At 38.5% G+C, this 72,089-nt stretch overlaps 1 protein-coding gene across 1 annotated transcript; it reads left to right on the top strand.

Moving 5' to 3' along the window:
- Positions 1 to 31,619: 31,619 nt before the first annotated feature.
- Positions 31,620 to 51,385, top strand: WDR1 (WD repeat domain 1). Its single transcript, XM_035324789.1, has 15 exons — positions 31,620 to 31,838; positions 31,996 to 32,117; positions 35,691 to 35,781; positions 38,437 to 38,584; positions 39,956 to 40,136; positions 41,953 to 42,030; positions 42,741 to 42,821; positions 42,940 to 43,173; positions 44,006 to 44,093; positions 45,352 to 45,508; positions 46,169 to 46,256; positions 47,685 to 47,795; positions 48,255 to 48,428; positions 49,569 to 49,713; positions 50,024 to 51,385. The coding sequence occupies exons 1-15, from the start codon at positions 31,823 to 31,825 to the stop codon at positions 50,131 to 50,133; spliced, it is 1,824 nt and encodes a 607-aa protein (XP_035180680.1). The 5' UTR covers positions 31,620 to 31,822; the 3' UTR covers positions 50,134 to 51,385.
- The last annotated feature ends 20,704 nt before the right edge of the window (positions 51,386 to 72,089 follow it).

Genomic DNA, 72,089 nt, shown 5'->3' on the forward strand with positions numbered 1-72,089 from the left:
CCAGAGGCAATTAGTTAAAATACATCCTGCTCCACACTGTTCCTGGATAATAGGATGAGTTAGAATTCCTGACTACTCATTAGGACAAAGACTACATCTAAAGAAACAAAGACAGACTCAAAGACTAAAAGCTACAGACACACTGCAATGTTTACAAGATATCTTGTTCCAACCAAATGTGCATGTACAGGGTGTGACTAGACTGGTCTTCAATATTTCTCATTGTGTGTTGTGAGAGTTTATTAGCTTCTACTGGGAAGGAAAAGTCCTGTAGGGCAAACCCAGTGACTGTGCTGACTAGATGAGTTCTCTTCTAGTTTTTGCCTGGGAGATAGCTGACAACTGACACACTGAGGTCTGCATCTCATACACAGATAGTTTTCTGCTGGGACCATCTAGTGCAGCATATTGAAACCTGTGTTGCTGAACCGCAGGTCATACAGACTTTTTATGTTATAGTGACATAGTACTGTGTTCTAAAACCTCTTGATGTTAAGTTTGAAAATCTAGAAATACCTGATTTAAATCTTCAAATCAAGCACAGCTAAGAAATGTTTAATCTAAATGTTTTAATCTATCTAAACAATACATGTTCAACAAAATATCCATTTTTAGTAGTGCAGTGAATTTTTCTGAGCTCCAAAGTGAAAAAGGATGCAGCTCTGCACTTTTCTGAAGAACAGATGAATCTTCACTATTAATGTCTTGCCTTTCCAAAGTTTCGTTTGAAGAATGGAACATGACTTATGTTGTCATGAACCATGACAATAGATCTCCCAGGAACAATTATACATCTTCATCATATGTACCTAACTTATTTTCACAACTAGCCATATGTAAAAGCAAGGGGTGGCTGAAATAAAAGGTTTTGGCATGTCAGAAGGGTGCTGCTGCTTTGCATAAGCACCCTCAGGAACTGTGGTTAACTTTATGAGATACCTGGAAATTATCCCTGTAATCCATTGCCTTTTGGCTGCAAGTATGCTTGCAGGATTTCAGGCTTTCCTGGCTAGTCTGCTACAGCAATGGTTTCTGTGTAACAGCTTGTATGAATAATGGCAATCAATCATCCCCAACTGGGGTGTAACAAGCAGACTGGTATTTTGTGAAACCTGGAAGCAAAGTAGTAGACACTGCTGAATGATAGCAAAGTGAACTTCAAGGCATTAGAGACAAAGACAAAACAGAGGAAAAAAAATGGATGGGGAAAAAAAAAATAAATAAATAAAAAGAAAGAAAAAAAAAAGAAAACTGTGAGAGCCCTGAGGGCACTAATGGGGTTTAATTGGCTAGAGGAGCTTCACCAGGGCCCCTAAGCATGCACCAACTGCTGGGCCTTAGGATCTTAGTTCTGCTCAAGTGTAGGTACTCTGTCACTGCTCAAGTTACATTGTTCTGTGTGCCTGTCTCCAGTCCTGTCTTCTTTAGTTGTTCACCAGACATCCTGGCTGTCCTGTGTGGTTCATGGCTTGCTGTTTGTGGGACAGTCAGTAGACCCTGTTATCAGCCCCTGGCTCTGCTTAAGTGGAGCAGCCTTTCTGTAGGTCTGCAAAAAGTCTATGCATTGCTGCTGGGAGGAAGCATCTCTAGGAACATGGAGGGTTCAACCTTGTAGAATCAAGTGAAAACCTTTTTCAACAAAGAACTTGAAAGCACCTATAAGCCTGTAAAGATCTACAAGAAGAATGGAGCAGTGGGGATACGAGGTATATTAATAATAATATTTATTGCTTTTTCTAGGTGTATTTCTTGCAAACTACTTTGTTTCCTTTGTTATTTTCAAGAAATTTGTGTAACAAAGAAAGAACTTAATGAAGCTTGTGAACATTACTGAGCCTATCATTCCTTATTTTAATTTAAAATTTTAGAATTTTCTAAATCCGAACAGGGTGAGAATGCACATAGAATTGATGCCTGAGGTTAACAGTCAGCAGAAAAGTGTATAAAAATTTCCAGTGACTTACATTCAAAGTTGTTTTTTTTTTTTTTTTTTTTTTTTTTTCCCCAAATAATAAGGGGCTTCAGAAACTAATTATAATGTAACAAAAAACAGGTTTCAATTGTCTACAAAGCATAGATATCTGCCAGAAATGTTATATCAGGTGAAGTCAGTGTGCTATTGTTTTGCTATAAACCCATCTGAAAACACTATGATTAATGAACTAGGGCAATTGCAATTATGTTTGAGGAAAGCTCTATTATCTGACAATATTGGGGACCATTTTTTCCATCCTTCCTCTATTCATCCCCACCCACAAGTAAAACACAAATTATACTTTTAAAGCCACAAAGATAGACTAGTTTTAATTTCACAAAATGTACCAATTTGTATAATCTGGCAAATCTTCAATGTCAATAAAGATAAATGCTCAGAAAGGGTAGGGAAAGGCTAAGACTTTTTTGCCTTGCTCAGTTCTGGGAATGTTTGGCACTGACAGACTATTTGTCTGTCTTTTTTGCAAAACATATCATTTTTCTTCTTCCAAGTAGTCAATGACAGTTTACACGTTTTGGAGAACTTGTAATTTAACTGGCTGAAAAAGACAATAATCTTCTGTGTGTACAAGAGTGGGTCTGAGGGCTGTATTAACTTAAGATTCAGGCATTTTATTCAGTTCATTTTTATATAACAAGCCAAACAACTATTCTTTTAATGCTATTATATTGCTTTAAGGAGTGAAATGCAACTTTATGTCCAGTGATCAAAATCAGAAGTCATATCTCTTTAAATGTATATATATGTTTTTGTGACTGGATAACTATATTCAATACATACAACCTATTTTCCTGTTTATCCAGCCATGTCTCCATTGTTAGTAGTATTAAAAAAAATAAAATAAAATCAAGCAATATTAAGATATTGCAAAATCCTAATGGTTAAATCCACCCTATCCACCCTAACCAATTAATGCCAGTTAAAGAGGCTGGGGTGATAAAACCATTCCTCCAAAATCCATTGTTTGCTCTGAACAGATTTCCCTGACCCAAGCAGCCCAGCAGATATCTGAGAACTTGCTTTCTTGCGATCTCCTTCCCTACAGTGTAGAGAGGGACCCAGCAATAAACCAAGAGATAATCTTGCTTAAGCTTCTTCAAGACAAAGGTATATATCTTCACTTTTGTGCCAACTTTCTTCATACCTTAAATAGCTCCTTTCTTCACTATATTTTCCTGTGAAGTTCCTAAAATATGCACTTAAAGGCAGAAAAGATATTTTTTTAAGCCTTCCATTCCCCAGCTATCTCAACAGCCTCTCTTTTTTCTAGCCATTTTGAAACACCAGGTACCCTGCCTATACAGCTTTCCAGGAGTCTCACTACTATTCACACCAGCACTGCTGGAAATGTTTTTCCTCGTGCATTCTGCAATCACATTGGCCCACATAAAATGAGTGACTGATATTTATCTCGTGATCAGGTCAGGTTTCCAGCTCCTTCTCAGGTCCTTTTTGTCTTTTCTCTCTAATGGAGTACTGAGCTTCTAGGAGCTGTATCTGTCAGATCCTTAATGCAACACCTTGCAATTTCATTTTGTGCTTTGAATTTCATGCCAATTTTAACTTTACAGTTACAAAGGTTGTTTGGTTCTCCCTTTATGGAATTCTGACCCTATTTTCTTTCTTTTTTAACCATCTATTGAGTCATAGTCATCAAAGAAGTTTTCAAACAAGACCTGTACTGGACTGATAGTTATCTTGGAGACTGCTCTGTGACCCTATACATTGCTTTGCAGCACAGCATACTGTTGCCTCCTTTTTTTCACCAGCTCCTCATTCATCCTTGTACTAATTCCCATCTTCTATACTGCAGCTGGTAATTTCCCATATAATGCCTTTGGGCTACAGGAAGCTCTTGATTAATAAACCCCGACAGTATTCATCCATCTTAAACTTAACAACTTGAATAGAAATATCAAGCACACTTCACAAAAGGAATGAATCTACAACACAGTGTTTACAGAAAGCCTTAAGAGATCCATATAATTTCCCTTCTTTAGAAAACTAGAAAGAGCTATCAAGACAATCTAGCTGTAATTCTTGTGTTCTGTCAGACTTCAAATTTAGGATAGTTTTCTGAATTTGGAGACTTGTGTTTCAAGAAAAATCCCTTTAACTCTAACAGAGCAAGCAAACAAAACTTACCAGCTCTGTTTTGTTTTATTTGTGTTTTAGCACACTTTGGGTGAATTAAACAAGAAAACTGATTTGGCTTGAAAGAATTTTTCTTGACCCACATAACACATGGCTAGTGTTAATGTATTGTAAACAAACTGTTAAGGTATTGTCTGATTCAGATGGAGTTCATTTTCTTCAAACCAGCCTGTATGGTACTGTGTTTTGGATTTGTGACCAAATCAGTGTTGGTAACACTCCAGTGTTTTAGCTATTGCTGAATACTCTGTTCCTCACCTGACACCTCACACCCATCCTCTTCAGTGAGTAGGCATCCAGGGTGAGCCCCCATAGGTTATTGCCTTCCCCCATTACAGCTCTACCACTAACCAGTACTCATACTCACACTCCTCCATATGCATGCTCCTGTAAGAACAGAAATACAAAATGAGCCAAAAGAAGAAAGAAGGACTGTACTACAAACCCACTTTTCATCTTTTCTAAAATCAGATCAACCTGATCCGTCCATCTGCCCAAAAAGAAGGCCACACCACAACCTATCCATAAGGACAATCCGCCTGGACCAGAGATGCTTGTTTGTATAATAAATTAGTTTGCACCGATTATATGACTCTGTCCTTCTTTTCCTCACAAGCCAGCACCACTATAATCCCACATGTAACACAGCCTGTGATCAGGTCAGCATAAAGGGTGTAAAGACAAGCAGAGCTGGTATGATAAGCACAATGCAGATATTCTCTCTCACACATGAAGTTTAACTTTGTCTTTTCATACTGTCTGATTCTTCACAAAAGTAACAGCATACAGCTTGTAGTTAATCCTTCCTGCATATTTATATTGGGAAATACAAGGGTTAATGAACAACTCCATAAATGAAGAAAAGTGAAGATAGGAAATACATCCAGATTCTTAAGATTGTTTATAACTGAAACTGCACGCTTAAATGAGAGTGAGATCCAGATTTAATGTACAGCAAAGTAAGGAGCTATTGTTCACAGTTAATGACTAGCCTCTAACAAACAGCACATACTGCTCTGGAAATGCAAATCACCAGGAAGAGAAAGCCAGGATTTCATAATTATATTACAACGGCTAGTAAAGGATATATTTCATTGATTACTTACATCTTTAAAAGGTATGATACATATAATATTAGAAATCTGTATATTATCAGTATGTTAAATATATATAACACACACATATATATAAAACATACACACTTGTATGTATATATGTATGTATATATACTGGATTTGAATTATTGTCCATAGTTGCATACAACGTTGTCTTTTGTGGCCATTGCTAAAATTCTTATTTGTTTCTAAATATATACATATATATAAAAATAAAATAATTTTCATACAGTTTAATTTTAATCAAATCAAATGCTGGTTTGTTAGGCACATTGCAGGTACAAGCATAGTGACAGGGGAATGCTGCAGCTAAGTCAGTGTGTATTATTTCAATTTGTGATGGTGAAATAAGAACCACATGCAAGTCTGTTTGAGCATGATAAGAACAGGAACAAACATTTAGTCCATGTTTAGCTTGAGATTGTCAGCATTTTAATACTATGTGGCAGGCAAAATGCTACAATCAGAGTGAGAACAGATGGTGAAAATACTAATGCTTTCCTAGACTGCAGAATACATCTGGATATTGTACTTCAGTTGTCACCAGGATCTACCATGCACATATCATCCCACATCCAGCTGATAGGCAAAGAGATGAAGGGTAATATTTTAATAAGTTAAAATTACACCACTCATGGTATTAGCTGCAAATGAGATCAGTATATCTTCCTTAATGAATGGATGTCATCAGCTCTGAGATAAATGTACAACAGAATCAATGGGGAAGAAATATCAGAAGACTTCATCCAAAAGTAAAGGTATTTTAAATACAGAGGAGAGAGAGATCTCTCAGTTCCTTTTCTAGAACATTTAGAGGGAAAAAAAAAAAAAAAGTGATTAAATGATATTGCCAAAGCAAGAGCCATACTTGCACTCCAAATTGCTATCACAGCACAGCAAGATAAGCCACCTAATATTATGGAAAAGGTTGATGAGATATTTGACTCAAAAATATAACTTGTATCTTAAAATTTATAGCAATATATTACCAGATTTCTCACACTTATTTGTGAAGCGTGGCAGTTAGGCACCTAAAAGACAACACTCAAAGCCAGCCCTCAACTGAAAAGCTTTCAGTCCTATGAACAGACATACGTTAAGACAGGGAGAGACCAGCTGTAGAATCTAGACTCTTTACTAGCACCTTCTTCAGAACTGGTACAATGTGGAAGAAGTCCTGAAAAAACCTGGAGAAGACTGGAGCCATTACTGGAGCATGGGGAGTGAGGACTAACAAGGTAAGAGATAAGACTGGACTACTGAATGAGATGGAGCTATGATGGTCTTCAAGATAAAGATGAGACATTAAGCCATCTGGTGGAGAAAAGCAAGACAGGAAACAGTGGCAGGTGTAGTGGGATGTTGTATTTCAGAGATAGGGAGTGGAGTGAGACAGTTCCCAGTGAATCTGCAAGGAGAGAAGTTATAGCAAGGGAAGAAAGATATCTGAAGGTATGTTAACCTTTCAATAAAGGGAATGTATTTAATTATACAGAGGAAAGGAGCAGAAATATTCACAGCCAAGTCAGAATGTGTAGGAGTCCTTACTTCACAATATGAGCCTCACTGGCAGAATGGAGCTGTTGTCAGCAGCAACAGAGAAAGGCAGGAACAAAAGGATTAAGGATGAGAAATAAGAAGTTCAGTTTTACAGTGCTAAGCTTGAGCTGCCAGGGCATCATGCACTGACATGCCAGGGACATTCTGCAGCACACAGCTGGATACACCATGCAAGGACAGGGGTGCATTCATAATTCATCAGTGGAAAACTAAACAAAAAAGCACAGGAAGTTGTTCAGGATTAATATATAAAGCAGTGAGTTGAGCACAGTACTATGAATTCCTGTCTTCTCCACAGAGCATTGTCAACAGCCTGGAAGGTACTTGAAAGGGAAACCAGCAGTGGAGAAGAAATGTGTAAAAATGCAATTAAATATGTCAGTCTCTTGAATGGCAGAAAATGTAAAAAAGTGGTTGATTGTGTTTTGGTTCCTCTTCTTGGGTACTTTCAGTTCTCTGCTGCCTCTTGCAAACATCTCTTTCTACAGAGTGAAACAGTTTCTGCAGTTTGTATGTAAAGCATGCACGTCTGTAAGGTCTTCACTAAAGGACAGGGAGATGTTGCTTGGTTCATGTTGACTCCAGTACATCAGCTTTTTGAGTCTTGAAACTTCATAGAGCTTTGGTATCTTTGATACACCGTTTTCTTCTCTTACATTTGTGTATTTTGCAAAAATTACAAGTAATCTTTTCACCTTGTGCCTTTACTTTTCTGACTTGAGTTTCTCTATTCCTAGAATTTCAGTCTAAAAGATGTAAAAACTTTTCTTCCAAAATATACCTAGAATAATTCTGCCGTGATCCAGCTCCACCTTTTTCTGGCTTATTTTCATTTTGGCTGTCTGATATAAACAAGATTGATTTTCTTTCCTAACAAGATTATTTTATTTTGCCTTAAAAATAAAAATGAGTAAGACTCTCAGCACATACATAGGAAAACAAATTACCTGTACCAAATCTTATATAAGAAATAATAAGAAAGTGTCAGTTACAAGAAAAATCATGAGCACATTAAAAAAAATAGAATGCATATATGTATAGAAGGAAAGTGTAATTTAGGCTATTCCACTAAGGCAAGGTTTATTAATTAACAATTACTGCCTTACTTTTTAAGATAAAAATAATTTGTAAAAAAAAATAATAAAAAAACAGAAGCAAATATTCAGGAAGAGAATAAAGCAAACATTCCTCATTCAGTGAAGTACAATTAGTTGCGTTTCTAAATTAGTTGCATGTCTTAATCTGCCTTTGGAGGGGTGCTTTATATGCAGAATATAAGTAGACATTAGTGAATGTAATCCTAACAGTTGCCTCTACAATAAAACTTAAAAGATATGACTGTGCCATTCTTTCCAGAGTAACTTGGAAGATTGAATTCATTCAGAATTAACAAGTAATATTACTTAGGGAAATACATTTGACAAAGCTGTTGTTAATCTCTTCCCTATGGACAAAGGCTAAACAAACCCTTCTCCCCTTCAGCTATCCAAATGTCAACTACCCAGAAGCTGATGGCTGGCAGCAATAGCTGTAGCACAGTTTAAGGGAGAAAACTCATGCTTAGCTGCAAATATCAGCCACCACAGAGTTCTCATCACAGTGGGAACCAACAAGTTTATATTAGAAGTTTATATCAAGATACAGAAGATTTGAATTCCTGTACCAGGAAGAGAGATGGGATAAAAATTAAGATAATGCCAGGCAAGGAGAATAGGGTCAAAAGAATACCTGTATCTTTTCTGTCCCATTAGAAAGAGTGGAATATGAACTACCAGGCAGTGTCCCCTACTCAACATGAAGCAGGTAGCTTCACGCTTTGCATTTAGATTGGCAGCTGCAACAAAAAGCCTTCCAAGCAAACCTGAAACTGCCTTTCACAGAGTGTGTGGGACACTGCAGGAAGTCCACTAACCAATAACAGCATAATGTCATTCTAATAATAGAACTTCAAAGGTACAGTCAACTTCATCAGAGAAGGCTAATTACTTACAGACAAAGAAAAAATACATCTGTATTTTTTGTACAGTCTCCTGGGAATAAGTTAACAGGAGTGACTGAGCAATTGTTTTAGAGAAGCAATCTCTGCTACCTTTTACCTTCAGGAAGCTCGTACTGGTTGTACCAGGAATACCCCTGGGAAAGGCATCACAGAACATACAAACTCATCAGTTTGGTCCAGTAAGAAGGGCAGGAATTCCTGAAATTCAGTCTAAGATCCAAGGAAACAAACAAACTAAATAAAAATAGCAAGGATGAGATCAGCAAGTGAAAGCGGACCAGTTCAAAATTATCAAGCTTATTGGAATATCTATATATCTCAGTAAAAAGAAATTCAGATAGAGGCTATAAATATTTTATATTTAATTGGCTCTACATTTAACAGTGATTGCAGCTAGGAAGACTTGACTCTCAAATTTTGACTCTTCTCATTCTGAACAAGTTATCTCTCTGCAGACACTCACAGATTAATGATACCATTCTCTCAAATCTGAGCCACATAGTCCTTCGGACTTCAAGAACATTTTAAACAGAATTTGTGTGTCCTCACCAGCTCATTGAACTTACTGTTTTGTTGTGTCACGTTTACTTGGAGAAGACTCTAGTCTATAACTGGCCATTATTTTTTTATGTTTGCTCATTGAACATTGACTTACATTTTGAAAAGTGGAAGTTCCAAGCAGGAAATTTTATAAAGAGGCATTGGCCACTCTGACCATAAATAAAGAAAAATCTATGCACAGTGTAGAACTACATGTCTTTGTTATTGCTGTCTACACATTGCTGTCTACATTATTGCTGTCTACACTATTGCTGTCAACACTATTCGCAGTTCACATTTTTTACTTGATCTCATGATCTGTGTGTCACAGTGGTACTCTACTCTTGAGACTAAAATGTATTCTCCTCAAAAGGATAAACCAGCATCTGATTTCATTTAAGAGAGAGAATTTCACTGCTGGAACATCTTTGTTGTCCAGGAACATTTAATAAGTGGCTGAATAATTCCTTCCACATCCTCCTTTATTTAACCAGCTCAGATGACAACAGTCCTAGAATTCTGATCACTGCAAAAAGCCTTTGAGGTCACTCCAGGGAACTGGAAATGCTGGTGCATTGGAAATTCAGGTCTCTTGCAAAAATAATGTTTGATAATGTTTGAGCTGCTATCTAAGCAGGAGAATAATAACCCCAAGTGTCTAACTGCTGTCTTCACTCTTAAAATTAAGTTTTTTTTTTAACTACTTTTATATATAATCCTTAAAAAGCAAAACTCATAGGAAATGATATTTCTATGTCAGCAGATCAGGTCAATATCTCTTGACTGTCTGTCCAACTCCACTACACGAGGAGGAAGTGGTGTGATACTGGAAACAGAAAACCTTGTGTCCGCCAGGAGACATTACTTCACTGGGCATGCCAGGGATATAGTTGGAGACACCCCAAAGAAAACACTAAGTTTCTGCTGAGTACACAGAATAAAAGAGAGAGAGAGGGAGAGAGAGAGAGAGAGAGGGAGATTTTTAGGCATTATAAGGTAGATATATCATAGAATCATAGAATGGTTTGGGTTGGAAAGGACCTTAAAGATCACCCAGTTCCAACCTCCCTGCCATGGACACCATGGACATCATGGGCATGGACACCTTCCACGAGATCGTTACACAAAGCCCCATCCAACCTGGCCTTAAACACTTCCTCACAAATTCTCATTGCAACCTGCTTCAGTGCCTCACCACCCTCATAGAAAAAAAATCTTCCTAGTACCTAATCTAAACCTATCCTCTTTTGGTTTAAAGCCATTACACCTTGTGCTATCACTACACTCCCTGATAAAGAGTCCCTCCCCAGCTTTCCTGTAGGCTTCCTTTAGGTAGCCTTTGGAAGGTCGCTATAAGGTCTCTTCTCCGGGCTGAACAACCCCAACTCCTTCAGCCTATCTTCGTAGGAGAGGTACTCCAGCCCCTTGATCATCTTGGCGGCCCTCCTCTGGACTAGTTTGAGTGCATCCATGTCCATGGACATGATTTCATTTGGTTATGGTTTGAAACCTCCTATTTGAGTTCTTAACACTAGATGTCGTTGCCACCACGTCTCCAGGAGGACAGCTGGCTCCTGCAGCAGGGCTTTTAGTGCCTTGCTGGCACAGGCCTGTCTTTTGCGGTATTTACAAACATAAACCTTTTGTTCTTGATGCTGTAAAACATTTTCCATTTTCTTCAGCCTATTTTTAGTACTATTGTTTCAGCCATGGACTGATGTCTCAACAGAGAGGATCAGGCAGGGAAGAAGAATTCTGCAGCTAGGAGGAAACATCAATTCCTTGGGAAAATCCCCAACACCCCCAAGGAATGTCATATCCCCGCACCCTGTCCCTGGGTTATGTTATATATAACAATATACATTCGTGGATATCCCCATCTGTGCACATTGCTGGCGGGAAGGCTGGAAGGGCCTCCTGTTTTTAGTTTCACATGCACTGTTGTTGGGGAACCACAAGGCACCATCCTCTTTACACATGGCATGCCTTGCATTTTTCCATGAGAGTGATAAAGGGCCTTATTCAGTCATGTCAGAATTTCATTGGTTCTTGTCTTCTTCATGTGCAGGGTTAAGGATTTTTCAGCCTTCAAAGAAAACTCCTTTGTTCTATCTCATACTGACCCAGAAGCAGCCAGGGGAAAAAATAAAAAAAAATAAAAAATAAAAAATAAAAAATAAAAACACTAGTGAAAGATAAGTAGGACGCAGTCTTATGCAGTTGGAAGATGGAGCATCATGCTGAGGAGAGGAAAAAATGCCGTATTGAATCAGTGGAGCATACAGCTAGCCCAGCATCTGGTCATTCATCACTAACAAAGTATTGCTAAGAAGGTAGAAAAAAATTGTGACATTTATGATTAATCATAAGAGACAACTGAGAAGACAGAGCAAGGCATTTTATTACAGTACACATTAGGAGAACAAAAAATGACAGTCACAAATTAATGCATAGGCAGTTCAGACTATCTAAAGAAAAAGAAATGTCTGTGAGGAAAATTAAATACTGGAACAGACTGCCCAGAGTGGCTGTAGAGGGAATCTCCATCCCTTTAGAGCTGACTGGATAAAGCTGTGAACAGCCTGGCCTAAATTCAGCTTTGACACTACTTTGAGCAGGATATTGCACTAGAGACTTTCTGAGGTCCCTTCCAGCCTGAACCCAAAGGCTGTCTCCAAACTAGAAGTCATGCTGTAACCACGAGCAGCACAGTATTGAACTAAATTAGCAAACTCTGATGAGATTAAGTAGATGCTTAGCTTCTGGATAGCCTGGCACACAAGGAGCAAGGTCGTTTCATTTGGCACAGAAACAGAGTGCTATAACTTCTACTTTGCCTGTGCTTTTATCCCCCTCTCTGAAAAAAAGGAATGCTACAGCTCCTGTGTTCACCTTTGCCTCTGTCTATGTAGGCTGCAAATTCTTTGCCTCTGACTATGAATGTGTGCTGTATCTAAAACAGCTGATCTCAATTAAGGCTTCTTGTCACAACGCTACCACAGATAGATAGCCAAAACCATTGGAGTGCTCACTTAAAACTCCAGGAGTGTTTTCAGAGACTTCAGGCTGCCATCCACAGATTTTAACTATGTTTTCAAGGATTAGGATTTTCATAAATCAGATGCCATTGTTCTAGAAGAGATTGTTCTCATCCTGCAGTAACAGGATGCAGTACATTAACTTTGCCAGATCCAAAGCACTAGCAGTATTCTTCCCTCATTTCTTCAGCTAAGGGAAGGGATTTAGTAAAACACCTCCACTCCACACATGCACCCCTGGAACTCTTAACTGTTCCTAGAATGGTACAAGAGAAATCATCACAGGAACTCTTTTCTTTGCTGGAATTAATCAGTTTAACCAACAGGATGTGTTTTGGTAAACTCCACATAATTTGCTTTGGAGATTCTGGTTTGCCAAAACAAAATGTCATGTTAACAGAGTTAAAGACTTGTATTTTCCCTATCTCTAAACAAGAACTGGAGTCTGCTATGGCAAAGCTTTATTTTACTTTACTCAGAGAGGCCGAAGAATGCATCTTTGGTAACACAAAATGGTGCATTTTCTTGTGTGGTGCCTGACAGTGCAACACATCAGCTGATGTGATGCTGCAGTATGACTGCAGGGAATATGTCTGACCTCACTTTACCACCGGGAAGAATTCCTGTGTTTTGAGCCTCCTATGCTTTATGCCAAGAGTACATCAACAGAATACTTAAACACATACTCAGGATTGCCTATACAAGCCATGTTCCCTGTGGAAAAGTCCTAGCCCAGTACCCAGAGGGGAAAGCAATTCCCTCAGATTTACTCTCCTGGCAAAGACATGGCTTCCCAAGCACATTCACTCAATTCTACATTCTTGGCATCTACCTAGGCTCAATCATGCTTCAAATTCTTGCACTGTCTGCATTTCTCAGTCTCCTCACTCACACACAGACAGTTCTGCTGGGCTGAAGTTAATATTGCATGACTGCTTACTGAAGAGAGACAAAAAAAAAAAAAAAAAAGGAAAGAAAGGGAAGGGAAGGGAAGGGAAGGGAAGGGAAGGGAAGGGAAGGGAAGGGAAGGGAAGGGAAGGGAAGGGAAGGGAAGGGAAGGGAAGGGAAGGCGGGAAGGCGGGAAGGCGGGAAGGCAGGCAGGAAGGCAGGCAGGAAGGCAGGCAGGAAGGAAGGAAGGAAGGAAGGAAGGAAGGAAGGAAGGAAGGAAGGAAGGAAGGAAGGAACTCCTTTTATTTTTAGATTATGATATTGGACTCATTTCTTTGTCTACTGACACTTTCCATTAATCTCAAAAATCCATAAAGAAAACAGTTCTTAAAAATTCAAGAAATCTTGTATCTCTGGTAGAAAGGCCCTTGGCATAAGCTGAAGCCCAAGTCAGAAGCAAGAGCTGTATCTCCCTGCGATATGCTTGCCTGTCAGCATCTCCTCTGCCCACACCCCCAGACAAGCTAGGCTTTCTGGAATGTGGGAGGCGTATCAGATGGTGTCTGTCTATATCAAAGACCAAATAATGCTGCTACATTTCATGTAGAGGTGTTGTGTTTTGATTTTTTTCAACAATTCTTCCTACAAGATGTGTAGTCACAGTCAGAATACACCTTTTATAAATGTTCCTTTGTGGCTAGCATTTCTTTGGGAAGCCATAACCACCCTGCAGTTTTCCTTCTTTTTTTTTTTTTTTTTTTTTTATTATTATTAATGATGCATTGGAGCAGCCTTCAATAAGTGCTGTGTTTTCTATTCCTTAAATGTAAACCAACAATAAGTAAAACATTTCTCTATTCTTAGGTATCCGAAGAGACAAGCCATGCTGCATTTTGAGACTTTGAACATTTGCCTGAAGCAAGCCATCACTGCATGCCAGTTTCCTCAAAAACTGGGCTTTTGTGACTGTAGTATGCATTCATCAGTCCTTCTCATACTTCGTAAGCAGTTATCTAATTTCAGCAAGGTTTGAAAAGAGAGTGTAGTCTCAAAGATAATTATGTTCCCAATAAGTTTCACCAGTTTTAATGAAACCTGTAGGAACATAATAATCTTTGAGGGAGAGGAAATTAGTGTCCCTCAGGGAAAGGCTCCAGTATCTCAACAGTCATCTCTTCTGTTTGCCTTGTGAAAAAACAAACACAGATCCACATTGGAAACAACTGTACTTTGATAATATTTAAGAAAGACTTTGAGTAGAAATAGTGATTAGTTGATAAGTGAGGTTTACTGGAGATATTACAGGTGCAAAGGATGTCGCGGTGAACATGGAAGGAGAATCCCAATGTAATGTAGTGAGACAAGTGTAAAAAGAGTACACAAAGCAAAGAAAACCAGGCATTATTAGTTCTATTATTAATGTAATCTGCTGTTCTTCTCAGACTTTAGTGTAGAAAGTATGTCTTCTTTTCCCTAGAGACCAGGACCGCAGTCTTGCTATTTGAGAAAACATCTAATGTCAGAATTTCCACTTAAATATGCAAAAAGTTTTATATTTGTGCTGTCCTAGTGGGGACGCCCCATGTATAAGCAGGAAAAAAAGAGCACTTTGGATGAACAGGCTTGCCTAAAGTGTGCCTTTCGTCTTCAAATACTGAATTCATCCCGAGTTACTAATACACACAGACATGCTGATGTGGAACTTGAGACAAAAATGTTAACACAACTTTAAAATTTGGACACATCAGAAACTGCATAGATTACTATGAGTTTATCAACAGCATGTTATATATGCAGAGAAAGCATTCTTTACTAAAATCATTGTGTGCTGTTTCATTAGTGCTTACAATTTCCTGCTTCTGCAACTGCTGTGTATAAACAGCAGCAATCCTTTGCACAGAGATTTGCTATTAGGAACTCTTTAAATTTACAAAGATGTCACTTATGAAATGACAGTTATGCAAAAAAAAAAAAAAAAAAGGAAAACAAGGAGACTTGCAAAGCTCAGGAAGATGGGCTTATTAGTCAGTGTTTATTCATGCACTGACTAATGTGAGATGTCACTTGTACAGAACTGAATGTCTCTCCACAGCCTGCAGCACAGGAAGCCCACAGGTGGTTTCTTGGCAGTTACAGTCCTCTCCTTAGATCAGAAAATATTCTCCCTAAGTTATGCTGATATTTTTTATTGCGATGCACACTTCAAAACCATAGCTTAGCATTCCCTAGGGTGTTGTGTCATTTTCCTGAACTCATCACTCTTTGGGAATTTGCTGTCTACTCTTCACTTTCTTTGTTCTCCCATTTTTTGTCAGTGTAAAAGAAAAAAAAGAGGACACAACAGGTACACAATGGACGATTGTGTCCTGGAGGGCTTACAACACAATCTGCTGTTATAAGCTGGAATCTCATGTTTTTGAGTTAAGTGGATCTAAGTATACTAAGTAATGAGATACTTCAGACTGCCTATGAAGGGCAGCTCTGGAAAAGGCAAAGTCAATTTTTGGATGAGTTAATTACTGTATTTCAAGCAGCTATAGGAAAATACTGGTGTTGTGTGAAGCATTTCTGCTGTGTTCTCTGGGGTAATGTGTATAATTCTAATCATTCATGCCCTAGAGAGGGACACAAACTGAAAGATGGCCAGGATGACCCTGAATTTGGAGATGCTGTCACATAAGGATGGTTTGGCTGACTTAATGCTGCAAATCAGCACTGAGAATTGATTTGATCATTGAAACATCACTGCATTGTTAGGAAAGAATAAATGAGAGAAAAATTTCTTAATAATAATCATAGGTTCATAATAAATATGTTTATGATAGAAAACTTGAAGAAAGTTCTGCATAAAAAGTAAACTAAACTTGTGAAACAGACTTCCAGCTACAATAGAAGATGAAAAAAAAGATGGCCAGGCCAAGCCAGGATGTCAATCCAAGGGCAGACTTGGCTTGGTGGGTTCTGTGGCCAGGACAGCTGTGGGGAGACAGATCAGGCTCCTACAGCATTGCAGGATCTGACAAAGTAATTTGAAGGTCCTCACCTGGCATGATTATTTTAGTCCATATTTTAGTCCATATTGTCATATTGTTTAGGTAAATGACATCTATGAAAAAGGGACCAAAAAAAAAAAAAAAAAAAAAAACAAAACTACTTTTGGCTAGCAAAATCCCATGAAAATGATGAAAATGTTCATGAGCAATGAATGAGATGAATGTTCCTAAGGGGACACATGGTGGCTCATACTACTGTTTTCTCAAAAGCCATATGTTCTACAGGTCTGCTTTTAGCAAATTATAACAAGGGATTCAAAAATATTGACCAATGTAACTCCAGAGGTTCACAAAATATGTGTAAAAAATATGACTACCAAAAAGCTCTCTGGTTAGCCCATGTCTACTCTCTTATGAAGGTACCTGATTCTCTATATACTCAATACTTCAGTGTACTTTTCCTAGTGCTGAGTCTTGCAAAGCCTGATGTCCTAAATAATAACTTTTAGGCAATCAAGTTCATGGCTGAGAATGTATCATACCTATTAACTCACTGTTCTTCATGGAGGAAGGAGATCAGCGACTGAAAGATTTAACAGTTCCATCTGCCAGAAATCTTTGTAGACCATAAAAGAACGGTGTTCCTGGAATAGCAACAGACAGTGAAAAAAAAAAAAAAGTCATTAAAAAAAAATAAAAGCCAAGCTTTTAGAACATAATTTACTGTGGTATATTGGGAGTTATAAACTGGGTGATTTAGAAAGTTGTTTAAAATCAATACTGAGTGACCTAGATTATGGCTATTCTATTAAATTTGAATGTGGTGCCTGGGTAATTTGGAATGAAGGGGCGTGGTGGCAGCAGGGGAGAGCATATGGTCGTAATTGCTTTCCTACAGCATAATGATGTAAGAAAGAATGTTTCCAGGCAAAACATGAGTGAATTTACCCTAACTTCCTTAAATTCTTGTAGTGTTACTGTCCTCAGAGCCCTGTCACTAGGCTCTGAGGTAGGTGCCCTCTGGGCTTTCTCTTTTTAGGTGAGTTCACAAAAAACAGGCTTTGGCTGTTTGTGGTATGAAAATGTAGGCTAGAACTATGAACTTCTTAAAAGAGATTAAATCTGGTGAAGCAGAATAAAGTGTCTGTAAACATTTTTCCCTTTGAGGCCTTTCAGGCTGGAAGGAAGGTTTCTTCCAGCACAAGAGCTTCTGGTGACTTTCTGAGTTACGATCATCTCCCCAATGTCCCTCTGGATGGTTTGGGACAGATTTTTATCTTCTTGTCCCTTTCTAAGACTTGACTGTCCCTATTCTCAACTCTCCTGGTCTCCATATGTGCTGCCACTGTCTGTTCCAAGAGCATCCCCCTCTGTTTGCTCCACCACAGGCCCACAGGGAGCTGCATTATTCCCCTGCCCATGTTTCACTTAGTCTGGCCCAGGCTGCAATTACCAGAACAAAGTGAATAAGCAGGCTTTTACAGAAGTATAACAACCCAAAATCAAGCATTTGGGATTCTTGCAAATGTTCCTTAAATACTGGAATCCTTTCAGTCTAATACATACAGATGTCTGGAAACTCAATATGGGAACAAAAACTTTTCAGTAAAGAACAGTTGGCCAGCATTTAGGTAGTTGGTGACACTTTTAAGGACTAGCAGCAATCATAACACTGCATGACGTAGATGTCTTTCTTTTGAGGAGTCTATGAAGCTTTAAAATATATATTGGCAACTTTCTTCCTTTCATACAGGTTAATTTGAAATCAATATTTCTCCCTGGTCTAAAAATACAATGAAACACTTCCTATTACTACTAGAAATCTTATCAAAACACACAAAATTTACATGTAGCGTGTGATACACAGTCCAAGACACAGCAAATTAAAGCCGAAATAATAATAAAAAAAATCCCATCAACCTTCCCTCAGTAACTGTTCACCAAGCCACTGACATAATTCCAAAACTCTTTGTAGTGAATGAGTTTTGACTCTCAAGCCAAATGCTCTCAAAGGAGTGCATTTCCTCTCCTTTCCTGTCACATCTAGGTAGGAAAGCTGGCCACATCACAAAGCAGCTGATGTGTTTTTTTTCAGTCTACCCCACTGGTATATTCTTATTGTTTGTTCTGTGCTACCCAAAATTTTCAACATAGGTACCATCTTTTTAAGGTGAATTGTTACATAGGCATTAACAAACCCTTCTTTATAACTCAGAGTTGTCAACTTCATAATATCGTTTTATTTATAATACTTTTATGAATCAAAAATCCAGGTGTATGTAAAGGCAAATCTTGGTTTCTCCACATGCAGTTAATATATGGCTTGCTAGAGGGTAAATATTATTTTCCTAGAATTTTATATTTATTATGCATTAACTAGAGTTATGCATGTTTACCCCATACTGAGCAGGGAGAATTGGACTAGATGATCTCCAGAGATCCTTTCCAGCCTTAACTATTCTGTGATTCTGTTATATATTTTATTAAAGTGTTGTGTCCAGTGTGAAACACGCTTGCTATCAGGCATTTGGTATTTTAAATATCATTAATGCCATCTTGAAATTGGGATACAATGTGAATATACATGAATAAAGTAGCTATAGATTTATTTCCATTTTGAAGTACACTGCATGTTTGTTCATCTTCTTCCACCTGCATCTCATCTCTTCATCTGTGTATCCTCATTAGCACCATCTTTTATCTTTTTAAATCTCTGTGCACGCCCACAACTACACACTGCTTTTTAAATTCTGGTTCATGAGCAATTCACAAAGGGGGTATGATAATAGTGTTGCCTTGTAATGAATGTGGCCCTGTGATGAGATGCAGGATTTTTCTTGTTCGTGGAGAGAGCTTCTCCCACTGTACTTCAGTAGCCTGAGACAGTCGTGCAAGCAGGTATCCAGAATAAGGGTAGATGAAGGTGCATAACCAGTCATATCACTGACTTCCTGACTAATGAACAACACTCACAGTCTCATTAAATCCATTTAAGCAAGAACCAGGGAGAACCAAGAGCTATTCCTATGCTGCTTGGAGGTTTCTAGCCTGAAACACTATCCCTGGATGTAAAGCCACATGGTACATAGCTTTGTCTCCACTGTGCTCAGCCCTAGAGTGGGCTTTCAGCAACAACTCGAATCAGCTAGAAACTCAACCTGAAACTTTGCCAGAAACCAGAAGATGGTTGGGCCATATCCAAGATTTGAAAGGTATATTGTCAGAAAACATGACTGGGTAGACCAATCCCAGAGTCTATAAGAATACCAGCATATCGATTTAGCTTTTCTCAGTACCATGGGCTTTTAAATTATTCTCTCATATCCTCTGCTAAAAATACTGTTCAACTTCCACACTCCTTTATTTATTTTTTTTTCCTATAAATATATGAATACAGGAACACAGTGTAACCTTGCCACTTTTATATCCTTCCAGGCAACAGAGCATACAGTTCAAAAGGATTTTTCCTTTATCATATAGCTTCTTTCTAATATTCCCTCATTTCCACAATAGCATATCCTCTGTCTAATATCACAGACTCTGAAAGGGTTGTTTTAGTTTTTTTGTTTGCTTTTCTTTTTTCTTTCTCTTTTTTTTTTTTTTCCAGAGAGATCATTATCATTAATGCCAGTCACTAGCAGCATGCCCTAGGTGTCATTACTGAGACTGATACATCTTCATTAATGACTTGGATGAAGAAGAAAGTGTTTGCTGCAAGTTTGTTGATGATGCAAAGATGGTGTGAACTGGCTGATACAAGCGTGGGTTGTCCTGCCATCCAGAGGGACCTGGACAGGCTGGGGAAATGGTCAGAGAGTAACCTCATGAATTTCAACAAGAAGAAGTGCAAGAAGAAGTGCAGAAGAAGTGCACCTGGGGAGGAGCAGCCCCAGGCACCAGTACAGGCTGGGAGCCACCCAGCTGGAGAGCAGCTTGGTAGAAAAGGACCAGTGGGCACCAAGTTGAACATAAGCCAGCTTGCTGCTAAGAAGGACAACAGCATCCTGGACTACACTAGGCACAGCTTTCCCAGCAGGTCAAGGGAAATGATTCTCCTCTTTCTACTCAGCACTGGCAAGGTAACACCTCAAATGATGTGTCCAGTTCTGAGCTCCCCAGTACAAGAAAGACATGGAGAGATATCGGAGAGAGTCCAGCAAAGGGCCACTAAGGTGACTGATGGCTTGGAGCATTTCTATTATAAGAAAAGGCTGAGAGAGCGGAGTCTGCTCAGCCTACAAAAGAGAAGGCTCAGGGGGCTCTCATCAGTGTGTATAAATACCTGAAGGGGGGAGAAGAGGGAACCAGGCTTTTCTGAGTGGTATCCAGTGACAGGACAAGAGGAAATACAGGAAATTCAATTTAAACATTTTTATATTTTATTTTATTTTATTTTATTTTTACTCTGGATGTGCTTGAACAATGACACAGGTTACACAAAGAGTTTGTAAAGTCTTCATCCTTGGAGATTCTCAAAACCTGGTCTGAGCAACCTGCTCTAGCTGAGCGTGCTAGACCTTCTCCAGAGGTCTCTTCTAACTTTAACCATGCTGGGATTCTGTGAGACACTACATCCCAAAGAAAAAGATGATCATATACACAATTCTAGCCCCAAAATCTAGATTCTTAGTCAGTTCTCAGCACTGCCACAGATTCCTGTATAAACTGGTGAACCTAATTTATAACTGTGTGCTACGGTTACCCTGTCCTTAAAAAAAAATAATCATTTATTATTAGTTATCCTGCTTTTGTATCATCCCATCGGAACTCAATGTTTCACTAATATTACTGAACAATTAAAGGGATAGTTTGCTTTCAGGGCTTTTGTCACTTAGAATGTAGTCAGCCATATGCAACTTTTATAGTTTTCAAACTATAATATTTTTTCATGTCAGAAGAGCCAGTCATTCGAGCCAAGGAATCTTTCACTTCAGATAACCATGTTCTTCGGCACTACCTTTTATACCGTTGGCATGCTCTAATCTAGAACATTATCTTTTTTTTTTCCCTTCACTTCCTTTATAAACCACATTGTGGTTTTAATAAGGATGATATTTCTGAACTGCGACTTAACTGTAGTTGTTAGGGGCTGAATACAAACTAGGAAACTGATTTTTTTGTTTGTTTGTTCCCTTAGCTTTGCTTTCAATAGTCACGGTTCCTAACGTCCTAATACATTAAGTAAAACAATAGTTCTTGCAAGACACTTGACTTAGTAAAATTTAAAGTCTAAAAATCTGGCAACAAAACATTCTCTGGAGTTCCTTGGTGTTGAGCCCTGCTTCCCAGTACTCTGTCACATAGCCAAGATCTTTCTGAGTTACAAGTTGGGCTTTAAAAATGCTCAGTGCTGGCTTATTACTTCTCCTTGTGAGGTCAAGAGTGCAAAGACCACTGCCTTTGACTCTAAAGATAATGCTGAATATTTTCAAAAACCCTGTAACAGATTAACTCTTTTTGTGATAAGACAAATATGTAGTCACTTTTAAGTCAGACATTTCTTGTGGATAGAGGCCAAAAACCTGGAAAGGAGTTTAAATTTTATTTTAGTTAATAATCTACTGAAATTCTCTAGAATGCTTATTATACCATCCTTTGCCATGTATGTTGCATCTTAATTTGAAAAGTACTTGAAGCGTTTGGAGATGGATCAAATCCCATTTTTGCAAACAGCCTTTTAAGTCTCATTTCCTCTACACCTGAACCACTCTAAAGAAAAAGGCAGGATGAACACACTTTTCTCTCTTATAAATATAACTTAGAAAACGTCCACACCAAAAATGCTTCTTCTGGATATTTTCTCTGAATGTGCAAATGTAAACTTCTCTTTGAAAATATTAAGATATCTATCTTATGATAATTTGGAGATCTTACGGAAGGAATTTCATGGAAAAAAAAAAAAAAAAAAAAAAAAAAACACTAATTTTTCCAGTCACTTCCCAGTCACTCTGAGATAATTCTCATATAAAGAGAAGCACTTACCTTGAAAATCTACATTACTTTTTATGACCTATTGTGTTTATATTGTGTTTATATTAGTTTTCACAACCTATTTTAGATTACATTTGTTATGTGCACATAGACTCCATTGACATGTTAGAGACCTGCTACAAAGTTCACCATTCAACAACATATTTTTATATTTTACCTCAAAATAACTAATCAGCTATTTCTACTAAAATATTTTATCCCATTTTCTAGGATGTGGTAAGGGCATTAAAAACAAACAAACAAACAAACAAACAAAAAAACAAAAATTTTCAAACATCCTACAGCTGTCAGAAAGTCTGCAATAAGCAACAGAAAAATAAATAAATAAATAAATCTGAAATGTCAGCCCTAACACATTGATATTCTTAAAAATGGAAGAAGCCCATGTTTCCTTTTGCAATTTTAGCACATTAACAGGTTTGTAAAGTCATTCATTTTAGCTGTGTGGGTCTATAACATATTTTCCATAGCTAAAAATACAAAGAAATAACTGATTGAAACAAAGCTGTTTTCTAGCTGGTTGTTAACATTGAGAAACTTCTAAAAAAAGGTGTTCCAATAACACCTACTTTTTTATCAAATAACCAACATGTTAGAGAAACATTCCTGTCAGGCCCTCACTCAATAGCATGGAGACCATGGATGCAATTGTGCCTTAAGGACCATCACAACACCCCACTCCCTTGTAGGCTCTGCCCTTCTAGCAAGAGCCACATCAGCAATCTGAAGGTTTCTAAGCGACTTGACACATTTTTTTTTTTATGTCATGGGATGCCTGTGATCTCTACAGCATGACAATTTTTCTTGACAGTTTACTTCATATTATAATTTTCCACACTTATGAAATGTCTTTCATCAGAGGATCTCACAGAGCCTTACAAGAGCTGGATTATTTTTTATAGTGAGTTTGTATAAAACCAGATTTCATGTCCTGATTCTCTGCTCTATTCACTAGTCAAAGCTACTTTCCTTGAACATGTCTCATTTAACTGACTCTCATAACCAGGGTTGCCTGAATTTCCATCTGCTCTTTCTCTGTTCTCTAAAGGCAGTTGTCAGGAGCACAGAATATAGTGAATCAAGTTCATACTTGTCAAGTAAGAGCACAGGACTGTTCACTGCCTAAACTTGCTAAAGCAGGGATCAGGTGAGACCATTTTTTAAGAGTTCCAGCTAAAAATAAGTATTACCATTGCTATAGTGCATTCCTCTTAGTAGACTGGTTATTCTACATGGTTTTGCCATGACAGAAGTGAAGATGTGACCATCTATAGGAAGTGCACTTATACACAATAATTTATAGAATTTTTCCTCATTAATGAGATGTTACATAATAAACAGGCCCATGGGACAATCTAATGTCCCTGGCAGTAAACGCTGTTAAGCTTGTTATCTAATGACAGGCCTGAAAACATATCATCATTAACAATCATGTGAAAATCCTCAATAACATCATAGGGTTATATTTCTCAAAAGCCAAAATTCTTCCTTATTTCATAGCATCTGACTATCTGTGTATGCCTACAGTAATTAATGGAGTTGTGATCTCAAAAGTAAACAGTTCTGAAAGCTGTTTTCCTACATTTCCAATTATTATGTAGCTCAAAGTAATTTGAAGGAGTTAATCCATTTCTTAAGATGTCTATGGATTGCAGAACAATCAGTAGATGCTTTGATAAAACAAATTGCTTATTAGCTCCTTATGGTGTTTCCTCTGTAATATTCAGATATTGCATGTGATCACTTTGATGGAACACCTTAGAGATATATAGGTTTTAACTTCTATTTAAAGACCTAATTCTCAGTGGTTTCAGTGGAAAGAAGGTAATTTAAACGGGATTTAGATGTTTAATTCCTTTAAGGATGTAAGCCTTTGTCTTTCCATAGTAGATAGTTCACCATTGCTTTCCAGACAGTTCAGTGTTGACCATTTTAGCTTTCAGCTCTTTATGCTCTGTGAAAGTTAGTCACTACATATAATCCAAAAATTCTAGGAGAAAATTGGATCATTATCAATTATATTTAGCAATTTGCTTTTACAGTGATAATAATGCCACCATTAAAAAAAAAAAAAAAAGGCAAAACAAAAAACTCTATCATAATGTCTGAACAATGGTGAATAAAGCTAAGAAACCCATATGAAACATCATTGTGATTCATTTGGATGCTGCCACTTAGCACTTCATCTTCTGAACATTCATGAAAGCTCTCTGAAATAAATATATATATATATTTGGACTTTATAGACCTAAAGTAATTGAGAAGACTCTTACTGAACATATTGGGTATTGAATTAGGACCATGCTAGAACCAATTCCTATGCAACAGGAAAAGTTTTCTGATATTTAACATGGTTGAATCCCCTGAGTGTAGTCATTTAAGAAATTGGTTACCAATGGAGTTACTCTAATCCCACTTAAGGAGCTTCTCACTTAAGCAGCTCTGATTCCTCCTTACAGAGGGGTCATCTTGGTAGACTCTACTTAAAAAGAAGCTTAGAGAAACAGGGAAGACAAAGGTCTCTGAAGGCTACTTAAATAGTTCAGAATCAGATTTTCGCCTCAAGGAAAATGATATCAGCCTGGCTGCAGTTCATTTCAAGTATGTACTCATAAATGTTGTACAATTAAGAGTTCCCTTTGCTGGACTGAGCAATCTCCCATGTGAACAAACATTTTGCTGTTTACATACTGGAGCTGAGGCAGCCTCTGTTTCAGTGCTCTCAGTAAAGTTTTCTGTATTGCACCTTTTCTGGTTCCACCATCACATCTACTGATGTGAATCCTTCTTCACCAAATGCAGTCAGATGAATTATTCTGTGACACTACTGTATTTTTGAAGTGGTTTTCCCCTTTTTATTCCTTTTAACTACTAGGCTTCTTTCTCATTTGCATATGTCAGTCTTTACTCACTTGCTTAATTAAGAGTAAAGTTCTGCTCTACTAATGAGAACAAAGCCTAATTCAGCCTGTTAATATAGAATGGAGAAACTGTGTTATGCTTCTAATTCTTGGAAAATAATCTAACCTCCAGTACAGGATTAATATTAATGTTAGAACAAAAAACATTTTCATGCCTCAAGATATAAGCATTTCTTACATTATTAACTTGCTATAGGAACCTTAATTACATACAAGCTACCATCAGAAAGCCGAAGATGAACACTTTCAATCTTGGGTGCCTCAAGGCAATTACTTTAAGCAGTTTCTATTATAGGTCTGATTTTTATGGTGCTACACACATACACACACACCCCCCTCTGAATGGAGGTGAAGGAACATGAATGTATTCAGCACACTTGAAAATGAGGTCACCTTATTTAGAAGCCTAACTGCATTTACATTCATCTTTGACAATTTTAGTTTGGATTCATGTTGCTAAAAATGAGAGGACACCAAATCCAGACAAATACACTGAATGGCACGGCCGAGCTACTACATTTTGGAGAGCTATATCTTACAGTGTGCAGTGTCACACTGCAGAATTATTTTGGCTTTTACCAGTGGTATTAGTGGTATGCTACAGAGAGCAGAGACTAGGTCACCAGCAAAATGTGACAACTATAAATGGAGTGGGTGGCCAGTTATCAGAGCCAACTTGTAGGAAGAGTACCATGAATCAAAATAAAATGCTGATGTCAAATTTGAATGCCACATAAGGCATCAAGAGCATCAGCAAAAGAAGCACTATAAAGGACACCATCTAACTGTTAAGGGTGTCCCGGATACATGAGTGTCATCTGGACACCAATGCAGTTCAAAAAAAATAATAATAATAATCCATATTTGGCCATAATACATATTTCTTTTTGGAAATAGCTAAAACTCTTTCTATGATCAGAAATTTCAAGGATTTATGTCTCCAGTGTACTTCCACATTTCTAGCTATGCTTATAACAGCACTGTAACTAAATATTTCAACCTTTCTTGTCAGACCAAATCAATGATGAACACTCAGAAAGGAATAGCTTTTGTTTGCAGCTGTGTCTAACTACAGACAGCATGTAATACATATCTGGGAGAAACAAAAGCTTGCCTCTTTCGGAAGCTATGTGTTTCTTTTGTTGTTAGGAGTAATACAGGTACAGCTTCTCCTGTGTGGCAGTAGGCATGGAAACATTGCTGACGCTGGAATACCTACAGATAGCAGTCATCGTAACTAATGTGCAATGTGCTCCATTACATGGTAGCTCTGTCCCGTGATCTCAGATGTAGTAAAGATCCTTTTTTAAACCACTTAAGCTGGTTAGGAAGAGAGTAGCTTTAACTGCTTAACAGTTTTGGCAGTTGTAAATTGCCTCATTTAGTTTGGTTTAAGGCAGTTGTGAAATATGGAGATATAAATACATATGGTTTCCGAAGTCCTCACTACAAAAGATTGTTATCCTCATCTGTTTCAGTCTGTATAAATGTAAATAGAGTAAAATAAAGTAGCCCATAACTTATATCATGTTACAGGAACCAGTCAAATCTACATGCTTGAAGACATAAAACTTCTGCAATACAGCCAACTGACGTTTCTTCTGTTAGAATTTACACCTGCTTCCAGCTGGTGTATACTTTATGCCCCAAATCAGGAAAGCAATTGGTTTTCTTCTTATTTGAGGCAATTACAGATGGCATTTTAATGTATATATAATCTGTTATATATACCTGTTATCTTTCTAAGTCACTGCATTCAGCTAAGCCATTTGACTCAGCCTGTGGCAGAGAATTGCATGGGTTAATTCTACAATATTCCTTCTATCATTTCTAAATCAATTGCCTTTTAATTTCAATGACTGCCCTCTTAAGAGGGTGAAAAGGATCTAATTGCCTCCCTATGGACCACTTGTAACTGCACAGCCCTCTGAAATTCACTTTTTTACTCCTGTGCTGGATTTCTGTGTAATTTAACTTGATCATGTATCAAAATGCCTTCCTTCTCCCTGATTGCCGATTATTTTGTCATCTCTTCAGGTTCTAATAAATTTCCTGACAAGATGTCCAAAACAGCATGCTATGTTACTGGCAAAAACACAGACTACATCGATATATATATATATATTTTTTCTTTTTCCCAAAGAATTTTAATTTTCCATACCCTTTTCCCTTCCTTTTCGCTGCTGAGCATATTAGAAATCTTTACATTTTTTGTCAATGTTACTGAGATCTGCCTCACAATAAATAAATAAATAAATACTGTTGTGGAGTATATTCACCAGAACTTTGTGTAACAAGGTAGTATCTTTGTATTGCTAACAGCTCCAGCTAAATCTGTATTGAGTCAAACACAAAGAGGGTTGTATCTTCAGAAGCGGGACAAACAGCAATATTTTAACAGATAAACCTGCATTTCAGAGTGTCTGAGATGCTCTGAACACTAAACTCTGAACACGTTGGTGAAGACTGCAGCGCTTTGGCCATTCCAGAAAGGTCCACGTATGACCATTTTACTTTTTCTCACCTTTGTAGGGCTCCTGCAGTTCTTTTCAACTCACAGATCACAGGGAGACAGGGATTCTGCAGTATTTCACTAATTGCTACAAATGACAGCTGGAGCATGTGAGGTGCTAAAGTGGTTACTCTCCAAACTGTTTCATGACAGTCAAGCTTTCTCTCAGGTTTTCTCAGCTCTCTGACAATATTAAGAACCAGTAAAATAGAGAAATAACCAAGGTTTAGCTCAGTAGCAGCCAAAGCTAACCTAAGTCTGTATTGCTTGTTTCACAACCTTCTCATCATACATTCCAAATCCCTTGCAGCAACCCCTGAGCTCATTTAACAAGACTGTGAAACAGGCCAGCATTCATTTAACTGAAAACTAACCTGGCAAAAAATTGATATGGTTTAGTCCAGTTCAGGACTCCAATCTAGAAATGGAAACATGCAAGTATCAGAACAACGGATGGGGGAATAAGCTGAGGCCCAGGGAAACTACAGTTTAAATTTTTATATATTGCATGATCATGTGGCTATATATATATATTAAGGAACAATTTAAACTATTGCAGTTTTTAGCTTTCAGTGTATTTCAGGGTATCACAGTCAGATAATACTCATCGCAGTCTGACTTTTTTTGTTGACTCTACAACCAACATTCTGATATTGATCCCACAGGAGTCTGTCTGGAATAAAAAATCGGTATCTCTTAGGGAAAAAAACAGACTATTAGACTATTTTGCTGGTATTTGCAACAAATACTTTATTAACTATATATAATATATAAAGCACTGACACTGACTATTGGCATTGTGAATTTTTGTTATAATAGCAGCAGGTATGATGTGTAATGCTAATTCTCATTTCAAACTCTGGGTTTCATTTCTGTGACTGCGAGCAGTTTCCACCATTTATACCTCAGGAAATGGTGATAAACCAGCTGCAGCCTGGGGGAAAAAACACAGCACAAAGAACGGTTTTATTTAACATTCTTTTTTGAAAAGCTGATAGCTACTCAGCATCACACAAAACTTGTGTATAAATGCAATGTTATGCTAAGTGATGTGGAAATACCAAAAGACTGTGAAATACTTTCTAAAGAGCTATTAACGTGTGCCTGAGGCTATAATGCTGAGCTGCAAATTTAAGGGGCGTGTTTGCATCAGTATTCAAGTCATATTTGTTAGTGAGTAAATGAGAACGGTAAATAGTGCCAAAAACATCTGAAAAGTTCCTATGCATTTTAGAAATTCCTTGTGCTGAGCTATACAACAGCACAATCTGTGACTTTTTATTACTTTCTTAACTAATAGCCTGAAGTCCAGCCTTAGATCCACATATCTTCCTCACACAATGTTGTCATTCATGCATGTTCTTACCCCAGTGCTGGCCCAGAGCATCCAGTGTAACATTAGTATTCAACTCTCAATACGTGAATAACATCTCTGATATCACATGCCTAACGGCAAACACCTACATGCCTGGAGAAGTGAGGCAGTAGGTTACAAGCCTTCTGGAACAGAAATTTATCATTACATATTTTACAACCCACTGTATATATCTGTGACCAACTAAGTAATAATAACATTCAACCGTTCTCGAAAGCAACCTAATATGATGTCCCCATCGTCACTATGTGATTAATGCTATGTGGATGAAGCACAGTATAGCAGGTGGCACATTTACGCTCTTGAAAAAGACGTAGCAAAACCTCAATTTCCAAAGTACTCAGAAATGTCCTAATACATGCTAAGCTTAGGCCCGGGGTGGCAGACTCCTCTGGCACATTTAGTTTGGGTGACTGAAGCAGTTAGCACTCGCTGCCCACCCTTCTGCCAGAGACCACCATGTCCACAGCTATTCTGATGTAAACTGACAGTGGCAGATTCTCACATTCAACGGATGAGCCAAACGACAGGTGGAACAGTTACGCCTTCAACTATTCCAAATAAACCTGCTACCATGAGTCGACCACAGTTCTCCAAGAGGCTGAACATTTGCATCTTCAGCTAAATGGAAATCTCCTTTCAAAAAAATCCCAAGACTCTGCCAAAGAAATTAAAAATGCAATCCTTGCAGAGAGGCTTTTTTTTTTTTTTTTTTGTGAATGAATGTAGTTTATAAAAATGTAAACATGGTTTTGGGCATGTAAGGTTCTACTCATGCACACAAGATAAAATACAGCTTTGGTGCACAAAAACACTTTATTGCAAATGCAGAATTTTTATTTTGTATTCATTATCAAATATTGGCATAATAAAAAATGTATAGCTTCATTTATTTATTAACAACAACAAAAAATGAACACATGACAAAAAAAAAAAACAATCTGTCTTCATATAGATAATTTGATTTTTACTAGGCATTCATTTAAGGGAAGAGTAATATAAGGAAACCAGGCACAAGAGAAAAACCCAACACTGTTTAGTGCAAAAGTGAAAAGTACAGAAACCTCTTAGAGAAATCCGAGGACAATTGTGTGTTGCCCTCAGTGTTCCTTAGGCAGAGTGGCTACACACACAAAATAGGCCAGGTTCTTGGGGAAATTTCAGCATCCTTCCATCGTGACCTGCCTATACCCATCTGTGTGAAAGTCTCCATACACCTGTACTGAAATGCTGACTCTGTCTGCCTTTGAGAATGTAAAGCTTTACTCCTCTTTTTTGTTTTTCATCCCATTCTCCCAGTCCCCAAAGAATCCCAAAGGACACCCCATGCTTTTCTTACAGTTCAGTAGACCACAAATACACCAACAGTGTTCCATTACTAATATTATATACTCTATTGATATACTGTCTAAGATGTTCCTGTCATGTCACCTTATCCTGATGTTTCTTCCCAGTGTGATATGGAATATATAAATGGGACAAGTTATAGTGATGAAGGCACAAAACAGCACCCATTTCAGGAGCTTCTGCCAGTTAGCTATAAATTCTTCACCTCGTTGCATAATGAAGAACTGATGGTATGCTCAGGATGTATACTTAAAGCATTGGAAGGAGAGAAAAATATTTTTCCTAAGTTATACAGGAGTGGTGAAGGTGGTTCATGTTTCTCCTTACTGCTTGTTGTCCTTGTTTATGTGGACACCCGGTACTACCTAATAGGAAGATTTCTGAGATAAACTTTCAGTTTTCTAAGCACCTGAGCAGTATCTGGAGTTGAATATCATAAAATAACATGAAACTACAGCAAAATACCCTGGCTATTAACAATTACAGCATAACTATAAGCTTCAGAGGGATGAGGCAGGACTGATATTTGACGATATACCGACTGCATGCAGGACGTGGCTTCTTAACACTGCCACAAAAGGAAACCAAGGGCCAGACACCTTCACAGCCCGTGTAGCAGGAGGTAACCGCAGCCGGCTCCATCCCTACCCACCACCATGGCGGTTTCCAAACCCAAAGGAAGGCTCTGCCCTCAGAATAACTTCAGACCAACACCTGGTGTGCCCTCAGTGGCTGTTACTGGGACAAATACCCCCCAGGTGCTACGTGTAACACACACCAAGAGCCAGAGGCCCATGCGGCACTGCGAGGGGAGCCGGTGACAAGAAGATGGGAGAAGGGTGAAGGCCCTGGCGAGGGGGACTCCCCCCTCCATGCTCCCCCCCAACCTCCCTCTCCTCACAGCTCCACTTCCCGCCAGCCACCCGCCGTCCCCATGGCAACGCCAGCAACCGCCCTCACAGGTCCCCCCTGTATGGCTTCACCACCGCTCCTGCGCATGCGCCACGCAGGAGCATTGGGTGGAGCAGCTCAGCCCGCGCACGCGCAACGCGCCAGGTGACGCCCAAACCCGAAACCGGGCACCGCCGCCGCGTGGCGCCCCGCAGCTCCCAAGCGCCGGGGCGGGCTCGTGCCCGGGCGAGCCGACGGCATTTCCGGGGGAGGGCGGGAGGGAGCGGCGCGAGCAGAGTTGACTATATATGGTCACAGGCAGCGGCGGGCGGCGCGCGGCGCGGCCGCTTCCTGGTTCGGGCCGCGGCGCTGAGGCGGCGGCGGCGGGCGGGTGAGGAGCAGAGCGGGAGGCGAGCGGCCGCCGGTCTGCCCGCCTGCGCCTCCTTCCCTCCCTGCCTTCTTTCCCGTCCTTCCCAGCGCCTCCGGCCGTGAGCGGGCGAAGATGCCGTACGAGATCAGTAAGCCCCCGGCGAGGCGGAGGAGGGAGGGTGGGGGGCACCGGGGGACCGCCAGCAGCAACAAGTGACCGCGCCTTCTCTCCCCCACCCGACTTCTCTCTCTCTCTCTCTTTTTTTTTTTTTTTTTTTTTTTTTTTTTTTTTCCCCCCCCTCTCAGAGAAAGTGTTCGCCAGCCTCCCGCAGGTTGAACGAGGCGTTTCCAAAATCCTCGGAGGTGATCCTAAGGGCAACAATTTTCTCTATACCAACGGAAAATGCGTCGTCATCAGGAACGCCGATGTAACGTATCCCGCTTTATTTCGCTCCTTGCCCTAGCCCCGCTCGCTAACTTTGGTTTTCCTTCCCAGCCCCTCTCCTGTAGCAGCCCGGGCTTCCTTCACGCTTAATTATCGCAATTGAGGTCGCGGCTCCGTGATCCGGCTGTAGGGGGATAGGAAGGGCGCATGACTCAGGCGTGCAGCCGTGGGCAGCACCTACCAAATCTGCAAAAAATCATTTTTTCATCCTGTTCTTTGCATGGAATTTGTAGAGCAGAGACCGGTATGTTCTGGTTAGCCCTGTTTATATCCTTATATACCACTGTTAGGGAGTTGAGAGTTTTATTTGCCTAATAAATGAAGTCTTCCTTATTTCCTGTATTGGGCCTTTTACTAGTAAAAGAAGCATGCAAGTACTTGCAAACAACTGTCTTTAAGTCCATTATTCTGTAGCTTTTTTTTCCCCACCCTGTGAACACTCCAGGAATCAAACCAGTTGTCAGGTGTTCGACTGTGGCAAGCTACACCTCAAGCTTTTGCCGTGGTCACTGGGAATTTTTCTCATCATTTGAATATTAGAATACCCCAGTTAATGTTTTCACTGGTGTCATTTTTTTGTTTTTACTTCGGTGGTAACTAGAGCAATGTTAGATGAGTTATTTAAATGATTTCAAAGATGGCATCCCTTAGAGAAGTATGGAGGAAGTGTTACACATCCAGGCTATTGTCTTGCTATTGGTTTTCAGAAATTATTCTTTACTTCAAAGTAAATGTTTGCTCTTTAGAAAAATCAAACTCTCCCTTAGATTTAATTTATTCTCTTACTGTAAACTTGGCTTGCAATGGGGAGGACTGCAAGGGGACAGATCCTACCTCTGGGATTTCTAGGTCTCCACAATAGCGTATTTGTTGATGTTTGCTTCTATAAACTGGATTTTTTTTGAGATATTTTCCTGATTCATCTCATCACTCCCACTGTATTCAGATGTTTCTTCGCCATCATGTCATAACACAGAAATGCTAGTAAACACCTAATTCTTTGCAAACTTTCTGCGTGGTAACAGTTTAAGTTCATTCACTGAAAAACAAAACCATAGTTGTAATCTGATTTTAATGTCTCAGTATTTATCCTATAGTAATGGTGCTTCACTCTTGGTGTCAAGAGAAGTTCAATTTTCTGAAACCAGAACCCCCAGTTAAACACTATAATGGCATAGAGTGCAATGAGAGAAGAGAGAAAAGCCACTCTGCTTACATTACAGTTCTTGCCCAAGATATGGATTGTGACCTCCCTTGCACTGTCATTAGTGCTTCTCTGACCCTATTTTGGGGAGTTGAATTGGAAGAAAACAATTTCCTTTTAGCTTTTTGAATTAGCTCACTGAAGGTTTCACTGGTGCAAATGTTAGTCCCAGCGTGAGACAGAATGTAGAGCATGTTGCAAAGTCTGAGCACAAAAGCGGGGTGGGATTCTGGGAATTCTAATTTAGACTGTTTGAACTCTCAAGGGGTATTGAGAATGGAAGTCATAAACCCTTAAGTTTTATGTTATTTATGCTGGCATGCAAATTTACTTGAACTGGCAAGTAGGAAGAACACCCACCTCTAAATCAAGAGCTAATCAGTGGTGATGAATATAGCCTTCAGGGTTAATATGTGAGCATGAGCTGGAAGACGTTCTTTAACAAGAAAAAGTCCTGGAATGGTGCTGAAGAAGCTCTCAGATACAGAAAGACTAGTGATATTTGTAAGGTTTCATACTTCATAAATAATTTATATTGTCTTCATGGGTCCAAGCCTACTTTGAAGCTTGGAACTTTAACTGCTTGGTTTCATATGTGGCTCTGGTTTCAGTGTTCAAAATAAGCCACATCAGCTCTCTCTTCTTGTTGAATCCAGTATTAGATACTGTATTTCTCCTAGCTAACAAACTTATCCTAAAACCTCCTTAGAATTGTTTTTTTTTTTTCCCTTTTCTTCCTGGTATGAAAGACACATGAGATTTTAAAAAAGAAATCAAACAGGATTTAAAATGGCATTTCTGACTTAACTACCTGGTATCCTGAATTTATTGACTGTATCTTAAATTTGGGAATTTGATCTTAATAGTGCATTTCACCCTCTAAGTCAGTCTGTAAGTTCAGTCTCTCATCCACTTAGGCCCCTGGACTTTCAGAGTGTTGCTGTAAAACAGAAGCCACTTCTGTATGCCATTACTAACAGACTGTGGGGTTGTTTTGAGCTCCTTAAACTCGGAGATGGTGCAGCTATAGCATAGGGAAAACATTACTGTGTATTGCTTAGCTAAAATCCCAGTTGCACACAAAATGGAGAATGACATGAGGATGCTGCAAATGCAGGCAATTGTGACTGAAGTAAGGCTATAATGCACTCAAGCAATGTAAAAGCAGGAATGAAAAAGCTGCTGCTTGCATGAGTAAGCTATATTTTGTCTCATGAGATGTAGCAGTACTGCAACAGCAAGAACTTGTGCAAGCAAGAGACTGTCTGCTTTCTAGCACAGAGCAGGTGCTTTAGTTTTTCCTGATTGGACAGCTGAATCATGCCACAACATCAGGTGGTTCTCTGGTTTGGTTGGATAAATCTGTATTTATTACAGCAGCTAAAATGGACTTTTGTTTTGACCATAGGAATAATGTTTCTGGAGCTGGAAGATGGCTGTTAACTGCCAGTAAAAGACTGCTCTAAGGAGTAGTGCATTGCATTGTAGCTTAAGCAGTGAGCCTGGGAGATGTGCAGAATGGCTGTTTTGTTTATGCAGTTAATTTGAGAGCAGGCATTGGAAGAATTTTTGTCTAGATGTTATCCTTTGATTGGTGTGGCACCTCAGTAGTGTAACACCACTGATCTGAGACAGTCAGTTTTATCCAACCTGAGCCTCTGAAAGCTTTTAAGACCAAAAAGATAAAATTGTGATGGAAGGGCAGTGAATTTCTTCTAGAATTCAAGTACAGCTGTTGCTAATAGGGAAGACGTCCTGTGCTAGTCTTGTAGCTTTTAAACCAGATTTCTATTGGCAAGAATGAGTAAGCCTTGCACAGCTCACTGGTTACTGAGTAATCCAGAGTGTGTGTACTGATGAGTAATGGCCATGCAGTATGGTTAACCATCTGCTGAACCTTCATACTCCACTATAGTACAACTTCTGGGTGTGTTCTGAAGCACAGCTCATGTTTAGTGGTTTTCCTAGAGAGCTGTCTTACCTGGCCAGCCTCATAAAAAGGACATCTAGTGCTTGGCATGCTACTTTGGAGAGGATTTTTCTACTTTTCAGCAGATACTGAAAAGAGGAGAGGGTTGCTAGTGTTGGCTGTCAGAGGAAATACTTTAACTGTGGCAGTTGTTAGAAATTAGCATATGATGTTTCAGTCATAACTGGACAGTAATTTTCTGCAGTGTGCTCTGCAGTTTTCTTCTCAGTTGTAGACTGTATCTTGATTTAAAGGACAAATTGGAAGAAAGAGTGAGAGGAGTACAGGGAGGAATTATAAGTTTTATCATGGAATTTCTGATTTTTACTGCCGTGAAAACCAGGAAATACTACTTAGTAACATTTTTTTTTCCTTTAAATTAGAATCCTGCAATTGCTGACATCTATACCGAGCATGCCCACCAGGTTGTAGTTGCCAAGTATGCCCCCAGTGGATTCTACATAGCGTCTGGAGGTAAGGTATTGATGTGCATGCTGGATGGGCTATGGGGGCAGAGCTGTTACAGTGCTTGGCACAAAACTTATTGGCACAACAGAGGAGTTAACCTTTAAATGTATGTCCAAACTACATGCATCCGATGTGACATGCTGCAATGACAGTATGTGAGGGAGGAAGGAAGGACTTGTGTAGTTGTTCCTCTACCCTCTTTCTAAAGCATTGAGTTCTGTTTCCTGCTTGGTCTTTTTAAAATTGGTGCTTATATCAGAAGGAACCCAGAAATCAACTTTACAAAGTATAAAGTTAAAGAGAATAAAGCTTGGTGTAATAAATGTTTGTACATAGAGCAGAATGAAAAGTTATTTCTGAAATATGGGGCTACTGTTTCTTCTCATTAATATACTTAAATATTTCAGGGGTGAGGGAGGGATTCTAGAAGAGTATACTCATTTTGTTTCCATAGCCCCTTTTTTCCCCCAACAGAACTTGGCAAGATTTAGCAGTTTTCTTACAGTTGTAACACAAACTAAAAAAGGCTTTCACTGGTAAGTTAACAGGGAAAGTGACAGATTCTCAACTTCTGTGAAATATATATATATAGGTGAATGAATATCTGAGAATGGGCAACATGAATTTCCTTCTATGTGAATTTTCTGGATTATTAGCAAAAATGGCTGCAGGTTTTGATGCTTTACAAACAGAACTAAACAAACCCGTATTAACAGCAGCTAGGTTCAAATAATCCTTTTTTTCAGGAGGACTGGTGACAGTTGAAGAATATCAACTTGCAACATCCACTTCTTGGAAAGAATTGCAATCAATTCGTATATTTTTAAAAAATGCCATTGTCAATGAAAAACACTTGAGAAGCAACTAGTGGACCCAAAAAAAGCAAAACATCCTGATTTTTTTTTTTAATAATAGATCAGTTACTGTTGCTGAAAATAAGCATTCTGAATATGTACCCCTTAGGGAATCTAGATTTGTTTACACAAGTCATAGTAGTTTGTGAATTTCTCATCAGTTTTATGGGTAGAGCACTTTTTTGAATTTGTAAAATATCTGTCCTTTCCTGCATATCCAAAAGCTGTATTAGAAAATGTATCTTCTGAATACCGGGGAGCTTTAAGAACATGGATAATAGTCTTAGGTTTTGTATTTTTGTTGCTGTTCCTTTTCCCCCCTCCTTGTCTGAAGGAAACGAAAGCCAGGATTTTCTTGGCTCAGTCTTGTGTGTGGACCATATGTCAAACTGAGTACCTTCTTAAAATCTAGCTTGTATTCTTTATTCTACCAAAGTGTTGTAGGTTTGTGCTGTACTTAACCCTTAGGGTAACCATTTATTTTGCTCTTGTGACATAGTAGATTCAGTCCTCTGTAAAATAAGTTATGTATGCATAGCCTGATACGAAAATGTCTTTCATTCCTGATCAGTGTAAGGAAGCTTCCTGCTTCTAGAGGAATTACTCATTTGGCTTTTTTTTTCAGTAGCTGTTTGTCCTACCCCAGTAAACAAGCTTAGGCTACAATATTTCCTTTAAAAACTGTCTTCTGTATATCACTGATTTTGAAGTTTGAACTTGAATTCCCTTACAAAAGCATCCTCTGTGTAAGATGAGGGGTTCTGAATCTGTCCTTCTAGCAGAAGTAGAGGTGATGAGTCAATGGGCAGGTCCCAAAGATACAGGAATGCTGTATGTCCATGCTATAGAGATGCACTGATACTCAAAAGAGTTCTGCTGTGGTAGAAGATATGCTGTTAACATGTAGTTTATTCTAAAAAGTGGCTTTTATGAAGGGCTCAATACGCACAATCTACTGTGTGGGTTTTGTTACAGATATGTAAACCTGTGTATGCATAGAACAATTCTGCTGGTTGCAGGGTTGCACCACGGTAATTGCTTCTAAATGGAAGAAAGCTCTGGTTTTGTGCATTACTTAGAGGAAATAATGACCAAGACAGCTGGCATTACGTTGTCCTGGATTGTTAGGACCTGTTACATCTGCTGCATGTGTCATTAACTTTTTTGATATTCTGTGGGATTTCTTTATAATAATCTAGAAACTGCATGTGAATACCAGCACAAATAAATGTGTACATGCTTTTGTATTGAAAAGGCATGCTGATGTGTGCATGAATAGAGCTTTATGGGTAGAGGCCACTTTCTACCTCTAAATATATATACCTTGTATTTACATGCAAAACAGGTTTGCTGCAAAGGTGCAAAAAAGCTGAAGTGTGAATTTTAGTGCAACATCTATTGTCTACCAGCTTTCTTTTTTATTGTAGTGTAGGGTGGCTTACTTTCTGAAATAGCATGTGTAAGCCATCTTGGTTGGTGGAGGACTTTTATTTTTTTGGTAACACATATGTAACATGCAAATGCCTACATTCTCTTTACTATGCGATTTTTCTCAAAAGTTCTTTACATGCATTGTATTTATTGCAGCATGTCTGGAGCCTTAATATCTGGTTAAAAACATACATCAGTGAAACAGATGTAGTCTTCACCATTCTTAAATCAAGTGATCTGTGGTCATTGCAATAGGAAAAGATAGGTCCCTAGTACCAATGTTCAGTGTAGCTGAAAATTTGTATCCTGGCAGATTGAGTCGTGTGACTGAGTCATGCTGGAACAACAATAGTTATATTCTGCTTTATTATGGCAGATGTTTCTGGAAAGCTAAGAATCTGGGATACTACACAGAAAGAACACTTACTGAAGTATGAGTATCAGCCATTTGCAGGAAAAATCAAGGACCTTGCCTGGACTGAAGACAGCAAGAGAATTGCAGTGGTCGGAGAGGGAAGGGAAAAGTAAGTAACTTTTTTTGTGTGTGTCTGTGTATTTATGCATATTTATTTGTGTAAATCTCTAATCTAGCAAAGCAGGTTCTTTGCAGGAAACTTTCCTTCTTCAGAGGAAGGAAATCGTGGCTTGTTCCCTCTTTAGACTTCAAAATGTCCTGTTCTGCAGCAGAATTCTTTATGCAGTATTTGACAGCTGTATAGCTACTTGGAAAATACAGCTCTGTTACAATTGCTTAGTTTAAATTGTGTGGGTTTGCTTATTTTTTTAAGGGTAATGTTATATTAAATATCTGTTCAGTGTGACTCTTTGGGGATTTCTTTGTCTGATTCTGATAAAGTAGGAAAGAAAAGCCACGATTAGATTCTCTCCCTCTTCTTTAACCCCTTTCAAATTGAGGATATGACTTAATAAGACTATAAAGAAAGAAGACTTTGTATCTGAATTTTTCTCACCCAGCAACACTCCCATACTTTTAGCTATTACTATGTTGATTAAAATTGCAACTGGTTGTCCTTGTCTGACTAAATAAGGTGTCTGTTTCAGTCAGGTTTGTGTCCTTCCTTTAATGTTTAAAGACTGGCAAGACTGAGTAGTCTCATACCTCGATGTCTGAAAAATATAGTGTGGTCCTGTTCCCCACCTCCTGCACCATCTTTAAATACCATCATGTACTATGTCCTGATATTGGAGAGATGTTCTTTGTTCCTGTCAGTCCCTTCACCCCTACCTGCCCCTTGGTAGATACTGTAGAAATTTTGTTCTTGTACGTTAAGAAACTGGACTGTTTCATATTAGGTGTCTAGAATTAAGCTGAAGTTATTCTACAGAGCCCATTTTTAATAGCAATTTTCTGATAGTTTATTGCCATTGTACTGACTATACTGATTTAAAAAAACATAATTTGAAATAAGAAATGGCAAAAATGCTATTATAATAATTCTTTATATCTTTAAGTAATTGTTGTAAAAGTGGTGGTACCCAATCTGGGCTAAATTGTCAGATAATTAATCTGATGCTATTGTTATCTTAGCTCTCTGAGTTCTGTGTAGTGACTAGGTAGTTGGCAAAACTTAGTGCTTTCTTTTATAAACCAGTAGAATTGCTGAAGAATGTCTTCTGGATTTCTGAATTTTAGAAGCTCTGTATGTTAAAAAAAAAAAAGTTTGACCTTTTCAGCTAATGTCTCCTATTAAAGTCTAGGTTCTATCTCCAGCAAGATTTTAAATATCCTTAAGGGGCTGTGATGTGGTTTCATGAGATTAATGAGATGACCTAATTTCTTTGAGTGCACTCGAATCTGCTGTTTGCAGATGATCAAGGAATTAATCTAAATGTAACCTTTATGAATTGTACTTAATGTGTGCTTCTCTAACTAGATTTGGAGCAGTGTTCCTGTGGGATAGCGGCTCTTCTGTTGGTGAGATCACTGGACACAACAAAGTGATCAACAGCGTGGACATAAAACAAACAAGACCTTATCGTCTAGCAACTGGCAGTGATGACAACTGTGCTGCTTTCTTTGAGGGACCTCCATTCAAGTTCAAGTTTACACTAAGTGTGAGTTTTATGTTTAGTTGTGGTTATATTAAACTGTGTACCAAATTAACTGAAAGCTTTCCAACAGTTTGTCACAGCTAATTTTAATAAGTTCTTAATTCCCCCTTTTGAGCCGCAGTTGGTGTTGTGTCTGTCTTAAAGCCATGTTTCCATATAACCGAAGGCTTGACTCAAGCCTACAAAGCCAAAACAAATCATTGGTTAAGAAGAAAACCTGAAGCATTTAAAATGAATTTCGGCTTTACATCCTCTTTCATAGCATAAGCAGTAGGAATTCTCATCAGCGATTATGGTGCTCCATGAGCTCTTCCTGACAGAACTGCATAGTCTTTCTTAAGACGCCAAGGTGCTTGATTCAAGAAATGTGGTTGTGTGAGTGGAATTTCCCAATCTGTTCAAGAATGCTCAAATCTGAAATGCCAAGGCAGCTTTGAAAGGGTGAGAGGAGGTGTTTTGAAATGTAACTAACCACAGAAAATACACACCCAATACTTGTAGAAATCAATTTTCTGTTTTTACATTCTTGACTACTTTTTTATTGTACTAATTGAAATCTTATAACTGAAATGAAACCTGGAACTACCACATTTAAGACATAGTTACTTGAGGCAAAAAAAAAGCCAAGAACTTGTGTGGCATCAGGAAAAGCTACAGAACATGTCTTGCCTTAAAAAAAAAAAACACAACAGTATTGCAGAGATACTGGATTTTATTGGACTAGTAAATTCCAAATATTTAGTGTCTCTTTTTTAAAAAACCTACAGTAGTAGGACTTTTATTTTCACAAGTATGTGCTTTGCGTAAGCTTCATACATTGACTTTAGTAAGGATTCCATTCCAGTTCTAGAAAAGGAATTGTTTTGAGCTCTGCAATCCAATGAAATGATGTAGTTGCCTAATATATTTCTGAACTTAAGTTGATACTTAACATTTTGCTAAGCTGGTTCTTCTGGGGCTGTGAGGTCTGAATTGCTTACCAGTGCTGCTCAGACTGGTATGTGATGGAACCTTCCTTTTAAAGTGATATTTGAGTTGCTGTGTGGGATTCAAGTACAGGCTGTTAAATGGCTTAGACTGAAGCTTGAGATATTTGGGGGTGGGGGGGAGAAGTATTTAATCAAAGAAAGTAGGTTAGAATCTGCCTTTTATAATACTAAAAATAGTCTTCCAAATCTCTTTGCATGGGAGCTGTGGCCTCATTGCAGTGGTTTCCTATTTAACGTGTGCTTTCTAGTTAACATTGTTCGAATAGTCTCCTATTTGTAAATGGCCTATTTGCAGAGCATACATCAGTCTTGCCTGGTTACTTCAGAGCTAGTATGAATGCAGTCTCCCAGAATTAGAGTTCAAATGAAACAATTTATTCTCCATTGCTGTGGGTTTTTTTACAATAATAAGTATAAGATACTCCTCTGTGTGTAAGACTTACTTGGACAATGATATAAGTCAAAACTTAGAGAATGCTGCAGAAGAATTAATTGACTAGAGGACAGGAATCCCATGATTACATATAGGCTTCACTTGAGTTTTTCTTCTTACATCTCACTGATACAGGGCTTACTCATTCACTTAGGATTGTGCAAGTTGTGTGAACTACATCAATATCCAACAGTTTCTTCCCTGGGCTGTTGTTGATCTGCATGATCTTCAGACAGAGGCTTAGTTTGCTCTTGAGAAACTGAATAGCAGTATTCTCTACAGCAGGCATCTCCTACATAACTAATTTATGGCTTGAATGTAAGAACTTTGTTACTGGATTATCTCCTATTTAGATTGGTCTTCTTACCTTGTGTGCTGATTGTTCTCTCTTCTACAGGACCATACGCGGTTTGTGAACTGTGTGAGATTTTCTCCTGATGGGAACAGATTTGCTACAGCTAGTGCAGATGGCCAGGTAAAACACAAGTAAATCTTTCTGTAGTGATTTTAGAATGAGAGGTTTTCTTGTACATTTTCTTATTCCTGCTTTTTCTTATTCTGAGAAACAACTGGCTTAAACTTGCTCTGTCTTCCTATAAAGGTCTAACAGCTGATGTCAGTCTGTTTTCATCTAGCCTTGTCCCTGTTCCATCTCCCTAGCATATTACTTCTCTTGGAGATTCTGGTAGGAATATATCAGACTTGTGTGATATGTACATCCTTGTTATGATCCTGGAAAGTCTGGTTGAAATACTGAACTCATAGATGGTATTGCAGCTTCATGTGGACACCCTGCTGCTAAGGGCAGATTTAATAACATTTACCATAGGCTGTTCCTTCTATGTAGTAGATTTCCATGTTGTAGGCAGATACCCATGACAGCAGCGCTAAGCAGCTGCCATCACAGCAGGAGTTCAAAATGTTACATCTCCAACAATTTCAAATGTCAGGATCCAATGTACAGGGTGGCTTACTGTGCTTATTTAGAATTGTCACTTTATTGATTCAGGCTTAAATATTAAATGCAGGAATACTTGTGCTTCTTCAAAAATCTGCTACTTAAGCTGGGAAGTGTGCTTTGTAACCAGTGAATATGAGCAATGCACGTACCAATGTTTTAGTTCTTTGGTGTTTTTCTCCTGTTACTGCTTCTCCATTTGTGATATGTCTGTGTGCTCTTTTAAGATTTTCATCTATGATGGGAAGACGGGAGAGAAAGTGTGTGCTCTTGGTGGAGGCAAAGCTCATGATGGAGGTATTTATGCTGTAAGTATCACTTCATTTGTGCAAATGATCTGTGCTGTTTCATTACAAAGTTCATGGACTGTGAAGTCTTGCAATAATAAATGCATTTACTATCTTGTGGTGGCGTTTGCTTTTACAGATTAGTTGGAGCCCTGACAGTAGCCAGTTGCTTTCTGCTTCTGGAGATAAAACTGCTAAAATCTGGGATGTTGGTGCTAATTCTGTTGTCAGTACTTTCAACATGGGATCAAATGTGTTGGATCAGCAGCTGGGTTGCTTGTGGCAGAAAGACCACTTACTGACCATCTCCCTCTCTGGCTATATTAATTACCTGGACAAGAACAATCCAAATAAACCTTTACGTGTCATAAAGGTAGGTGGAACTTACATTGTCATACCAGAGTTCCTCTGATAAATGGTTTGGTGATTGAAGTTGTCTAGATGGAATAGTTGAGTGCTGAAAGATGGCTTTGTTAAATGAGCATTGCCAAACAAGCTATATGTGGCTGACTACCCCAGGTCACGTAAATCAAAAAGTTACAATGTTATTTGCAGTGATATTGTGCAAATATACAGACTGATTTGGTTTCAATTAAGGTTATCAAATTTTTCTTTTGTAGTAGCTTTAAGCACTCTTCAGATGAGAGAAGAATACAACATAGATAGAAAACTACCAGTGATGTCTCAGTCAACCAGAGCCACTGTGTTGTGAACAAGGTGACTAGGGTTACTATACAAGTGAGCTTTAATTTTAGGAATTAGAGTTCGCTGACACAGCACTCTCACGGGAACTTACATTTTTACATGAACTAGAAACAGATGTCCCAGATTTTTGCTACTGCTACTATAATTCTGGCAGCTGGTGTGGGTGCACAACCACACTTAATCTTCATCTGAATCGTAAAGTGCTTGAAAAGTAAACTTTGCCTATGAAAAGGCTGTGAAAGTATTTTGGCCTAGCTAGCAGTCTTAAGTAATAGGGGTATTCACAGTGCTTATTGTTTCTCCTCAATGGGTAGTATATGTAAATAGCAATACTGCAGTAGTAAAATGACTTCATTAATTAGTGGTTTGTATTCTGGGTAACCTTTAATGCTTATAAATGTTACTTTCTGAATAACCTCCAGTTCTCAAATAGATTTGAATTTATATATGGATGTTAAAATGAAAAATTGCCCATCAATAATTATTTGTCCTATTCACAGGGTCATAGTAAATCAATTCAGTGTCTTACAGTGCATAAAAATGGTGGAAAGTCCTATATTTACTCTGGCAGTAATGATGGTCATATTAATATCCTTTGATAATGTGATACTTGTTTTAACCTTATAGTCTGAGAGAGCTTGTTAGGGGAAAAAAGCTTCACCAAAGACAAAAATTATCTTTATTGAACACAAGTTAGTTTATATCTGCTGAAGAAACTTATTGTCTTCCCTGTCTTATTTAACTGTTGGCCTTTTAAATTTGCCTGCTAAATACATGCCAGTTCCTAATTGCCAGTTCACACTTCTTTGTGGTAGGTAGATTGTTAGAATGGAGAAGTTAATATACAAATTAGCCTCTTGTAACTTTCTGTATATACTTGATTATACAGGCTAAATATGTATTGCTGCTGCTTGCTGTTATGTGCAGTAAATATGTAGGTTTCAGTATGAGCTGGAAGTCATCTGTTTTGGTTGTTCAGATGTTCAGGCCAAGGAGGATAAACTCTTGTTGATCTCCCTCTGACCTAGTAACAAGCACTTCTTACAGCAGTTCTTCCCACCTGTATTCAGGTGACATATTCTGTGACATACCAATCCTGTTCTTTATTTGATATCCCAAATGTCACTAGGCTTTCTCAGTACTCAAGAGAACTTGTACTTAAGATTCAATTCCAGTCCTGGTTTCTGAAGCAAAATATTGGGAATGCAGTCTGATTCTTAAAGGGCATGGGTAAAAGGTGAGGCTGTGGTGTATTTAGCTAAAAGACTGGCTTTTCTTCAACATTTGAAGCTTACAAATAAAACTGCAGTCCTTTGTCCAGTTTGCCTTGATGCATTAAAATAGCATTGTAAAACCATTGTAAAATAAAGGAGTGACTTCTCAGCAAAGCTCTAGTATAAACTCATCGTTCAAACTGATGTTAACACTTCTGAGGAGGGAAAGCCAATGTTGCAGGACATCTAACTGTAATTCTTCTCAAAAGTATTTTGTGTTCTCAGACCTAATGCTAATTGTTCCAGTACTTATTAGCAATTGTAAGAACTCATTTAGCTTATTACAGAACATCAGAATTTCATTTAACAAATAGTGTGAGGGATATGAAACAATGACACAGGTTTCCTGGAGAAAGTGGGGAGTCTCCATCATTGGAGATGCTCAAAACCTAATTGAATGAGCAGTCTGCTTTTGCTGAACTTGACTTGAGGTTTGGACTAAACAGTCTCTAGGGCCTACTTCTGACCTCAGTTTTTCTTATTACATAAGATAGTTAACTTCTTAAATTGGGATGTTGTTCTATATCTGACTGCACTGGCATCTTCAAATATTCCTTAATTCTGTTGTGTACATTATTGGGATTCTGACACTGGAGAGAATGATGGCTTTTCTGGGAAAGGCCATACAAACCAGGTTTCTAGAATGGCAGTGGATGAAATGGATCAGCTGGTCACCTGCAGTATGGATGATACTGTGCGCTATACTAACCTTAGCAAGAGGGACTACAGGTTAGTTCAACTTATATTTTATTGTAATATTGAAGCCTTTTTTATTTTACAGCAACCATTTTATTGATTTATATGGTATATAATTTTATGCTGCAATTTATTCAGGTTTTAAGTTACCATGGAAACTGTAGAAATGATTGCAGCACCAACCTTGCTTTTTTCTGTGACAAAGGGAAATGCATCCCAGACTTTTCACTTAGTCTCATCCCTTCCACGGGTTAGATAGATAACTGTCTTGTATCAGGTGGCTTACTTAGGGGATGGTGGGAAGGGTGTCAGTTTCTCTATGATTCATTAATACACAGGAATACTGTTAATAAGCTGCTTGTTAGAAGGCTGGGATACAGCTGTTTCTTCATCAAAACTGCAATTGAAGGAAAAAACTTGGCAATTGTATTAAGATCATCTAGTTACATCCAAAATTTATACTCTTGTAACATTGACTTTCACTTACAAGGTATACTACCTGATTAAGATATGTTTACTATTTAGAATGTCAGTAAGGAAACTTTGCAGATTTTAATTTAAAACATTTTATGCATATCTGTGAAGATCAGTATTAGGTGATTATTTTAAAACTGATTATTCAATAATATTAAGTATGGAATATTTCTTCTGTTTTGCCTTCTGGTTTTTCTACCCTACCACACCTTCCTCTAGTGGCCAGGATGCTGTGAAAATGGATGTTCAGCCAAAATGTTTAGCTGTGGGTCCTGGTGGCTATACTGTAGTTTTATGCATTGGACAAGTAAGTATTAACTTATGGACTTGCAAAACAACTGCTCTGTTAATAATGCAGTGTATGGTAACAAGATGGCTTCTAACTTGTTTAGTGTGGGAACATTAGCAAGAGCTTAGGAGAACATGATTAAGCAAGCCCTTGTGATAGCCTTGCCTTTTTTTCTTGTACCAATTCAATGGTCTTGTGTATGGATTTAAACTTCATGTAATTGCTCGTGCATACATCTGAATTCATTATTATCAGTACAGTTTTGTGCTGGAAGGTTGCACAAAGTCTAAGTTGAAATAGGGAGAAAAGAACCCTGTTTACTTGCTGAACTGGAAGCTAAATAGGCACGTCTCACTTGCTGGATATACGTGCACCTGAAATAAATCCTCTCAGGTACTGATTGTGAAGAGATTCTGATTTGCTGTCTTTTTCAGCTTCATTATTCTTGATTTCATTGTCCATATTCATTCTCGTTGGGGGGAAGAGGTGAGGAAGAGAGGGAGGGCAGAAAAGGGCAAAGCAATAATGTTAACTTTATTCTGTCATATAACTCTGGAGTAAGTGCACTTACCTCTATGTACTATGCTGGCCTTACTAACATTTTTGCTAGTACATAGGACTTCTCTGGTTTATCTTTTGAGTGACTTTTTTACTTGATTCCTTTCTAAAGTAGGGATTAAGCAGCATGTTCATGCAAGAATATTAACCTCCAAGTAATGCTTTTGTCTGTTCTATTCAGTGAGGCAGTTCTGGGGAAAAATTGCATCATGCTGTTGCATTTTTTGGCAACTACTCCAACTAATCAATAGAAAAAAAAATGATGTTCATGGCTAGCTCTAATTTGCTTGTCAGCGGTAGTCAGATCACAAAACTCCAGAAGGATTTGTATCATCAAGGCAATCTTGTATCAAAGCCTGCTTAACTTCTCATGTTTTTTTCTTTGTGTGGATACTTGTTCAATGCTTGGGCCTTTCACTAATGTTGTCCAAACCTGTTTCCAATGTGAGTTACAATTCCAGTTGTCTGTTATATAAATCTAGATAGGAGATAGCCCTCAAAATGTAATACTGCAGTATTAATGTGCTGCTAATTTGGTCCTGCATCCCTTCCTTTAATAGTGAACTGGGCAGGGAGTGAGCACGGCTAAAAATACTGCTTTATCCATGTTTCTTTTCTGTTCTGACCAAGTGAGGTAAAGCAGAATATAGTAGAGCATTCCCTGTGCTACCTAATGTAGAAAGCTTAATGTGCTGTACTAGACTAGTTAGTCACCACACACTCCTTTTTTAATTTTTAAAGGAGTGAATCAGTTCCCTTAGGATCAGAATATAGTAAACTTATGAGCAGTTAGAGTGGATTTGTGATTAAGCAACATGGCTTAATCATAGTTGTGTATTGGGTGCTTGGAAGAATTATCTTAATACTTACTGATTTTTCTGTTTGCAGATTGTCTTGATGAAAGATAAGAAAAAATGTTTTGCAATTGATGACCTTGGCTATGAGCCAGAAGCTGTAGCTGTTCACCCAGGAGGAGGTACAGTAGCAGTGGGAGGAACGGTAAGGTTGCAATTCTTACAACTGTACTTCTGTGAATACTTGCACCAGTAACAGAAGCCTTTAACAATAGTATGTCTGTGTTGAGAAGTAGTAGATGGGAAATTGTAACAGCAGCAGTATTGTAATAAGTAACCAATGTGTAATTGGTATTCATGAGGAATGAAAGCCCAGGTTCTTCCACCAGTGACCAATATCTATTTAATATTTCCCATCTTGTCTTCGCTGTCTATAAACTGTTTTTACTCTGTGCAAGCTTAAAGTAGGCGAATTCTTCTGTTCTGTATTCTAGACTTGTTGGACTGTAGCCAGTATAAATGACAGTTCTTTAAACTGTTTCTCAATATAAGCAGTACCAGATGGAATTGGTGAAAACTGTCCAGAAGCTTGGTGAGCCTTCCTGTTTCTACTGTACAGTGATTTTTCTTGTACCTCCCCCTCTTCTCCACTTTTAACTTGCAGGATGGGAATGTCCGTCTGTATTCAATCCAAGGAACCTCTTTGAAAAGTGATGATAAGTCTTTGGAAGCTAAAGGTCCTGTTACTGACCTGGCATATTCTCATGATGGTGCCTTTCTTGCAGTCTGTGATGCAAACAAAGTTGTCACTGTCTTTAGTGTCTCTGATGGCTATGTGGTAAGAAATACTGCATCAGTTTTGTTTAAAAACAAATACTGGCATCTCATGTCTAAATCTGTTGTGGTAGAATGTGTAGCTGATGGGCTGTAGTTGTAAAATCACAACTGTATGTTTGGTGTTTCTGTGACTTTGCCGGACACTTTAGGATAGCATTTCTTCTCACAGCAGCTTATGTGAAGCCATTAGATAGTTAGAATAGGTGAGGAGATGTACAGCATAGGTTGATTACTAGGAAAATGATCAAATCCAGTCTAATAACAAATAAATGGGGTGGAGAAGGGGGAAGGATCAGGTTTCCACAGCCTAGGGATAATTTAATACAAAAGATTACAAAGTATGTAGGTTCTGTATTTGGGTCAGCTGAATCAATAGCATGGGGTTTTCTTGCTTGTTTTTTCAAAACAAAAGTCAGTGAATTGCATGCATGTCAAGTAGAGAATTTGTGTGCATTTCTGTACAACAGATAAGAGTGCAGGCCCAATTTGAGAATTCTGCAGTGCAATAAATTTTAATGAAGTGAATAAAGCAGACTTAGCAATGTAACTTTGCTTGCTCTGTGGCATACAACTTTGTGGTAAGAACTAAACACCGAAAGGGTTATATGGTAGGGCAGGGAATCTTGTGCCAGCCTTCAATCTACTGTCGTTTAACCAAGAGCGAAGTAACAGGCAATTGCTGTTTCTCAGCTGAGTAGCCAATATATTCTTAAAGCATTCTTAAAGCTATTTTTACAGAAACTTACCGAAACCACACTGAAGTAGAAAATTCAGGAAGACGTTCCAGAAAAACACTAACTAAAAATGTAAAGCATTTTTCTTTTGAAAATATCTGAAGGGTTATTTTAAAGGCCTCTACATAAAAAGTAACTTGCTGTATGTGCCCTTTACAGATCCGTGTTTGATAGAAAGCCTTCAAATACTTTACAAAAGGTCTGGATTATTATATACATTTTAGGCCATTTATTTAAACTCTAATCAATAGTAGTCAGCACTTGGCTTAGGATATCCATCTGTACCTTAGATACACATTAAAATTATCATTGTTTATTTTCGTGATGCTATACATTGAAAGCCAGTGACTTCCTGCAGTAGCTGGAACTAATGAAGTGACTCTGTATCCCTGTTAACTTTCAAATAGGAACATAACGTCTTCTATGGACACCATGCAAAAATTGTTTGTATTGCCTGGTCACCAGATAATGAACACTTTGCTTCTGGAGGCATGGATATGATGGTATATGTTTGGACTGTAGGTGATCCAGAGACCAGAGTCAAAATACCAGGTATGTTTGCTTCAAAATCTTTCTTCTGAAAATTGCTAGCCTTAAAATCCAACATGCAGCTTTTTTTTCTAAAACTGCACAGTAAGCAGATAAATTGCTGTGTGTTCCCAAGCTAATTTAGCCTTCTTGTTAATTTCCTCCATATAACTTAGCTGGCTGTTTTAGCTGTGTTCTGTTATGTTCTTTTATTATGTAGTCACAAAATACAGTACCAATATTTAATGCAGCTGAAAATCACTTTTGGAATATGTGCTGAAATTATCTTGTCAGTTGAGCCTTCCTAATTATTTTATTTCTCAATGTCATACAGATGCTCACAGACTACATCATGTAAGTGGCTTGGCATGGTTGGATGAACATACTCTGGTAACAACATCCCATGATGCTTCTGTCAAAGCGTGGTCTATCTCCTACAATTGAAATAAGCCGTCTCTTTGGAAGGACCTAATCAGGGACTAGAACTACTGCAGTGGAACATAGCATTTCTCTTAAAGAATCTGTATTGGCCTCTGGGTCTGCTATCATATCCTCATATCTTTACAGGGTGTTCATATCTGTAATTAAATGTACTTTGAAAGCTTTAGCCAGTAACAGTTTGCACATGAAAAGCACTTAAATTATGTCTGGAGCTTAACCTTTGTGCTGAACATTCCAGAGGCAACAGCCTAGCAAGTTGGCGTGAAAGATTCAGGCGTGAAAGATTCAAACTCAATCACTTGTTCTTTTCTAACCAAGAAACATGAGACTGTACAGCATGAGAGTAATACTTCTCATTTTTTCTAATTACAGAACATTTCTGTACTAACGGTCATAGTAAGAATATTTAGTTGTGATCTGAAACCAATCAAGCTGTGTGCAGCTACTGTATATTGCTTTGCTTCTCTGTACTGCACCAAACTGTTGCCTCAGACTTTCTCCTCCAGATAACAAAATGGGGTACATACATAATAAACTTTTTATGTATTTCATGTCAAAGCTTTGTGGTTTATTTTAGGATGAAAGTGTGGGGTTTTGATGTACTTACTGTTGTGGGTATAATGTTTACAAATTGTGGCAACTTCTTGCTTTGAAAACACACTTGTTACTTTCATGGAGTAAGGATGTCTCTAGTCATTTCTGTGTCAGAAAAATCTGTTTCAAAGATCAAAGATATTTTCTGTTTGAAGGAGGAGAAGCATGTTATTGTTCACAAAAATGCAGTACTGCTACCACCCTTTTTTCAAGTACAGGAATTAAACTAAGTGAAGCATTGTTGTGACTCGAAGTACTTCTTGAGGAGATAGTGTTTGCTAAGTAACTTCTATGCATCTGCATGTACAGAACAGTTGCATGTAAGCTGTTATCTAATGCAAACAGATCATGCTCTTGTGTTTAGTTCCCTTCTCGCACTCTACAGCACGTTTAAGTGATTTGAAGCTAACAGTCCAGCCAGGTTGGAGGAGGGCACTGGTGCAATGTAGTAGGATTTGTTACCATCTCTATTGGCCAAAAGTTGGTGGTATCCAAAACCTTAGAATACTTTTTTAAACTTTCCTCTAAGTCCTTATCACTGTCACCCCTCCAATATTGCTTTGGTTATTAAGCTTTCCTTTGTGTGGATTTGTATGTTGTTTTTCTTATTAGTCATATTTCTAATGATTAATTGTACAGCAAATAAAAATTCTTTCACTGGGCCTTTCACTGATAACTTAGAATGTCAGGTGTATCATATTATAATGATTTTGCAAAGGGGGGACAGAACAAAAAGTGAATGTTTATTTGGTTATATAAGCAAAGCACCTTTTTCCAAGAAACTGCTGACCTTTCTAGAGCTATCTACGTGGAAATAGAGCCTTTACTGTTAGGTTGACTATAAAATGTACATGTGGTAACAGAAGCCAGGGGCTTGGCTGGATAAACTGTGATTATTTCAGCTATCATATCTATATTTCTTTTCTGCATTCCCTTTCCCACAACCATGTTCTGTCTGTGGCATCTTATGACATGATGCTTTACAGGCAAGCTCTCACCCCCTTGACCCCTTTTTTTTTTAAAAAAAAAAAAAGGCAAAAAAGGCGATAGACTGGATGTGGACTGATTTCCACAACCTCACAATTATTTTCTTCAGTAGTAGTGTACAGATGGTAGTGACTGTGAAAGGGATTATGTGAGTTACCTACTCACATATTGAGTATGAAGTTAAGGCTGCTAATAGGAACAGGAATGCAATGAAAAAAAAAAAAAAAAAAAAACACACAGCTCTATTAGAAGGCTAGTTGTGAATTTTTTCTAATGCTAGTTGGAGCCCTGACCAAACGTGGCTTCTCAAGCCTGTTGAAGAGTAAAGGTTTCTGTTTCAAGCATGCATGTGCTTTAATTTCTAGCTGGCAGTTACTTGAAAGCAGGTTTCACTTCACCATTGACTGGCAGCTTGCCTGCTTTACAGTGAAAATGTGGCTTAATTAGGCCAGGGATAGATTTAGAAAACTAACGTGACCAGCAATTCCTCATGAGGCTGTAGTGCATGGATTCTCCCTTCCCCCTTCAACGTTGCCATTTAATCCTGTTTGCCTCTTCCATTTCTGCTGTTTGTACAGAACATTGGCCTTCCAAGAAGTTGGTCTGTGCTCTCAGCCAGAAACTAGCAGCAGCTGTTCTGTGGAATATCATCAGCAAATCCCAAATGACATCTTTAATTGGCAATGGGTAAACAGAAAGGTAAAGGACATCATAAATCATTTGGGCATGGAAGTGTTTAAAGAAAGTTAGACACATGATGAAAATTATGCATAGACTTGCAATGTGTTGTGGCATGGCTGATCTACTAAATGGTTGGGTTTTCTTGTTTGCTTTTATTTTAAACATTAGGGCAACTTTTTGGAGTGAGGGTAACTGCCTGGAAATCTTATTCATGCTATTATTCTTAAGCAAAAAATCAGAGTCATGGGATCCTTCAACCTGGAACTGAATATTTGAAGCTACATTTCTAAGCAGAGAATCCAAGAATTTCTACTGCTGCCCATTTAGTATGCTACTGCAGATACTGTTTCAGGGTTGTGGCACAAGAAAGGATTTGCTGATCGAATCATTTCCCAGTGATAAATTTAGCCGTGGCTATCTCTATGATGAATGTGCACTGAGGAGAAAAGGGTCCCTTCTGTGTGCCCAGGAGTGGGATGACAGTTCAACTGGCCAAAATGAGAACAAGTGGCAAGTTCTCAGATATGCAGGAACTGCTTGGGCTATGAGAGCAAAGTTTCTTGAACAAACTTGGACATGAAGCTAATTAGTGAACGAAAAAGTGCATGTCTTTTGCATACCACAGAAAGTTCATTTGAATTTTTTACTGAGATGAATTAAATCAGTTACACCTATTCATAGCACAGAGGTATTGGTGACAGGGACACTGAAGATCCCCTTCATCTGGTCTAATTTCCTAGAGGAGGTAGGGCTATGAGCAGTAATACATCAGGTCAGCTGTGTCTTATGTTTTGTTTTCCTAGCCAAGTCATAGAAAACATACACCAAGGGAGATTACACAACCTCTTTTGAGTTATCTGCTCCAGTGAAGTTTTTCCCAAAGCCCAACCTGAAATTCCCAAGCCTCATTACATGGTCACTGTCCCTTGTTATGTGTTCTGTAATCAGGCATAAGCTGAACAACATGGCCTTATTACTGCCCCTTGGAAAAGTTTATTGTTACTTCCTGGCCACCAGATGGATGTTCAGTTGTTGGTTGCCGCTCAGAGCCCAGCGTCCATTCTCCCAGACCACATACCTCAGTTTTTAAGTAAAACTGCTGGGGGAGGAGGTATATGAATAAAGAAGTACTGCATTTGCATCCTGATGGTGGAGCACCTAGCTGTCAAGTGTGGTTTGCCTATGGCATGTCAGGGTACAGCATTTCTTTGTCCTGTAAGTATTTAGGATTGAACTTTGAGGGGATGTGCTCCTTCAGCTGTCCAGGGACTAGTGAAAGCTCATGAGCTACTAGTGCTCTGGATCTTCCTTTTATTCAAGGTTGCTGTTGGGTACATCAGCCTTTTTCCAGTCATCAGGCTCCTCCCATGCTAAACATGTTTTTTTTCAGGGATGATAGATAACTATCTTATAATCACACTGGCCAGCTGTCTCAGAAGCTTTGGGTGAGTCCCATCACGACATTATGGACTTGAATGCATCCAATTTGTAGGTGTTCCCTAATGTTTCTTCCTCCAAACATTTGTCCCTCTCCTCTTCAAATCACATCGGTATTGGAGCAGGGCTGTCTGAAAAATGAGGCCCAAAAATGTGATGAGTACCTGAGCCTTTCCTACATCATCTAGTGCTAGGTTACTTTACCCATTTAACAACAGCCTCCCAGCTTTCCTTGAAATATTCAAAACATAAAATTGGTGTGTGCAGTTATATCTGAGGCATTCCCGTATTTCTATTTTAAAACAAAGACAGGAGGATAAACTGTTATTTTGTGTGGCCTAGTTGCCTGGGTCTTGCAGGAAATGCATTGAGTTTGAGGAGTATGCCTCATTTTCAAACTTATTTTGAACTTCTGAAATATTTAATCATGTAGCTGTTGTAACAATTGCAGCCTGATAACGGGAGGCTTGCAGGTGGCTGTAGGATCTTGCATCAAGTTGTATAGGTCGCAGTTCACACTAGCTCTGTATAAACTAGGCTGAGAGAGAGAGTTATGGAAGAAAAGCCAAAAATAGGTGTTTTCTTCTGTTCTATAGGTTAGCTGGCTACTAAGTGTATGTCTTATGGAATCATGAACACCTACAGTAGGGTTATTTGCTGTGGGTTCAAACCAGCCAGCATGCACTGTGGGCAGTCAGTCCTGAAATGTCCGTGAGTCAGACTGACTAGTTCTGATTTCCCCTAGAGAAAGATAAAAGTTGTGAAGTGCAGCTTATCTCTGATGCCAAGAGGAATTTCTTCCTGGATACCCAGAAATGCTTGTCAGTCCAGATTGCGTGGTCTGCATGATTTACAGCAAGTCTGTTCCACGTGAACAAAGGAGTCATCCATATTTAGCAACCCCTGAAAACACAGCTTATCAACCTCAGTCAGACTGAGATGCCAGGGGCTCAGACTACCTGAGAGCTCCTTGATGTGTCAGCCAGGTGCCAGTGCTTGACTGCTTTGCTCCATAACACTTGCATAACATTAAAATGGGAAGGGAGGGGTGTCCTGGGAGTAACAGTACCTCGAAGCACTCATAGCCAGGGGTGAATAACAGGGATTTGTGCTGTGATTCATATGCTCTGATCATAGGCCAGAAGTGATTTTTGGGTTGGCACAGCAAACCTTTATTTCCTGTAGCTTTTTGTTTTTATGCAGTCTGCAGCCTGTGTATGGTCCATGCAGTAACTTAACTTACTGCTTGCTGCACCACACTTCCTCTGAAGGTCTAGCACACAGCACACTGACCTGCCAGGGCAACACTGGGTTGCTGCTGCTCTGCAAAGTTCTCAGCATCACTATCAGTGAAGAAACTGGTTGTGGTGACTGCACGCGGGCACTACCCCACAAGGCAGGAGTAGTGGTTTGGGATGGGGAATTAGTGTGGAGAAGTTGCTGCAGCCTTTCTACAGATTTCCCAACAGCATCTATATGGAGATGGAAAAAGGCTGAGTTTTACTAATCTTCATGGAGAATCCTATTCCAAACAGTTTAAAATAATAATAATAAAATAAAAACAAAAAATCTTTGATGTGCACAGCAGATTATGCAGTACCTCAGTTTACAACCACAGCAACACCTGCATCATAGAAAAATGTAAAATGTATAAAATGGAAACATCAAGGTAAGGAATGGGTTAAGACACCCCATCACCTCATCAGATCATTCATGTATTTGATGGTTTTTAGATTTAGACATTAAGAATGAAAATGGTCTTAACATGCCAAATAAAAAGAACTAGTTAATAGTTACAACTTTGCAAGCAGTAGTCCCTGTGTTATAGGGTGGGATTTAGTCCCTAGAGCTGCTCTGCACAAAGGAGAATTATATTTTTTAAGTATTAGAAAATCATAAAGGGTCAAAGTACTTTCTGATAGTTACCTTTAGTAATGTGGTGCATGCATTTCCTAAATTACTAGATTTGATCCCGGCAGTGCTGCCAGTAGAGGCACTTGCTCTAGCCCAGAAAGCAAGTGCCAGCCCTAGCCCAGGAAGGAGTGAACTGCCAGGAGGGCAGATGCTGTGACCTGCCAGGACACGGCTCTAGCACCAGGTGGCAGAGTAGCACTGGCAATTCGGTCTCCCCCTTCTGCTTTTCCACCTATTTCCGGCTGATTGCGATATCCCCTAACACTTCGAAACACTTCGAAATTATTTCTGTTTCAGAAATTATTTGCCTACCTGTTCCCATGTGTGATTTCAATCTGCAGCACGCACAGTTACAGGGACAGTTCACAGCTCTGGCCAAACAGCACACATCTAAGTTATGTTTGTGTGCCTTCTACCCAGCTTTCTGCTGCTGCTGTTCATTTACACAGCACTATCAGTGAGCAAAGTACCATATAGCAGGGCAGTGAGTCTAATGGGGAAGATATCTGACAAGGAGCTGAGAGTCAGTGCATCGAGTCAGATCAGCAAATTACCATCTCAGCAAAGAAGGTTATTTCTGTTAGGTATGGTATAGAAAAGTACAAGGGCCACTAAAGAGGCTGTAACTTAGGCAAAAAAAAATGAACAGCTAAAAAGGTAAATAGTATCAGAAATATATACACATAATTTCAACAATATGTAATATTTATTTGTTTAATGATAAGTCTGTAACAACCTTTTCTTATGAGGGCAGAGAAATTGATATCTCATCAGATTTGAATCCAAGAGAAGATGAGTCTTCTGCTTGTAATGCAGTCAAGAGGAGCTGATGGGAGCAGCAAACAGGGAAGATGGTGGGAAAAGGTGGATGCGCTGGAGCTTTGGCACTTGTTACAGGAAGGGCTGAGCAGTGCTTAGAGAGTCAGTGAGGTGGCTGATTACTTAGGAGAAACTCAAAGCTGAAAACAGTGGTGCTTTGTACAGTCACTTTGATGCTGAAACAAAATATGAACCAGTAAGTCTATTTATCAGGGGACCATATAATCTATGATTTACCAGCAAGAGTTGGCCAGTTGAGCCAACAAAGGACTGATACGAAGGAAAGGTCTTTCAAGGTGGCTGGATTACATCCCATGGCGCTGCCAGGTAGGTGCCATTCATGTTTGTGGGCAGTCTACTGCAGCTGACTGGACCAGTTGTGCTGCAGAAATGAACCTTTCTTTATCTGAAATTCCACAGTCCTAATTTCTGTTGTAGCCATGTCAAAGCCCATTCCACATACTAGTGGTGTACACTTGAAGGGAGAATCCCATTCACAGTTTTGAGTCACATTCCTGTCATTGCAACTGGGACAGGAGGACAGATTTTATATGATCTGAATTTTGTACTTCTTGCCTGACATTTCTGCTTTTCCAGAAAAAAGTCATTGGGAAATTGTGGGGCCTATATCACCAACAAGTATCAGTTCCCACTACCTCAGCTCTTGGCAGCTTCAAGGTGTTTTCACCAAATTCTCCCCAGCAGTGGTCCTGCAGCGAACAGACAAGTCATACTCATGTTGGATAAGTGGCTGAAAGGTAGCAACTGTTAATAGCAAGTAGCAGTAAACCCACAGCTCAGCTGAACTTGGAAAGGAGCCTAATCCTGTCCCAGGTTCTGAAATTCACAATGGCATTTTCAGTTCCTTCTCAGCCATGTTCTGGCTTCTCCAAGATGTTCTTGGATTCTGTTTCGATTGGGTTTCTGATGCCAACAATGATTATAATCTACTACCTTTTGCTAGGCCCCAGCCTCATAGTGACTTTTGATTGGTGTATTTTTCTTCAAAGATAGATGGCCTTCCTGAGATCAGTTTTCCAGACTGAGAAATCAGGCACCCATTTCTAAAGTATTCATACTAGATGTCTGTTTTATCCCTTATTTTAATCAGGGTAAGTCTGGACATATGTGTGGTTGTTTTCCCATTCTGCATTCTCCACCAAGAGGACGACCTCATCAGCCAGCTCTCTCTTGCTTGAATGTGTCTGTTTTGGTTTCCAGAGGGCTTTAGCCTGTTATCACAAGCTCCTGCTAGAGCTTTGGAAATGCTATCCTGAGGAAGAAGTTACTTAACTTAAACTGTTCAATCCATAATATCTCTTCTTGGTCCCTTGGACTAGTGTCTGAATGGCCTCAACAAAGTATTCTCTTCCGTAAGGTGTCATATGGACAGATTGGATGATTTCTGTTCCAAGGCTAAAGAACTGCTGCCATATTCATGAAAGGACAGCTTGAGATGAAGTAAGCTGTGTGCTCACATAGCTGCATGCTCCTGACATCCATGGAGAGTCCAGTGGAACACAGCACCCAGCTGACATCGCTCTACCTTTTTTACAGATATCATGTTTATGCATTAACCCTTTTTTTAAACACTTTCCTTCTGCCCCATGATGCTCAGTAAGATAAGACTGGTTTTTGATTGATTATTTACAGAAAGGCAAGTTTGCTTTCCCAGGAATCATGCTGTTCAAGCCACTGTATCGCCTTAACATTCAACTAATATAAATATTAACCTCTGGGACACCTGCATTATACATTAAGCAATAATGCTGCAATACTGGGTTTTAGGATATAGCATTCCAATAATTTACTAAAATGAATTAAGTTCTCTCAGGTATTTTTAACTTTAAATATTTTTAAGGAAAATAAAAGCAAATTTGGACAATGGGATCCTGAGTGTCAAAAATAACATGTCCTAGGACTGTTTTTTTAAATGGTGCCAGATTCTGATAAATATAAGGCATTCTTCTTGAATATGAATATACCTGTTTGCTTTGGCAGTGGGTTGTAAAGTTCTCATTAAATCATTATACTTTAGATTATTAGATTATGATGGCAGCACAAAAAATGGCATATGAATACTTCTACGAGAAATTAACATATAAATCACAGTTGTCCAAATTCAACTCACAGTGATTTGATTTCTCCATAGAAACTAGGCTCTTAAAGGGATAAACTAAGTTGTATTTTGACTACTCATTTAGGGAAAAGTCAATAGGATGAAATTATTTGATTGTAAAATCTTTCTTCTTTACCATGACCTAGGCAAGCCCTGTATTAACAACAGTGCACTTACTGGTTTGTGTACTGTAAGAGAACTTGATTTTAATCCTCAATTCTATACCTAAAAATCCTCTTCCTCTATTTTTATATGGGTTTGCCCATTATTGGCTAACACATGACTTAACAAATATGCAGGTGATGTCTTTCCATCACCAGCAGGATGCTAGTGCAATATGTATTTCTGAAAGAATGTAGAACTGGTTTGCACTATTTATTCATCCGTTTAACTCCTTGTTTTGCTCTACAGTCTATATAATTCCTTATGAATACTTGTCATTTCATTAAGGAAAAAGGCGCACCAGCAATCATGTTACTTCTGGGGGTTGCCTTTCAGAGATGCACTGATGGTGTGCCCACCTCCCCTCCACAGCACAAGAGGTCTGACTTCAAAAGCTTGCAGTACAAGAGGAGCCTAGAGTTATTCTACACCGATGTATTTTGCTGTTGAGTCACATAAGCCTGTCTCGTGATCACACAGGACTGGTACTCTGCCAGTATGATGCTTTGCCAAAACTGTGTTCTATGTAGTACAAGTAGCTATTCATGAAGTGTAACTGATGGTATCCTGGTGATTTAGTCAGGTTTATCACATTATGAAAGAGACTTCTTTTCTTAGAGTGCTCTAAGTGGAACAATTTCCTGTTCGCTACTCAACATGATCACACCATTCCCATATCTCTTCTGCAATCTGTACCACCACCATGTTACACCTAACTCCTACATTAAAAGCATTGCGCTATGGCAGTAGACGTTATGGGAGAATTGTACTTGATTTTATACTAATGTTACCATATTTGTCACAGCAATGTCTTCGTACTTCTTTTATCATTAATTTTATGATTTCTTCTCTTAGGCAAGAAAAGGCTATCTCTGTCATTTATTACCTGAGAAGACAGTAATGTGTCATGCTAAAAAAATTGTTACAGGAAACAATTCAGACCACAGTTCTGTGGGCTGTAGTTTGCTTCCCAGTAACCTCTGATGAGACAGCTCTCTGGGTGGCATATCTCACTCAAATTAGGGTCAGAAGGAACTACTAGATCATTACATTTAGCCTGATATATATCAAAGGCATTTAAATTTCACCCAGTAATGTCTTGCTTGTTACATATTAAGTTTTCAGGCAATTAATCTACACTATTGTTTGGCACTTAACAAAGACTGACCCCTCCCTTTACCCCCAGCAGAAACACTATTTCTTGCTCTCGCCAGGCCCAGCAAACCTAGAGGGCAAATACCCTATGGCTGTATACATAAAGCAAAGTAAAGCAGGGCCAGCTCCACACTGCAAGACAAGACATGGACACATGGAACAGATTGGTCAGGGGCAATGTGGTGCTTGGATTTGCACCTCTACTGAGCATTATTTTCTGGGCTCCTAAAACAAGATTTTGAGTTCACAGTGTCTGAAATAATACATGTGCTGTGTTGCAACCCATCAGGGGCATAGTTTGATTGCGTGACATGACCTGGGTGTGTTGCATGCCTTCAGGAGTCACCTAAGGGTGCAAAGTCTGCTCGGATAATGTTGAAGGACTGTGCAGGGTGGAGGAGACAGACCTGGCACTTTTTTGTACATAATGCCTATTGGGAATGCTCCTTCCAGTCTGCTGTCTCCCTGACAGGGAGGCCCTGTGGCCACGCCACGTACTGACAATGACTGCAGTGCTTTAGGTTGCAGCCTACACCTGTGCTATTTAGCATCATTCCAACAGCTTGTAACTGTGCCAAGCAGCAGTTCTGATTTAGGGAGAATGTTATTCTAACTCAGATTAAGGACCATGTAAATGGGACCAACAGTCCCAAACACAGTAAGATCGGCATGTTTTTTTCACTCTGGACTCACAAAAACATGAAGTAAAAGAACTGGACTGGATGTAATCCCAGTTCCTTGAAACACAAAATGTGAACTGCCTTCTGGGATTTTTGGCAATACAGTCTACCATACTGTTTGGTCTTTCTTTTGTGATCATCTTTAAAGACCTGCTCAGCCAATATTCCCCAGTTCATATTTAGCTCTAGTTTGATTCAAGTCAGCCACTCAGCGAAAAACATGTGACCAAATCAAAGCTATGAACATGCAGCAAGTCAATAGAATGTAATCTTTACATAACTAACCGCAGTGCTGCCTCTGGCCATGGTTATTCATTAAAAGGTGAAGGATATTTCCCTTTGAAAAACAGGCTACTACATATTTCACCTTCCTAGTCTTCTTATGTTCTCAAGGGTTTTGCAGCAGCTTTCAGTCCAGTTTGCCATGTACTAGATTATGAAATATTTCTCACCATGAGCCTTGAATACTGAACAGGAGAAGAGTTAATATAGGAATCCTTTTCCAACACTATCATAGAATCATCTCCCCTTTGCAGCTTGGGCAGTTCACTGGTGCTTGATTTTCTACTCACTACAGAAGGGATGAGCCTGTCCTCATGGTGAGTCCAGGTATCTTGCAGATTAACGCATTTTTAAATAGCTGTTCAGGGTCCCACTCTTGGTATTAAAACCACAGCTTGTACAGCACTTAATACATAAATTACCTAGATATAGCAAGAAACAATACCTCTGTAGGGCACACCAGGTTACTTGTCTGTGCATTTTTTTCCCACCTGTCTCACATGTTTACAGTTGGAGTACAACGTTGAGGTGTTCCTTATCAATGAGGAGCAACAGAAATTCAAAGTGAGGGAAAGCTATGGCATCTTTGAGCAACGACAGCATATCAAGATTAAGACAAGTATTGAGATGAAAGGTTTGGTGGCAATGCTAAACCAGATTACAAGTTGAAAAGGCTCATTAATTTTGCAATAAAATATGCCCTTTGCATGTAGGTCAGGAGAGCACTTCCTACCCTTAACCAATCCCAATTCTAATATAATGACTCTCAACTGAAAGGTTTTCATAACAATAATAAAAGTTAAATGAAAAAAACATGAGAGTAAGTGCTACAATGTTAAAAACTTGGACTTCTTTATCAGTAGACAAGAATTATGACTCTTGTCTTGTGACAGTTTTTAGTATATCATGTTATAGCATTTGTCCTTGTTGCCATGATCAGCCCAAGACTGTCCCAAGTAAGTTATATGACAAGATGAAAACAGACTACTTTATTACTTGTGTAATTAAATCACACCTGCTATTGTATTTTGGTTCAACAATTAAGTTTTTGCTAAATACTGCTGAGGCCTTATTCTAGATAAGACTGAGGAACACCTCTTCCACTTTCTGTTTTCCTTTTTAAATAAAAATCAGCGCAAATCAGAACAAATTTTAAGGTTTTTGAGACAGGAGTGAAAACCCTATCAGGGATTTTGAAGTTTTGTGCCAAATCTTAAACAGGGAATCCTACCGATATTAGATATTTTATATACGCAGCTGCAGATGGCCTTTGTAAATACATTTATAATATGCTGTTATTCCTAAACTCTTAGGCTGGAGAGAATGAGCTCACATAACGTTATACTTTGTTATCATATAAACTTTACATTCTATAATGGATTGGATGCATCTCTGTATGTCACTTGGTGCTAATGTATGGGATAGTACTGGAAAATTAGTGAGTTGCAGATTGTCTCCAACTTGCCAGCATAGACACTGAGCTTCCCCAGAAACACATCTGGAATCAGATGGCATCCTTCCTTTGACACTGAAATGGCCAGCAGCTCTTCAAAGGGGCTCTGAACCCAAAAAAAATATCTGGAGAAGAGGCCAACAAATATTTGGAGGGATCTTTTGTGAAAGCACCACACCTGACACCTTTCCTCCAAGCAAATAACCATTCCTGTAAGAGTGAGCAAGGAACATTCTGAAACCAATCCTCTTTCTCTGCATCTGTGCTGGTGAGGGAGACATACTTCTGGCAGCCTGTGAAGAGAGCCAGGTGTCTGCAGAAATAAACCTATACTTCGTAATATTTTTAAATGCATAAATATATATGCTTCTATGATAGCTAGACAGCTGTAAATCTCAATGAAAATTTTGTATCAGATTAAATGTCCAGCAGGTTCATAACTTTGTTATGTTTTCATCCTTGTTAACACCAATCTGAATTTTAAGGTGTCTAATGAACTGAGTATAACAAAGACAAAGAAGCAGATAAAGAAAACTCCAAACTTGCAATTTATTATTATTATTATTTTATTATTTTTATTTATTATCTCACTGCTTTTCAAATTGAGCTGAAAGACTGCTTTTTAACTGAAATGTAAAAAAAGACACATTGTGTAGTTTATGCCAGTAACAAAATCTCCATTTATTCAATGGACCAAGCATTCATATAAAGTAGTCTCATTTTCATTAATTTGTATTTCATCATCCATTGCAAATGAAGGAATCATAGACCCCAGGTCCTGTTGCTTTAGATGCCGTATAACTGTGAAAGATCTAATCTCTGTCTTTCTCTCTCCAGAAGCACACTAAATAATTACATGTGAACCACAAATCTACTTAAAAGAACTCAATGTTGCATGACTCGGAGGCATGACAGTTGGGCCCACATAAATTCTTTGCTGTTAGGAAACTCTGATTATATTTAACAAGTTCCACAAGTGCATTTGAGGTAAAACCTGGGGTTATGAAAGTCACAGTTATTTTGGATTCTGTGTGTAACAGGAGAAGAATGCTGCACTCCTCGCATCTTACATCAGTTCTGCACAGAGTGCTGTGGTGCCAAACACAAATGATTGACCTTGTGAAAATGGGGTTCAGTGCTCCCCTGAGGTGCAGGAAGCTGGCAAATATGCCACCTGGTGTGCTTTGGGGCATAGGGAAGAGCCCGAAGGGACATCAGTATGATACAGAGCAGGAAACATTTTTGTCCAGCCATGTTCTCTCTCGTAGATGGCTCCATCAGGATACTCCACAGGCAGCCAGTTCTGAAGGGTAAATTTGAAATCTAAGAATGGAAAAAGGCCTTCATTTTCTAGAAAATAAATAAATAAATAAATAAATAAATCACATTAATTAACAATAGAAAGCCAAACTTGACTTTTGAACTTGCAAAAGATGTGAAGACAATATTTCCTTGAGAAGCTCAGTTTTAGGGTATTTCACAAAGAAAGCAGTAAGGACACCCTGTCCTTACGCAGTATTGGATGTGAGGGTAGATTTAATCTTTACTAATGAATCAACAAGGGTTTCACTAGAAGACTGTACATATATGATACATTGAATTATTTTTTTCTGGGCTTCACTATCAATGCTTCCCAGCCAGCAGCACTAAATTTTGAGGTCTTGTGACCTGCCAATAGTGTGGAAATTGCCAATTTGTATTATTGCACCTCTGCTTGAGTGGGCTTTCTGTCACGATCACTGTTGACAGAAAGTGATACTCTTCAGTTGGTGCAATTGGGAAGAAAATATTGCACATCTCCTTGATGTAGGATAAGGACAACTCCATATTGACATGCCATTATGCTAGTTTTTGTCTTTTAATGTTGTGTTTAATATTTAAAGTGCAATTTTCATTTAATATGAATTAGAACCCAGTGAAGTGTGCAAACTTCAACTATAAGTGAACTCATGAAAATTTCTCCTTGTTGAGCAGAAAGACTCGAGCATTACAGAAGGTTTGTATTTCATGTTCACACACACAAGATAATCTAATTTTATGTTTTATCCTAGTCTTTTTATTTGAAGTCTATTTTTTTCTCTTTTATCAGAAATATTTTTCTTTACAGGATGTAAACTTTGACACATGCCAGTTAGGTGGCAGGAAAAGTCTGAATCAGACCAGGTTAAAAGAAAGTCTCTATCTTATTTTATTTCTAAATGTTTTCTGGCATCTTCTAGATTTTGTTTTGAGATATTCTGAAGTTAAAAAAAAAAAAGAAGGGACTCCATACTGAAAGTTCAGGACATTGCAAATTTCATCAGGTTGATAGGAGATGTATCAGATCCCTAAGGAACATGAGTATATCACATACATCTGAGCCAGTAAGCAGACAAAAAATTAATTTAGGCAGGAAGCCACCTGCCACTTCTGCCTCTGGAAAGCTTGTGAAATGTACATTTGGCTGTCATAGCCAGTTTGGCATCAGCAAATTTCTCCTACTCAGTGCTGCCCTTTTATATATTAGAGAGATCAATCACTAAAGAGATGAATCAATATAGTGGTGATGCTGATCTTCTTGCTTTACAGATTCTGTGTTTGTTCATTGCCTCTGGCTTTTACAGAAAACTTTTGAGCATATTCTTTATTTCCTCTGCTTTGGGGAAAAAAAAAAAAAAAAAAAAAAAAAAAAAAAAAAAGTTCATTACAGTCTGTCCTGATTCTTCTGGGCCATTTACAAAGGAGTTCTTCAAGCATGGTTGTTCCTTCATAGTTGGGTGTGTCCCACAAGGCGAAGGTGACATTATAGGGTGATGAGACCTTCAAGTTAAAAAATTTAATGATTAACAAAATATATAATCACAAATAACAAGATACATTTAAACAGTCCTGGTTTCATGAAGTAATTTTCATATCTGCTATTGCATTCAGGAGCTAATGACAAAGAAAACATGTTAGATTACCTTTTACAGAATGTAAAAGACCTTATTTACACTGAAGTACCACTTTAAGTGCAGTTGAAACCCATCTCATTTGCAACAACTTAGGTCAATACATGGAAAGATGTTACTGCTCTCTGCCTGTCAAAGATCATGATGGAATTGTCCAAGAGAAGGACAATATATGTTTGACATTCTTCATCCCTCAACACATAGCAGTGAAGCTCCTTTGCTTCCCTGGGGACTCATGTCAAAAACATTTAGAGCATTTTTTTTCAAAGGAACATTCTAACTTCAAAAGACATGAAAAAGGAGAAAAGAAAGAAGAGAAAAGAAAAAGGGAAAAAAAAAAAAAAAAGAAAAAAAAAAGAAAAATAAAAAAAGGGATTTTTTTTAAAAAAAAAAAAGAAAGGAAAAAAAAAAAAAAGAAGAAAAAAGAAAACCTAGAGTAAACAAAGATAACATTAACTAAAAAAATTACTGTTTTGGTGTTTTAAAAAGGACAATTAATGAACCAGGAAAGAAGGCAGTTCAAACCAGCTGCACTTGCTAATAAACGTTGTATAAACTGCACTGTTTCTTCTTGTTATTGCTTATTCTTCTCCACACTTCCTTTATCAGAAGGACTTTGCATTTCCTGCTCACAGTTTATCTTTTGAGATATGTGTATAGAAAGAGATAAATACATATTGCTAACAATTCTGGAAGCATTTACTAACTAATAATAGTCTTGGAGAAAAGGAAGAGAAATGAAACAGAAAAGACCTGCAGACTGGTAGGATTAGGATTTTTAGGTCAAAGCCAGTCACAGGTCAAGGCCAGCCACAGGGTTTTGCCGTCATCAGGATACGCAACTGCAGGAGACTCAGGGATTTTCAAGGTAGAAAAAATTATTTTCCCCAGGCAGTAGTTTCCTGAAACTAATATGTAGTCATTATATTAATCCTGTAAAAAAAAGGAGTGGTTACTTATTTCTTTGACGTTTGTATTTGCTCTTTATGTCATTTAGTCTGTGTAAGAGGAAAGAAATTAAAGATGTGGTGGTGGAAATGCCCTTGGGAAAGTAGCGGGGATGAGGATAGAGTTGAGTCATGCTCTACCTGGTCACCTTAGGTCTGTTACTCTTCTATTTAGCTTCAAAAACCAATGTCATAGTCATCTTAAAACATGACATACTTTAACTTTATGAATTATTTCATCTGCTAGTAGGATTCATCAGAATATACTAATAGTTTACCTTTAAAGCAAAAATGAGACCATTTCTGAAAATAAATTGCTTTGGATTAAATTTTCATTTAGAATCAGCAGAGAAGGATGATGGCAATGCTCTCCATCAGAAGACAGACTAAAGCACTGTGACTGGAGCATGCTCTAGGATGGAGGAAGCTTCTAGAGTGGCTTCTTGTTAGTATAAGAAAGGCAGGAGACAAGAAGGTATATTAACACCGTTTTCAAGGAGAAATACTGTGGTTAAGGCTTGTACAATGCTCTAATCTCTTAACCAGGGATTACTTCCAACAGTTTTGCAGTAAAACATTCCTGATGTTATTATTTTGAGTAATAATAATAGTAGACTCAGCAGCTGAAATGGAGGATGAAAAATTTTGTTATTTCTGCAGACAGACATTTTCACATCTTGATCCTATGCTGGCCTGCCAAGTATGCACCTATTGGCCTTTTGTTGGCTTCACTGTTTCTGAAAGTGCTTTTTAAATGCAGATGGAGACAGCGCAAGGAAGCATTCTTCTTCCTAAATCATTTATTAGGAAGCTTATTGCCACCTGTGTTCAGGAGTACTCTTCTCATTTGAACATTGAAACCTATTTAAAGCTCAACAAGCAGCAATGTGAACAGTTCTCTCACTATTTACAGTGTAGCTTCTGCCCTAGAAACTGTGGCCAAGTCCTGTCATTTACAAGGAGTTATTCTGCAACTAAGAAGCACCTGATTTTACACATGATCTTTTAAGGTGGAGTAGGAGAGCCTAGACCTAATTATATTCTCTGAATAGGGTTGAAGTATCACATTTCTGAATCTGATTTTAAAAGACTGTGATCTGAGATGATGACAGATCTTATCTAAGTATTCATGGGTCTGAATCTGGTAAAAGGTGAATGAAACGGCTGCTCCAGTTTATACTAGATCTTGACAACTCCCACAACCCCACTCCCCAGCTGAGAACTGACTGAACTAAGTATTCTTCCATTCCCATTCCTAAAAGCCAGAGTATGGGGAAAAGATCAGGAGCTCTCAGGAAAGAAGATTCCTAGAATTTTCCTGAAAGCGAGAATATGGAGCGAGGCAAAGACTCCCACAGATTACCTCCGAGTTGTTCCTTAAACAGCCTGAGGTTGCCACTCGATTTACATTAATGTCTGTTTACTTTTCACCATTTGTATTCCCCCACCCTGTGAGGTCTCCATCTGATACAACTCCTGTACCAGCCATGTTCAGGGGTTCTTCCTCAGCCACTGTGGGACAATGCTCCTGTTGCAGAAAATAAAGATTTATTAAAAATTACACTGTGGCCAGTGAAGCACTTGAATTGTCCGGAGTTGGCATAAATCAGAAAATACATTATTTAAACCCTCAGAAAATGTCTTGGAGCAATAGAACATTTCCAGGATCTGAACAAAGAGGCTAGGTGTTAGAAGAGAAAGGAGTGCAAAGTGCACAGAAAGATTTTGGCAAGAGAGATTTAAAAAAATTAATAATAACAAAGAGGGTTTGGTCCTGAGCCAGACAAAAGTTCAGCAAAGGAACCAAGCTACACTTACAGCAGCCAGATAAAAGAGATGGCACCTGGATTTGCTGGGCCTCAGGAAAGAAATCAGAAGTGAAGGATGAATTGCACTTTGGAAATGGGATGGTTTCTAAATGACCTTTATTTTTTTGTTGCTGTCTTGACAATAAAAACAAATAGAATATTAAAATTGAAAAATAAATCAATAAAAATGCAAAGATTGTCTCTGTGCATCCATTTCTTTGCATCAGTCATCTATAAACTTGAGATAAACTGGAGTAAATCAGAAGGTTCAGACTTCAAAGGGGTCTGCTTTGGGCTGAGGGATTACTACTAGAGTCAGTGCTAGGTGACTGGATCAAGAAGTCTTGTCTTTCAGGTGGCAGCTGGAGGTAAGAGAGCTGTTTGATAAGGCAGGCATTCATAGCTTCGAGGGCTTGAAACTCTCTGAGGAGTTGGTGGTAGTGTTTTATAACCTGTTAGTGAGTGTTCAGCAGGGGATCTCATCCACATTATGGAGATCTGACCTAACAGTATGTCCTTGGATTATTTTCAGTGACTTGGAAAAATGCTTCTCTGTACCATAATGTTGCCAAGTTAGTTAACTTTGCTCCTAAATCCTTTTCTTTTTTTTCTTGATCTTCTCGAAAGAGAATGAACGTGAGGTAACAAGCAGGAAATCATAAGCCTTAGTAAACAGCTTGAGCCTGCAGATGAAAATTTGAATAATGCAATATATAAAAATGCATTATGTATTGCAATATACTAAATTATGTATTTTAATATTGAATTTACATTGAAACCACAATTGCAACCATATATTAAAATATCTAATACATAATAATTATTGTTATATAAAAAATTAGCTGATGTAGAAAGCCATAGATTATCCAGCTAAAGACGCTGACATGTGAAATCCCATAACACACACCCATAAACTGCAAGCTACTCCACAAAGTGATCTTTCAGAACTTAGTTGATAAAAGCTCAGTGGAAGCTCAATGATAATTGACAACTCCTCAGTGATAACTGTGGCCTAAAACCAGCACGAGTAGGGTTTGTAACTGTTCATATTTCATCACTGTAGTTTGAAAATAGCAGCACTGAAATGTTTCCACACAAGAAGCCAAGGTCTGAGTCCTTGGAGCTTCTGTCCTTACAGGTATATCCTCTTTGCATCCTTTACCCAAAGCCCTAGACCCAAAAACTCTCAGCAGAAGTCCCCATGTCTTCCACTGAAGCTGAAGAAAAGAGTTTGCTTTTAGCCTAGAAATAAAAGATGTAGGTGAGATGCAATCTACATCTGTAATTCTCATAAGATAAGTATAAATGAGGAATCACTTTATAAAAAGTAAAAGCTCAAGTGTAATTTAAGTGTGTGGTTATTGATGTCAAAGGGAAGAACTGCATATAAAAGAAAGTCATGGCCCTGAGTGCAAAGCTTATCATTTTATTGCCTATAAACTGTGGCCTAGCTATTTAAAAATAAAAAATAAAAAAATAAAAAAAAAAACTTATTGTTTGTGTTTCATTGTATAAATGTTGTCCTTTTTTGTTTTTCTCTCTGTGAGATCTGTTACATGATTTTTTTTATTGGAAAGTAGCTAATATAAAGTATTTTTGATGATTGTTATTACTTTATTTTTGGCAAAATCTGTTGATCTCACATCAAGAAACAATTAACCATATACCTACTGTTCAAACCTATGATCTGGAATTTTCCATGTGTTTGGAAAGCCATTACCAGCGTGCCAGAAAAAAAATGGGTAGAATAAAAGTCAATCTTTATACAAAATGGGCATGTCTTTTGCTTATTATAAGAAAACAGCAAGCAAGACTTGGCTCCAAGTAGTCAGTGTTTCACTTGTATGATTACTTTAATTCCAAAGTCATACATTCCCAACAATGACCTTTAAAAAAACTGATGTTCAAGACTTCCATTTTGAAATCTGTTTGAAAGTTCCTGACCAATATGATTGGTATATCATGTTGGTACTTCTATTCTTTTTATTTTTATTTATTAATTATTTTTTTTGCAAGTACTTTTATTGTTCAAATTTGTCATTCACCAAATGTAGTATGCTATAAAGAGTAAGGATTTATAAGGCATTATGATCCAGTATATGCTAGGACAACTAGGACAAGGACAAGGCTGTTGGGAGACTGAGTGTCTGTATTGTTGAATTATAAAAGGGTGTATGATTTTGTAGTTGAATACTATACTATAAAATATATATATAAGAAAATGAGAACTGCAAGTGGTACATTCAACATTAACTTCTGTGTCTTAAAGTAGTCAAGTATTTCACTGTGCAAGCCTAAGGTACAGGTGAGTTGAGGTAGAGGGTGGTCAGTCTTAATCCCACATTAGTGGGTGTTCAGTATGGGCAATTTCTTCCAAATCCTCACATTTACCTTCCAATGAAGGAAAAAGAGGCAGAGTGGGTTTCCTTGGGTCCTTGTACTTCCACATATTTTGGCCATTTGGGCAAGTGAGTACACCACTAATAGCTTCAAGTTCAGCAAAGCAAGTAGTCTAAGCAAAGCCCATTGCTATAACATATGGGTTTTAGAAAGCTGTAGTTATTCCCAGCCTACTAACCACATTAACTTGTGTTTATATTTTCTCAGCCAAATCTGAGAATGATATGCAATTATCCATAATAAAATCACCAGCAATTAAGAACAGTTGCGTTTCCAGTAAACATGTTTCCTTATGTCTTTACAAATGCCAAGTCTGACTAACTAGTCCAAGTTCCAGTCGGAAGTGAATACCAAGACCGATGTGCTTACAGAGTGCCCTAATTTTCAATGAATCACACATACAGATAAAGTAAAAACAGCCATCACCTCTCCACTATGGCTAATAAGTAAGTACAAAAAATAGGCTACCTTGATGAGAAGTGTATTTAAAGAATGAAGAAAATCTATAAACATGAAGCTAAAAAAAAAAAAAAAATGGACACCCACAATTTACTCAGAGATTTAGCCTGCATCACTTCAAAACAGAACTGAAGGTGTTGGAGTCTAGCAGATGTGTTCTGGCATCATCTTCCACAGATTTCATGCTCCTCTTCTTAAGGGAAAAATCAGACATCTTGAGTTGTTCTGCATGCTCTGTGAGGAGGGACAGTGTGCTGGGAGATCTCTGGATCCCTGGAGCAGAAAACAGACCTGTTGTCTGGATATGGAACTGGTCAAGCTGCTCTGGGTGGCCCTGCCTGAGCATGGGTTGGACCAGGTGACTTCCAGAGGTCCCTGCAAGCCTCAGCCATTCTGTGGCTGGGATGAACAGCTGAAGGACAGCAAGCTGGCTGGGGGTAGAACAACTACCAGAGGGCCAAAGCCAGAAGTAAAGGGGAGGCAGGTAATTAAGAACCAAGAAAGAATGATTAGAGAGCCAGGACTCTTGTCATGAGCATAGGGCATTGGGTGGCCAGGAGGGCTATCATCCCAGCTTCTTGCCTGTCATGCCAGGATAAGGGACAGCTGGGTGACACTGTGTAAGAAAGTTGAGGACTTCAGTGAACTAGGGCTCTTCCTGAGCATGTGTGATATGTGGGTGCCCAACTACAGGGAATGAAGAAGAAGATATGACACCGATGTTGGATGTTGGATGTTGGATGTTGGACTAGAAAGAGAGAAAACTAAAAACACAAATAGAAGGAAATAAGAGATAAGGATAAATAATCTAATTGGGTAACCTATAGAATTGCAATGGAGTAAATCAGAACTAGGTTAATTCTAAGGTGGGAACAGGTCTTGACTTTCTTTCTGTGAACTGCTCCAGTTTATCAGCTGCATAGTCAAAATAATCTCTAAAAGGAAAACAATTCTTAACTATTATTCAACTCTAAATTTCAGGCCATCTTCTAACACCTATCACAAGCCGTGTTTAGACTGTAGCAATAACTGGCTTTATCTGCAGTGCAGCCAGGGTACAAAATGAAGCAGAAATAAAATACTCCTTAAGGTCATGGAGTCCACACTACATTTATAATTTCACACAGAGTTC

The sequence above is a fragment of the Oxyura jamaicensis genome, chromosome 4 (assembly GCF_011077185.1).
Source record: "Oxyura jamaicensis isolate SHBP4307 breed ruddy duck chromosome 4, BPBGC_Ojam_1.0, whole genome shotgun sequence".
Taxonomy (NCBI): Eukaryota; Metazoa; Chordata; class Aves; order Anseriformes; family Anatidae; genus Oxyura; species Oxyura jamaicensis.

Excerpts from the sequence above, each read along its gene's own strand:
- WDR1 (XM_035324789.1), top strand. Across the intron at positions 38,585-39,955 it reads GTCGGAGAGGGAAGGGAAAA|ATTTGGAGCAGTGTTCCTGT; the intron begins GTAAGTAACTTT and ends TTCTCTAACTAG. Across the intron at positions 47,796-48,254 it reads CAGTAGCAGTGGGAGGAACG|GATGGGAATGTCCGTCTGTA; the intron begins GTAAGGTTGCAA and ends TTTAACTTGCAG.